The sequence below is a fragment of the Talpa europaea genome, assembly GCF_964194135.1.
Source record: "Talpa europaea genome assembly, chromosome: 13".
NCBI classification, from domain to species: Eukaryota; Metazoa; Chordata; class Mammalia; order Eulipotyphla; family Talpidae; genus Talpa; species Talpa europaea.
In genome coordinates, this window is record NC_140080.1 from 50645290 (window position 1) to 50717378 (window position 72089).

Consider the following 72089-nt stretch of genomic DNA (forward strand, 5'->3'; position numbering starts at 1 on the left):
GGACTGCTCAAGCATCACTAACTTTAAGTTTGCCATGATAAGCAAAGCTGTTTGAGTATTTGAGTATCACTGTTTAAAAAAAAAAAAAATCAAGTTATCTTAAGTTACCTGCAACTGAGTTTTAAAATAAGTGTGGTAATAGGAGGATATGCGTAACTAGAAAGGGAATTACATGGTTAATCATGCTTTACATTGAACAAATGCCATAACTTCACTGTAAAAATAAAAGTATTTCACAGCCAATTTGTGCAGCAAAGTAAAATGATCCAGTGGAAAAAAATGGATATAAAGTTATGATTATGCTTAAGGAGCATTAATATTAAAGGGAAATAAAATGTTCATGGAAAATGGTGTTAGTGGATGGTAGGGCCTGACATTTTTTTTTTTTAATTTCTCAAATTCTCTAATATGCTTTATTTCTACAACCAGAAAAGTAGGAAAATAGAATTTCTTCAAGGATGGATGTTGCAATTTTATTAGCATCCCCCCCCCTCCCCCTAGACTGAGCATTATCAACTCTCCCAGAAGATGGCTTGGACTAACAGAGGTTCATCAAATGTGCCACTGCAATATCTAGCTATTCTCATTTCCTAATAAAAAAAGGACTGAATCTCTACATCACAAGCAAGACTACCTGCCATCACAATTCAAGTCCCAGTCAATGACTGGCTAATACTTGATAGAACATATAAAACCATCATCATCTGTTGAAATCAAATACCTTTGTCTTTGGGAAAGGAATATGACACTTCACCACATTTTTAAACATTTTATTTATTCACGCATAGTTTAATTTCCTTTGAAAGCTAGAAAATAAAGATCATTTATTTACCTTCTTATATCTTGTTTTTTCATATGGTAAACATGATCTTTCCCTAACTCTCTTAAAGTCAACTTTTTTTAAAATCTATGCACAAACCGAAAATCATTGATAGGAATGTGCAGCACTCTAGGAAAACTATTACTTTAACGCTTTCAAAGGGGCAGAAGATCACAACTTGGGGATATACCCTTTGTTTTCTTTTTTCCCTTACTGATAAAACTTGTTTTCAAAGTGTATATTTTGAATGATTACAATCCAAAAGTAATTCCCGTAGCGTATCAATTTTAGGAGAACTCCTGAGCTGTAAGATACTTGAAAGAGAAATTAAATTATTACTTTTCTTTGACCAGAATTTTCTGACTTTGATAACATTTTTTCCAAGTGTCATTTTTTTTAAGATAACATACCACACTCAGAATACATTTCTTAAATTTGTTTGTGGTAAATACAAGAATGGGCAAAGTTAAGGTACATTAGAGTTATAGAGAGAATGAAGGAAGGTAGTGCATTTAGCGTCACATAATGAACTTAAGGCCTTAGTTACTTGATTGTGATTTCATATTAGCAACAATATTATTTCCCTCATGCTTACATACACAAGTAAGCAGGCAGACAAAGCAAAAATCTCTAAACATGTAAGGAATGACGACAAACAATTTAATCTATATATTATCAGTCAATTAATACAACTGGACTTTTAAAGTAACGGTTGGTAGTAAAATAATCTGATCACATTTTATACAGCAATTAAAAAGAATCAAGTCTCCTATACAATCAGAGCATCTCCTGATATGTAAACAGCTAAGAACCCCAGGTACACTTTATTTTGCAGATGTTACTCAGACTACAATCTATCTCAAAACCAACCACTGGAAAATGTATTTTGTAAAATACATTGCATTTCATGTTTATTACCCATGGTGGGAGGTAGGGGGGATTTCTACCCTAAATACCAAAACATAAGACTATTCAACAGTAGCCCCATAATACAATCTTATGATAAGAAATTTCACACTTATTAAATAGCATCTTATGTTCACTTGTCATGTCAAATCAAGACAATTTTTTCTACAAAGTTACCACTGAGCTAGAGTCAGGAGAGCAGATTTCTAGTTCCAGCTCTGCCTCAACCTACCTGTGAGATACAGGGAAAGTTCTCTTAACCCTCATAAAGGCCTCAGATTCTTCAATTATTTAAAAAGGGGGGTGAACAAAATGAATTCCAAAGAGCATTCCCATAAAACGGGACTTTGCTAAATTTTTGAGAACTTAAATTTTAAAGGATAGCTATTAAATATCAAGCTTGATTCTTATCACCAATGTTGATTATACAGAGAGCTTTAAGCCAAGGAATCAGTGATTCTGAATTTATGAGACAAAAAAATGCAAGACTTTTTTTTTTTGCATGCTTTTCCAGTTATCAGAAAAAAAAAGGGGGTGGGGATTACGAATGTAAAGCTTACAACAGAAACATTACCTGCAGTAGCATGCTAGTAATGGATAGGTGTTACTTGTGTTTTTTAGTGACTTTTGCACACAAGCAAGAGGTTTTATAAAAGATACCATGAAACACAACTGACATAATACATGTGATCTAACAAATTCAAAACATACTTGAAAAGGCAACAGAAATTTTTAGAATGTTTCATTTATAAAATGTATATGCAGACTTGGGCCTAATACTTCACTGCACCACATCCAGTCCCAAAGTCCAATTTCCCTTTTAGATATAAGTACATCTCTTATGAAACCAACACATTCTCAGAAATTAAAATTTACTTGTAGTAGTAGATGGTACTCAGTAGAAAAACTAAATTGTCTCTGGTTTCAAAATTTTCTATGCTAGGACAAATGAAGAGAAGACATAAGACTAAGTGCAGAAAGTATCAGACCCTCTACTGCGTATTTATACTAAAAATGTGTTTCACCAAATTAACAGATTTGCAAAGAATAAAGTCATTTTTCAGAAAGAAAAATTCACAAGGCTTGCTCAGTGAATACCAAATTTCCATAATGGAAATTTACTTTGAGTCTTAAATTGAGCAGGAAGAATTAGTAGGCTGGTTAAAAACCACTTGACTAGAACTAAGGAGAATTAATCTTCCTTGAGAAGATAGAAAAAGAACCTGTTAAGAAGGAGGTAAATTAAACACAATAGCCACAAGGCATACACATTAAAGTGACTAATTACAGCATTTTTATTCTCATGGTATTTGTTCTTTTTCGATATTATCTTAATGTCAAAATGCTTATCATTTTCCAAAAGGGCAAAAAAGTAGCTTGAAATTTTACTAATTCCTTTCCTTAATAGATTGAGGACATTTAACTACAAATACTATTACTATCCAAAAGGGTTTCAATGTGGTTAAAATTACGCACTATAAATTCCAAATTACCATATAGTGGACTCCCTGGTATCCCCATCTAATGACACGACAGACACAAACAAGCTATCGAGCAAGATCTGTTAACAGTTTTATTTTTTTTTTAATGTTAAATACCATGGGACAGGATTGTAAGGATGAAAAACTGAGTCAACAACTGCCTCACAAGGGGTAAGAAAAATTCTGCCATGATATTAGCAAAGGTAAAGGAGAAAATTTACACGGTAAGAGGCACCATTTCCCCACAGACTACCTCTTGGCATTTCCTGAATGAGTGGGATTAGCAATCTAAATAAATCATATTTCAAGAGGTAACAGCAACAGATAAAATTTAAAGGGATTATTAAAATAACATTTACAAGACTTAACAATTCTTGAACTCTTATTAAAACCACAAAGAAAGAACAATTCTTTATTTATGAATTTCATAAAGGACTGAATGTGCAACTGACATTTGCTATGATGATCTGGTAATATACAATTTGTCCAGTAGCCGAACAGTTTGTATGTGTTTTCTAACCGTAAGAGATCATTAAAGGCAAAGCCTATATGACGCTGTACACACACGCACAAAAAAATGGTCACGTGGGCCATCTACCAATGAAATGGTAGGTAAACAAATCTTTTCTGGTCAAGAGAAAGGAAAAAAAAGTAGTAGTAGGAGCACTCTGCATGCTTCACTCTACAAGATGAATTTCCCTAGAAAGAATCCAATGAAAATGGCTGCAATTACAACAAGAAGTGAAGGAAGAGGACTGGTGACATTATCTCTGAAGGAAGCAGTTGAGGTTGATCCAGGTTTATCCGAATGTGCTACCTTTCTGAGCCTTAAGCCTTCATCCTAGAAAAAAATATATGCACAGAAAGAGGTTTTAAAAAACAAATATGCATGTAAGAAGACTAATGAGCTAAAAATCTATAGACCAAAAGCAGATCATCTGTATATGGCTGGGTATAGGAACATGAATCAAGTATTAGCCAGCTTAAGAGAACCTTCTAGGGTGATGGAAACATTCTAAAACTGGATTCTAATGGTGGCTGCACAATCCTAAAAGTGGACTGAAAGTCATTAAACTGTACATTCATAATAGGTGTCTTTATGGAATGTAAATTATACCTCAATAATGTGGATTTTAAAAACTGGAGCTGAGAAATATATTCCTAAAAAAACTGAAAAGTCAGATATGGTTATATTTACACAAAAGGAAAAAAACCCACTAAAATCAATGCAATTAAGAGGTCTATGTATTCACTTATTTCCAAGTGGCCCACAGTAAAAGAATCAAACATGTAGTCTGACACTTGTAACAACCAGAGCACCCACACAGAAGAGGCATGGATGTAAGCATCTCACAGAAGAGACAAGAACTTTACACAATTTGAGGAAGGCAGAAATTCAGGAAGAAATATGAATAACACAGTGTTATATTCACAGTAAAGCAGCAGAGCTGTATGTAAAGGGTGAGCATCAGCCCTGTACTGCAAATACACAAAGAATCCCATTTCTTCCAAAACTGATTACAACAGGATATATACAGTTGTATACTGCAACTTCCCATATCTGAAACTCTGCATTGGACTGAAAGCAGAGGTCACTGCTCTGCACCCAAGTGACTTAGCTCTTCATCTTCCAGACACTAGTAGGCTGCTTCATTCTTACTGATAGGGTGTCACACAGCTAAGTTTCTGACAATCAAAGATTTATGGAACAAGGTTTCTCAATAAATCATAGCAGGAGTTTAGAAAACCTAAATAAGAGACCAGGAAAAAGAATAACTATAATAAAGAAAAAATCAAAATCAACAAGCAACTATAAACTAGAGACACACTACCGGGGTGGGGGGAAGAGAAGGGATTAGAGTCAAAATAAGGGGGGTGCAATTGTATGGGGAATATAACCAAGATGAAAATGCATACATTGTGCAAAAATGATGTAAGAAATATATAAAAAATAAAAAAATAATAAAAAATAAAAAAGGCAGTAGTCACTCAAAGCAAGTTATTCTAACGTTACCAGCTGCAGTAAGACCTTGGGAATAATGCTGAAACCCGTAAACTAGTCTTAATCTGTGTCCCATCATGCCAACAGCATGAATGGCAGCGTAGACTTTTACTTCCTCAGTGCAAGCTAATTTCTATTTCCTCGAAATGATTCCTCTTGTGTGCATGTTTTATTTCTATTACCAGATTTTCTGTGATCATGCAGTAAAACCATTAAGCTAACCAGTTCTGTGTGGAGAAAGCAACTTTCTGAACGCCAACAACAATTTTTTAAAAATGCTCCTAGTGATTCTGATTCACTAGGTCTGGGGAGGCCCTGAAACGTGTATTTTTTAAAAGTTCACTGGGAGTCAGATGCACAGTCTGGATTAAGAATCACAGGACTAGAGGAATAAAATGGGGCAGTGTCAAAACAAGCTCGAGAAAATTAATCTGACAATTAATTATGGCGGAACTTAAATATGAAATGCTAAAAGACCATAAACAAGTAAGTTGTTAGGGTTCCTGTTATGTTTCCCTCTTTTAAACAGCAGAATGTTTTTTTAAAGACCATCTCCTGTGCCTCCCTGGTGGCGCAAGGGGTTAAGCGCAGCACTGTGAAACTACTGACAGCCTCTGCAGCTTGAGTTCAATCCTCAAGCAGGGAACTACCCACATGGTGTAGCAGACCTCTCCTGTCTCGCCCACTGCTCCCCTCAGCAGTGTATTTCAGTCAGTCTGCCTGTTCCATTCCCCTCTCAGTCTCTGGTGAATCCTCTCACTGCCTATACCCCAGTTCTTGTATCATAAATAAATCTTTAAAATAAATAAATACATACCATCTCCTATAGGAAACCTGCCAATAAAGAGAGACAGGAATCAAGTCTCACCTCTCTCCCAACAATTCTATTTTCCAATCCTGCCCCACCTATGCCATTCCTAGCATTTCCACTTTCCTCCCTACCGAGAGACAGTGGATTTTTAAACAAATCCCCTGAGCATGCTATAGAGCACATCTTTCATCAAAGAACAGTAGGTTCTTCAGAACCTATGGAAGTCATTAATTAAAATTAATGAAGAATACCTCCTTTACAAAGCAACAGTGTGTGGATGTGTGAAATGGAAATATTCTCCCCACTATCTGGGTCAGGGTGGTGTTAGAGGGACACTCAAATATACTACAGAATATGAAGAGATATCCAGAAAAATTATTCCAACACAAATCAACTCAAGATATAGCACCTATGATTCCTATATATATTTAACAAAAGGAATAATCAAATGTAGATTAAGTCCCAATAGTTTAACTTATTTTCATTGATGTATTATCTACTTTGACACAAAAAGTTTCAAACAAAGCCTATAAAAGCAACTTAAAGGTATTCAGATCTTAAAATAAGTATTTACTTATCAAAGACAAACAATTAATGACTCCACCCATAGTTACATTAGTCCTCATTCACCTCAGCCATCCAGTATGGAAATATGCATGTGGTATAAATGCAAAGATGAATGTCCTTGCCTCCAAGGAACAAATACTCACTAAAGAGAGAAAGACCTCCAACAAACAGAAGCAGGAACGTACAAAAGGTACAATGGAAACACAAAGGAGATAACATACAAAAACAGTTTTTTTCCTTCTGGGAGGGAAAGAGTACAAGGAAAAGAAAAGAACAGAGCACTGAGAAACAAATATAGGTGTATGTATGTGCTATGTAGAGAAGGACAGGATCTCAGGGCATTCCAGTCACAGGAAAGTACTTAAATTTTAAGCTAAAGCAAAGATGGGGTTCTAACAGAGAGACTTCTTTAGGATATACTCACCCAATCAGTGCTGTCCAACACAAGCATAATAAGCTTCAAATGTGAGCCACAAATTAATTTTATATTTTGCAATAAAGAACTGGTAAGATTAAGTTCAGTAACATATTTCAACTGATTCAACATAGCCAAAATAGTATTTTATACAGCTATATGAAAAATTATTATCTGTAGTGCCTAAATTTATTTTTTTTCATGATTTCTTATTTTATATATTTTTACATCATTTTTCATTTTTGCACAAAATTTATTTTTATACTAAGTCTAAGAAACTGGCGTATATTTTATACTCAGCAAATCTCAAACAAACCACATCCAAATATTCAACAGCCCCATTAAGACTAGCAAACACCTATATGAGAGAGCACTGTTCAAGGCAGTTAACATGACTAGGGCACAGACTGTGAAGGCTGGTATGAACAAGAGAGGAAGCTAGAGTGCCAGAGGTTGGAGCACTGGGACACACCTAGAAAAGGAATTTGCAGGTAATATAAAAGTCCTAGGGAAAAACTAAAAAGAGGCTGGGAGTGGAAAGCAAAGGCTAAGACATAATAAATTGGGGAAGAGAAAGAATTAACCAAGGGTAAATTTTACAAATTGTATGATGGCCTAACAATGTTCACATATTCTATGCCTTCATTTAAATCAGCTTATCAAACAACTTACTCTCAGGTGTCGATTTTCTTCTGATAGTTTCATCATTTCTCCCTGAAGTCTTTTACATTCCTCCATGAGTTTCCTTGTTTCAGTATCATTGAGTGAAACACTATGCGGTTTTGGCATGGGTCCATCTTGTTTAGATGCATTTAGTGGAACAGCTTTGCTAGGTTCCATGTCATTCTGTATTACAAAGATAATGAGAATTTAACTGACCCAATCTCCTTTACAGGTTTCAAACAAACTTTAAATTCCATGCCCTTCTTTTTCAAAAAGTTATCTAAATGAAAAGATTTGACAAATTTCCATTTCATTAATAAGGTTCATTTTCTTTTTAAATACAAATATTATGGTCACCTGTGAACAATTTTAGAAGGACTAAAATAAGTAAATGTCAGCAGTGAGTTAAGTTAAAATAAGCATCCCACTTCCTCCTCTATTCCCATAACCCTTTGCACTTACCTCTACCACAGAACTTATCATATATCGTAATAATCTTATCTTTAATGTATTATTGACATTTCAAAGGCTGGAAGAGCAAGAGTCATTTCTCGATTTACCCCTAACCCAGCACTTTGGCCAACCACAGTTATTCAATAAAAGTATGCTGAAAGACCGCTACCAACCAAACCCCAAATATAAAGGTCATTTTCAGTGCTCTGATTCTGCAATTCAAATAAGGTTCTGGGAGGTAGGGGGTGTTACTGGAATGAATCCAGTGCAATTATGTGACTGCTTAAGAAAAAAACTTAATGGAAAACTACTAGAAGGGAAAAAAATAACTGAAGGATATAAATATTAAAAGGGAGATAATCAACACAAATATACCACAACAAAGTAAGAGAGGGGAGTTAAATTCATGATATTAAAATCAAATATAAATGATTCTTTTCAATAATTAGTAACAATTTATAAGATTCAATATGAAATTACAGTGGTAGTTTTAATACTATGAACCCCCAAATCTGAATTCTTACCTATTTGAAACTTACACTTACCTATTTGAAAGTAGTGGCAAAATCATGAAGATAAATACCTAGGGCAGGGCCTAAGTATTCCAGAGCATGTGGTTCTAAAATGCCTCAATATCCTTCTCCCTAACATAATTTATATCACCACACACAACATAACAATCTGGTGAAACAAAGCTTTTTAATTAAAAATGTACATGCTAATAAATTTTACTTTTAGGTAAAGAAGATATAAACTGCCTTATTAAGTTTTAAATTTTTTAACAAAAACATTTTTCCAAAATCAACTTTATGGCATATCTCATTACTCAATAGTAAGATGAGGATACACACTTACCGTACCATCCCAGTTCCCTAATACATATTAAGTGTAAATAAACTGTTCAAGAGGAAAACCAATATTTCTTATGAAAGGGATGTGATTTGATTACTATGCCTAAATCAAGTAAAAATTGAATGTTATGATGTTATAATAGTGTTATAATGAAGTTATTATAATGTTAGAATGTAAAACACTACATATTTTTACTATATATAGTGTGCAGAAGCGGCACAGTTGTGAAGGATTAAAAAGCCTACTGCAACTTCCTTCTGAGTTTTTCTCTCGCTAGCACTCTCATTCTTTACCCTATGTCTTCTCTTGTCCTCATCAATCCCATCTCTGTTAATAAAAATCTATTTCAAATATATTTTGTTTTGTCAGTGTTCTTTCCGACTCTTTTCCTCAATAGTAACTGGAACTTATTTCAAAATAATTTTTCAAGCAGGTTCAAATTCCAAACTGTAACCAGTCCAAATTCTGAAAGTGAGGGTAGCATATTGCCTTCCTCTGTACAGACGAAGGCAATCGTCAACAATATGGCAATTGAGGAATCTTCAGGTTTTAGTTAAGGATTAGGAAAAGATTATCATACTCTTACTAGAAAATTAACCTAGAAATTAAGAGGTGATACCAACAAGATACCTGAAACCAACAAGTAAAAAAATTAAAATGAGAAATCACCCAACTCCTCACAATTGACTTTTTAAATAAATTCTTGAAATTCTAGAAAATGCAGAATAATGTCGAAAGGAAATAACCTTCCATTATCTCATCAACCCAACATAACCATTATATTGCCTTCCAACATTTCTTCACATACACATTTTATAAATTCAGCATACATGGACCATTTTTATCTTTCTTTATTCATTTAAATGTACATTCTTTTGATTATTTTAAATGACACAATGTCATAAATTTTCTACACTGTGCCTTACCAAAATTAAACATTTCATCTTATTAGACATTTGATGGGCAGCTAGCCACTCTGTGATTTTAAATAAAATGGCAGCAAATATTCTTATTTTTAAATATTTATATTTAAATATAATTAAATACTTCATTTTTTAATTAAAATTTTTCTTAATGTTGCTATAAGGCTCTTATAACTAAAGAAAAAGTATCACAACCAATTTGTGGAACATAAAAACTAGAATGCAAATGAAATAGCCAAGTTGAAACATTTCAAAAATGAGCCAAATAAATCATGAATCAAGTTACATGGAGAACAGTTTATCACATAATATTCAGGCCTCCTACAAGCCTCCTCCTATATACACAGTAGTTGCAAAAAGAAATCTCATTTATAAGCATATATAACCTAATTCTGCTGGGGGTTAGAGGAGAGAAGGGGTAAAGAAGATGAGTCACTCTTGTAGTAACAATCTGAAAAGCCTAATGGAAAACATTAAGGCTGCTATAATTTTAAATGTATGATTCTGTTCAGGAGCTCCATCAGTGAGATTTGGTTCCAGAAAAATGGCGTGTTCCTTGAGAGTTGTTTCAGACTGGTCTAGAAAGAGAAGACTGGTTGTTCTGAGAACCAGGAAACAAGCAAACTAAGGGATTCAACATGCTGCAGCTCTTAGGAAACTGATGAATAGTAACATCATATTAACATACTTAACACTGCAACTTAGAATAAACTGAAAAGATCAAGGCCACACTATTAAGACAAAAAAAATACATATACTGTATCTTGTACGTTTCCACTATTTTGTGTTATTCAGCCTATGTGAAGTAATCCCTCCTTCAGCTGATTTTACTTCTGTACTCCTTTTCAACAACCTTCAGAATTTCAATTCCAATATTTTAAAGTTATTCCCAGTGGCAGTAATTAGAAAAAGAGAGAGCTAGGAATTGGAAAAAAGAAGGGGAAAGGTAAAAATTAAGGCAAAGTAGGTTTTTGCAATAAAGGACTTAAAGAAAACTAATGCATTCTTGTGACTACTCATTCTCATGAGTAGGGGACGTAAATGTTTATAAAGAGAGTCAAAAAGCTTAAGTCAATTACTATGGCATAAAGTGGTAAAAGGCATAATTAAAACCTTAACCTGGGAATTAAAAGATAGTGTCTGAATAACAAGGTTACAGAAGATTTGTTTTCATTAAACAACCAGTTTACTATATTTCTCTAAAATCATATTTCCCAGAATATAACTAAAATCACAAATTTTTTAAAACTATTAGATATTTTTTAAAAAGATTAGATTACTTTTTAAGGCATAATTCTCTGCAAAGACAAATCTATATATAAGCAACCTGTTCAAACTGTAGGGTTCCTGAAGTTTCCAGTATGCAAGAAACAGTAAAGAGAATGTTCAGCATTATACTACCTAAAGGGCACCATTATCTACTGATGTGCTGAGTAAGTTTGTGTACATACATGTGTGCGTGTGCATACATGTGCACACATACATACACACAAGCATATGAAAATATTAAGTTCAACTATGACCTATGATTTTAAGGACTTTGACCATAAATTCTGATACCCTGAGGCACGGAAATAACTACAATGACAGTTAAAGAGGGATTACCATTATTTGTATTTGATAAAAAATAAAATAGTATTAACATCTTTTTTTTCCAACCTAAACACAATTACTTGCCTGGAGAACAACTGTTTACCAGCTCCTACTTTTACTGGTATGTCTGCTAGTCTATTCAAATAAGCTTCTAAATATCTGTTTTTAGAGTATGCACCCAAAATCGTAGTGACAAGAATTACATCAACTTTATAATAACGTTATTTGTAACACTCATTAAGTACTGAACTTTTTTTGAAATAGAGAATTTTTGTTCATGATTTTTAAGTGATTTGTAGCTCCACTCTAATTTTAAACAGTTGAAAATTTCAATTCTATCCACTTCATATAATGGTGGATGTTCACAGCACATGTTCACAGTACTACATATATACTAGGTTAACTATATTAATGTAACCAGTAACATTAGCAGACTCCTATATCTCTTAGCTCCCTAAAACAAACCTTCTGCTTCTCCTGTTTGAACACACTGAGTCCCCTGGGCTCATTCTTCATATTATAACTGGCAGGTGTTGCAACTGTGTTGTTCATGCTGTTCAATGAAGTGAGAACCGGAACAATCCCTGGTGGAGTTATACCCTGAGATGGCATGGGAAACATATTCTCAGATTCACACCAAATTCTGATTTTTCCTGCATGGTACTGGGATTGACTAAAACAGAAATCACTGAACTCTAAAACATTCATATTCTATTCTATAAAAATGCATTATGCACAATAAATACCAATAGGTAATAGCTATGTCAAAGCAAAAAGTACAACTTTCAGAACTATTTTTCTATTATTTCCCAAATAAAGTTTGCTATAATAAACTTGTATTGCATTCACTCAATGTATTAAACCTTATTTATGTTAGCCTTGGTTTATCCTAAAACGAATAACTTCTAACCTTGGGGTTCTTGATTTGTTATTAAAACTTGTTAATATCTGAAAAATGAGTGCTTCATATTTTCCTAACTTTGATAACACTCAATCTCAACAATTAAACAAATTTTTATCACCTTAAGATTAAAAAAAAGCAATGATTTTAAAACTCTTATCTCAACAACAGCCAACACACACACACAAATACACATTCCCTCAAGACCAACAAACTTAAAAAGCACATGTAACATTCTAACATATTATTTCCATAGTGTCTCTTCCTATCATCTCAAATATCCTTTAATACAGAAAAAAATATTACATAAAAAGATTGGAATAGACTCTTAACATTTACTGAGATCCAAATGATTATATGTGACTACAAAAACCCCACCTGAAAAACGCAGTTTTCCCAATCTGTTCTTTGTTTCAACATAAAATACGTATTTAATCAGAAATCATCTCTATAGGTAAGACCTCTGAAATTTCCTTTCTCGGCAGCCCTTTAGTCTTCATTAAGATAAATCAGTACGCTTTCCCAGACAATGTCATCAACAGATGTTAAATGAAGACATAAACAAAATGTAATATATATAAGGAAATTTGGAAAATGTCAAGTAGAGTTGAAGGCTTCAAAATAAACAAAAATAAATTACTAAACACAAAGAACTGAATAGGTGATAAAACATCACAAATTAGTAAAATTGTATTGAATCCTAAAAAAAAACAATGCCACTAAGGATGTTAGATTTCATAATACAGAGTGGACTGTGTATAATGAATAAGGCTAACTACAGAGTAAATGTAATTCTGAGAGGGCTGTATATTGAATGGGAAGTTGTCACCAACAACTTACTAAAATAACTGAACATTGCTTGAATTAACATGGTTTTTACGACATAATAAGCCAAAAAAAAAAAGGATCAAAATATCAAGGTTTCACTATACAGCCAACATTACTAAAAACTAAACTAACTGAATAGTACACTTTGTACCCTGGTGCTTTTTAAAATATACATTACGAACATAGTTTTCATAACATTTTTGTTTATCTTTCCATTTAGAAATACAATCCTTGAACAAAAGATTGCCATTTTTTAATCAGTTTTTATTTTACTTGAATAAGGGGTTATCATTTTTAATCAGTTTGTCAAAATCAAGAAGGATTCTAGCTTCATATTGCAGTTTATCAATATAGCTGAGGTACTAGCAAACTTTACCTAGACATAACAGATTCAATAATGCTCTAATTATTGAACAGACAAGTCTCATGCTAAACTGTAGATAAACAAAAAGAGATGTTAAGTGATTTTGTAGGTTTATGTATAAATGTCAAAGATACTACTGGTTAAGCAGTTTTGGCAACTATTTTATAGACAATATGAAATAAAAATGGCATAATACAATTATCAGTAGGGCCTTATAATCACATGAATGAAGTATTATATTTTCTATCATTCAGTTACTGAAATTTCACATTTTCTATAAGGATGACATATAACATTAAATCGATAATGTATCAGAAAAATCAACTCAAAAAGAACCAGGTTTGTGCCAAGATGCACTGAATTTAAATACATTTCTTAAAAATTCAGATTTCTTAATATGGAGAATTAAGCATTTGGAGACACCACAAGAATGAGTTTAAAGTGGTACTATCAGTAATTCAAAAGTGTATTTTACAGAATACCAGCTATTCTATAAGGAATTAATTAAAGAGCTGCTGGGTTAAACATTCTCTTTATACATAACCTTTAATATGCAAATACGCAGCATGCTTATTTATTGGGAGACAACAATATTTGTAGTATTTTTCCAAACCCACTTGATCATAGGACCTTTTCAATTCGTTACACTTTGGGAAACAGTACCTTACAGAAACAAGTGTATTTCAGCTCTTCTTTTTGAATGTACATTAATCAAGGCAACCTCTATCTAGATTGTATATAAGATACAATTTTAATTTTTGGCACATTTTAATTATATAAATATCAAATAAATACACTGAAATATTAAGTCTCGCTGTATGTGTAAAACTTGAAATGTCAATTCCAAACAATTAAAAATATGGACAAGAATCATAATGGCTAACCTAGCAAGACATACAAGTTGATATATGGAACAGTACTTCACCTGGCTCAGAGTAACTGAATCAGGGTCAACATGAGATTTTTACATGTTTTGAGTCATCCAAATTTTTCAAGAACAAATTGCAACCATAAAATGCAATCACTACCACAAGAAACAGGTTAGCCATCATCTTATGTGTTCCTGACATGTTATTATTAAAATTTTACCATGAAAAACAAGTCTCCATTCTAATCTCGAGGATGGTTTGACAGAAATTCTGACAAAATTAAACACCGCTGTCTTTTCCCAGTGCCCAGATTGTGGTCTGAAAAATACAATCTCCCAATGAAATAACCCAGGGCCTCTTAAAGAAATGGCTGATTTCAGGTCTGGGCCTAGAAAAATCTCACTATATTAGTCATCAAGAAAATTAAGGAAAAAAGATTCAGAACCAACATGAAGAGGATCCTACCAGTCAATTTGGGCACCAATAAAGATTCTTTTTTTTTTTTTTAGAGAGGCATGTTTTATTTATTTGTTTGTTTGTTTGTTTTGTTTATACATGCACTGGGTACAGTCAGAAGCGCGGGAGGGTGAGAGAATTCACCAGAGCCAGAGCAGGGAGCAGAGCAGGCAGAAGGACCGAAGTACACTGCTGAGGGGAGCAGCGGGCGGCAGGAGAGGTCTGCGCTCCATGTGGGACCCTCCTCTGGTGGCCGGGGAGCAGCCGGGGATCGAACCGGCGCCGCTGAGGCCGCGCAACCCAGCGCTCAACCACTGCGCCACCGGGGAGGCCCACCAATAAAGATTCTAACTACAAGGAGATAAAATATAAAAATGTCTAAATCTATAAATTTATAACAATGCAGAGAACAGGGAAGAGGAAAGGGAGGTTTGTGACCAATTCTTTTTTTGAAAGTCTTATATATAACTTAAAAAAGAAAGATGTGTGCATTAATCATGGCTTTATCAACTTTACCACTTAATGAATAACCAAGTATTAGATGAGCATCAGATTCTCTCTACACATGCATTCTAACAAATATAATGAAGAAGGAATAACAGAACATCACCATTATGCAATTTTACTGACATTTTGGATTAGATAATTCTTTGTTGTAAGGACTGTCTTACGTATTGTAGGAAGCTGAACAACATCCCTAACCTCTACTTATCACCTCTCCCCGCTAACTGTGACACCCTTTAAAAATGGCTCCACACTGACAAACGTCCTCTGGTAGAGAATCACTCATCTAGATTCTGTACAATAATAGCCGCCAACATCACTAAAATAAAAAGCCCCAACCAGGTGGTATATATCTCCTTGACAGATATCACCTGCAAAGCAGTTCTACCTCTCCCTCATGAGCAAAAATAAATGTAAATTTAATCAGCAAAATCCATTCTGTGGTGAAAAGGCTATATAGGACAAACCCAATTTCCTTAATAAATAATTTGTAAAGACAAAAACAGAGTGACTAAGATTAAGAGATTTAAGAAAGAGCTCATCTAATTAGTAGTTTATTGGGGCCTTATTTTGATCTCTATACCAAACTGTTTAAAAAAAAGGGGGGGGGGGAATTGTTGCTAATGGCATTTGTGAAATAAATAAATCTTTAACAAAAAATAAAGAAACTGAATGCTAGAAACTTGGGTTACTAATAATACCAAATTGATAGTATTAATGATACATATACTATGCATTTAAAGGCTTAGTTGTAGCATTGATATTAAACTCCCCCCCTTTTAAAATCTTTATATCTTTGAACCACGTTTTATACTAAAATAATTATAAATAAAACATTATGTCTAAAATTTGCCTGAAAACAGTCTGTGAGATAGGAAGTGGTGGGGTTTAGATGAAATAAGATTAACTATAAAGTAGTAATTGTTTTTAATATTTTATTTTATACAATTCTTACATCATTTTTCATTTTTGTACAATGTGTGTATTTTCATTTTGGTTATACTCCCCATTCAATTGCACCCCCCCCCCCGTCCGTAGTGTGTCTCTGGTTTATAGTTACTTGTTGATTTTTATTTTTACTTTGTTAAAGCTTATCCTGGGTTCACTTCACTGTCTACTTTTCTCTAAGCATTTTAAGGTTTTCAAAATAAAATGTTTTAAATGATCATTATCTTTAGCAAATATCCCCTATAATTTAATTGTAATTACACCACAAGTCCAAGTAGTTTAATTAGTGGACATACATTCTGCAGCTAGTTGACCCAGGCTCAGATTCAGATATTCTCTAGAGTACTTGGAAAAAATTAAACAGACTTGTGTTACTAATAATATCCGCTCTGAAAGAGTTCCAGGGTCAGACTACTTCTGCGTGGTGAAGGACTTTGGGAACTCCATTCTGCACCTGTTCAAGCACTAACAGATCCAAAACTACTTCTTGGGTTACTACTGGCTATACCTATATGTGGACATGCCTGCTACTCTCCTCTATGAGGTGGCAAAATGACTAGGCTCAACTGTCATAGCCATATCATTTCCATCAATTACTGGTTTCCAAAGCAGAGAGCTATTCTTAATCAGCAATATCAAATAATGTGTTCCAGCCCTTTTCAGATGTAATCTCATATTGCCTACCATTCAGAGCCTATCAGAAGCCCAGAGGAAAATCAGTTCTGTGTCTATTAAATAACATAAAAATGACCAAAAAACACTTAACTGAGGAAATAACCCAATGTGGTCTTTAAAATAAGTCTACCCTATTCCACTAAATTCCATTTCTGGGAAACTATCCAAAGGAAATGAAAAATATTATCCATGTTGTCACAAATGGTAGGAGTTCCTTTTTTATGGATAATGTTCACAGCACCATTATCTGCAATAGCCTAGACATGAAAACAATCTAAATATCTACAGACAGATAATGGATAAAGAAATCAGTATATATACACAATGGAATCATTAAAAAAAAAGAAAATCCCGCCATTTGTAACAATATGGGGACCTTGGGGATATTACGGCAGGTGAAATAGGTCAGAGAAAGAGACAAAAACTATACTATCTTACTTATAAGCAGAACTTAAGGGGGGGGGGAACAATTTTACAGAAGAAAAAGATCAGATTTATGATTGGGAGAGGCAGGGGGTGGGAGCTAAAGATGGTCAAAAGGCACAAACTTCCAGTTATAAAATAAATAAATACTGCGGATACAGCATACAACACTGCTGTATGGTACATCTGAAAGTTGTTAAGAGCATAGGTACTATGACTTCTCATTACAAGAGGAAAAATTGTTTTTCTTTTTTGTTATCTACATGAGATAATGGGTGTTAAACTTATTGTTGGTAATCATTTCACATGTATGTAAGTCAAATCAGTATGTGTATACCTTAAACTTACACAGTGCCAAACCTCAATTATATCTTAATAAAACTGAAAATAAGTCAACCTAGACAATGTGCTGTAATGTTTTCTTCATTTCAATAGTAAGAGCTATGCAAGTTATTAGCTTCGTAGCAATCAAGGAAAGAGACTCCAAATGGGAAACATAAATATACCATGGAACCTTCACTATCCAGTAATAATATACGCATTCACTTTTTTTTTGTTTTAGGCAAATATTTCAAAATTCACTTAAAATGGCATTAAAAATACAATAAATTATTTGGTTAACACCTAATTACCATTTAGAAAATTTTTTATCAGCTTATCCTTAAAGAATAATACAGTAATACAATTCAGCATGCACTGAATCTGCAGGTTTACTTTTACAACAGAGGAAATAGCCTTTAGATCAAGGTAACAATCACGTCAAATTGTACCAAATAATTTTAATTATCCGTATTATTTTACACATTAAAATAACCCCCCCCAAAAAAAACCTACTTACAATCCATAAAAGAAGATTCAAATTTTCATTTCAGAAGGGAAAGAGGGAAAGTAACCAAACCTATTCTATACATTCATATACACTACTTCTTACACTATACACATATATTCCTCGGTCTCCCAAATTGTATTTGACTTACACTAATCAAAAACCAACATAAAAATTACTAAGGAATAGGGCCTCCCCTGGTGGCGCAGCGGTTGAGCGCTGGGTTGCGAGGCTGCCCACAGCCTCTGCAGCACCAGTTCGATCCCCGGCCACCGGTGAGGGTCCCACAAAAAAAAAAAAAAAAAAAATTACTAAGGAATAAACTCAGATGGATTTTAACCAAAATCAATATTGAGTACAACACCTGGGAATAGATAAATCTGAAATAAATTGCTTGTACATGTAAATTCAATCTTGTATCTTCAGACCACTAATATGTAATTACTGAAAAGCAGTTTGTCTGCTGTTTGACCATATTTATATATACACCTCATTCTTTAAAAAAGAGCTTGAATTGGGTTTAGATGACAAAAAATTGGTAAAATTAAATGATTCTTCTCCATGCTGCTTGTAGCTATAATTATTTTTATTCTTCAACCAACAAATATTATAAAATGAAAAGAGCATACATATGAAATTTTTTTTAAACTTAAATGAGCACAGAATCTTATAAAGAAGAATAGTGTATCACACACCCACAAAGGACAAAAACAGAAGCAAAATGAACCTCAAAGAATCTGAGAACGGCTTCCAAGTTTTTTACATTTTCTACTTACCAATTTATCATTTTCATTAGGCATTTCAAACACACATCTCAATTTAGAATCCATTAATTCATCAGGTTTTGCCTCTTTCCACTGCAAGCAAACAAAACCAAACATGAGACAAAGGAGGGATGATCATGACCAAAATAAGGGACAACCTAAAAGGCTAGCAAAATTAGAGTAGTGTTGAAAGCTATGGCTCAGCACAGGCACATTGCTGCACTCACTCTTCAGTATGCTAGGATTATATGGAAAAGTCAGAGAATTTTTTATAAAATCCTAAGAAGAGATACTATCACTATCCACTAACATGTCTGAAGATTACAGGACTTTCTTTTTAGTAGAAGCATTTCTACATTATTTCTAAGAAAAGTCAAAATTATCTGTAATGAATTTATTTTTATTTTAAAAATTAGATTCCTCAATTAAGAACTAAACAAAAACACAGTTTAAACAACATTTCCAAAAATAAATACTATTCAACTTCTATACTTACCACAGCTTCCATATCGGAAGTGTTTGGTGGAGCAAAAATTGTCTGTACCATAAACTTGTGTTTACTCTTTTCATTGGGATCATAGTCAAAAGGCTGTAGCATTACTAAATAAGAAGAAAGGACAACAGGTTACACTGTCTTCTGTATTTGTTGCTTATTATTTCTATTATTCATTCACTATTATGCAAAATTAAAGAAAATCACAAAAGGTTTAAGAAATCATACCATGGATTATATTAAGGACCTACAATAAACTTTATGGTTTCCAATACTTTTTAAGTTGTCTGCCTTTCTGATTGCTAAGAAAGTAAACAAATGGCTATTCAAAAAGTAAATTTAACTTCATGATTGTCTCTAAATTCAAGGGAAATTTTCAAAACATTGTTAAGATTAATTATTAGTAATACCTGTAAGTTTGATTTTAAATCTACCAAACTGTCTATTAAAACTAGTTATAAGTTTAAGCTTTAATATTTAGTTATACCTTAAATTAGACAACTGGAGTATTTAAAGGAAAAATCCTAAGTGACTTAAAAATTCAACACCGATATATTACTGTTCTAATACAACTAATTTTTCCAAGATTGTAAATAAGCACCCCAGTCAAGAAGAGTTTTTTTATCAATTTATTTAAAATCTGATTCTCATATGCTATAAAGAAATAGCCTCAAGATTTCTCTAATTTTTCTTACATTCTAATAGTTATCTTCAATTTTTTTCCTAGGCATTTATGATTTTTAGTTGTCTGTAAGAGGTTAACAGAGGTTAATGTGATTGTAAGTCATGCTAAATTATATAAAACTAACAAGACTGAATAAAGAATGAATCAGCAATTAATTATACAAAGTGTATATATATTGCAGAAATTATTCCCCTACTATTTAGATTTCTAAGGTTTACATAGATAAATACATATGTGCATCAAAAAGACAAATGCAATTAAGCAAACATGAGAAATATAAGAAAATCTTATTTCTAAGTTATGTCTGAGAAATCCCTTAGCTCCCATGATGTTAAAAAAAAATTTTCAAGGAGCAAATACACAACAAAAGAAAATACAAAAGCTAAATGTCTCAGAATCCAGATAAAGCACAATAAATTTCCAGGTACTCTGTTCACAGAGCAATCATGGTAGGCTAATCACTAGGAACTATATAAAAATAAATTTTGAAAGTCACGATTTTCTGACAGTTATATGATCATATAACAAGAGGAAGATAATCTTAACATATATATAAGCATAAATTTAAAGATCAAATCCACAAAAGTAAGTACCATAAGGGGAAAAAAATGAGCATCAGTAAAGATAGTCAATCAAGGAAAGTTGCTAAAAAGTGCAATTTGAGTGATTTTTTAATATGGAAAGGTGCCATACTAACAGTAGAAGAGCTTAAGTTTTAACTGGAGGAAAGGAATCTGAAAGCATGCTGTGAAAAAGGTAACCACTGTCTGGAGTTTTTAATAAGTACTCAATACAAGGGATTATATGGGAGAAATGTTTTGAAAAGTATAATTTTCTTGAGAAACATTAATGCAACCTTGAAACCTCAAAATAAGTCATTCTGAATCCAGTCATTCTGAATGGATTCCTATGGCTATAACTGTACCAAAAACATTTTAACTATGTAGATAGAAACAATTCTATCTTCTTCCAATCTAACTAAAGGCTTAACGTTCTAGACAGCAACTTACAGAATACATGTACTACTCATTGCTTAATCTTACTTCAATATTCAGAATGCATGGATACACTGTTTTTATCTTCTTATTTCCCATTCATCTTTCCCATGAACTGAAAACTTGGACACAAGAGAAAGCATTCCTCTCAGACCACCATGTCATTAAGATTTACTAAAAACATCTTGTATGGGGTTTCCTAGCTCTGAGTTTTGGGCTATGTCCACTAAGGAAAAATTTAGTGTTACCAAGAACTCTGACTATGGCTGTCCTTTACTGTCAGGTTCTATAACTCTAACTAAATATTCCCCTCCCTATGGACCTGCTCTAGACTCTCACTCATTGTATAATTTGCTATTTTTAATCTGCTGCAAGCTTTAAACCAGAAACATGATACAGAATTACTGTAATATCTTAGGAATACTTATTAGGATCACCCAGGCATGTCTTGATTTTTTTAATTGTACACATGTCTACATGACAGACCCTGACATTCTGATCTGGGAGGCCATGTGTGCTCCTGCTCCCCATTTTAGTGCCACATACAAGAGGTGAGAATTACTTCTATAAAGAGGAAATGGTCTCCATGTGAGACTTAAGAGATTACCATAACTAAAATGTTTTCATAAATGTTTCTTATTTCTCAGCTATGTTGGATAGTATCATTAGAAGAATAATAACTTGGAGAATCTGAAGAAAGAAAGGAACCATTTACAAAGAGCGTTAATTATGGCACCAACACAGACTACATACAGGAGTGAACGATCCATCTGTGGAAGACACCAAGATACCCCTTGAACAACAAGGTGAAAAAAAAAAGGAATAATAATAATTAAAGTCATCAAATATAGGACACTGTTGGTATTTACAGTGAAAGGCAGAAAGACATCAAAAAAGGGAAGACCTGAACATTTTAAGCAAAAGATATAGAATTCCATAACTAAGCAATATGTAGTAACAGATCTCAATGAGAATGATCAAAAAATGATGTAGTATTCCAAAGATAAAAAAATATGGGCCATGAATGAATGTGTCAGGGTCACGAAATTTTTAATTGACAAATGCTTATGAATTGACCACATACACTCCATCACAGGGGTGAGAAATTCTCTGCAAGAATCTGCATATAGTAAGATAACAGAAGGATACCATTAAAGGTAAAGCCAGAGTAATTTAAAAACAACTTCTCTCCCTACATATGAAACTCTAAGTAAAACCGAATTAGGCAATCATAAAATAATACCAAAATTGAAAACTGTAAAATTTAAGACAAGATTTGTTACCTGAAACAGTCACAGTCGACCCTGGTTCAATGATTCCACTGTTGGGCCTCACACAATACCGACGAGGTGCTGTAGTCTTCACTTTAAAACATACTTTTCTATCTGATGGATTTCGCAACTTAAGATTTGTAGTGACTACATCTGTGAAGGGGCCTATAGGGTTTAAAAAACAAAATCAGGAAAAAAATTTTAATGAGATTCACACACACAATGCAGAATTAAAACTGAATGTACCTAGTCTCCGTTTTCTTTAAAAGTATATATTAAAACCTGCATATATAAATATGCCCAAGAGATAACAGTACTTTCCTCCAGGCAACAGATAAATTTGTTTTTTTTTCTTCATTCCTCACCATGTTTGGCAAAATTTCTACATAAACATGTATTATTTCTTTTTTAAAAAAGATTTGTTTGTTTGTTTGTTTATTTGCATATATACAAGCATTGGGTACAGTCAGAAGCTCGGGAGGGGGAGATAATTCGCCAGAGCCAGAGCAGGGAGCAGAGCAGACAGAAGGACCGAAGTACACTGCTGAGGGGAGCAGCGGGCGGCAGGAGAGGTCTGCGCACCATGCGGGACCCTCCTCTGGTGGCCAGGGAGCAGCCGGGGATCCAACCGGCGCTGCAGAGACTGCGGGCAGCTTCGCAACCCAGCGTTCAACCGCTGCGCCACCAGGGAGGCCCAACAAGTATTATTTCTTATCAAGTAAAAAGTATTTTTAAAGTTTCACTTTATGAAATTAGTCCACAATTGTATTCCTACAACAAGCTCTTTTACCACATTACTAAAAAGACAGAATTTTCCAGTGGTGTTGTAAACTAGTATCAATCTTCAAATTCATTTTTACTAATAAGGCAACTGCAAAAATCTCCAAATCTGAAGACAATAAACCCACTGACAACAGTGTTTCTACTTTACCACAACAAGGTTTAATTCACTCACACACCTAATAAAGCGTTTATCATGAGCACTGTTCTAGATACAAAGTATTTAAGCTTTGGTTCTATACCCAAATATAAAATTGCAAAACGAACACAGAAGATCCAGTCCTAGCTGAATTTAATTAAGTCCTAAAATGGGGGGGAAAGGAAGATTTGCAACCATTTTTGCTCCTGGGTGAAGAAAAACCTAATGATAGGTTATACAGGTTAATATGGATACCCCGTCCCAAAAAAAAACCCTGTTAATTTGGAAAGAAAAGACAAACTTAAAAATACGCCCCAGTGAAAAATAACCACACACTTCTAACTAATCCAAAAGTAACTTCAAATGATTTTTAAGACAATCAGTTTTGAGTTACGTATTTCTTGATAAGCTAGAAGGCTGAAAGCAAGGACAATTATTACAAAGGCTATCTTTTCAGTAAACAAGGATACATGTCTTCTAAAACTCCTAACATTTAAAGTATAGAAGCCAAACTTGAGGAAAGGAAAATTTCCCATTTTGAATACTGGAAAATTATGTAAGACAGACTCAACCAGGAACAAATATAATCAAACAAAAAGGCATTAGGAAGAGATGACAAACATCGGTCTCATGCAACAGGTAAAGAACAGATTTCAAAGGCAAGGCCATTAAAAAAAGATTACTCATTTCAAGCCCTAAGAAGTGAAATGATTTTATCCTATCCTACCCTTCGTAAAATAATTTCTAATAAATTTGGAACTGGGAAGAGAAGGAGAAATGAGAGAACATTAGAAGAAAACATATAGAGGTAGAAAACTAGTTACAGGAAAAAAATTTAATGTAAAATATCGATTTAAATCAACCGGTATACAAGTGGGGACGGTATATAAAGTACAATCTTCTCAACAGTTTGCTTTAATTATATGGTCAAGTTAATCACTCATTTTTCATATTACTTTACACTCTTTTCTTTTTTTTCAATCCCAACTTCCTGCATTTTTGGTAAGTAGACTAACCACTCCATATTACATAGGCATATGTGAGTAAAGGAAAAACTCCAATCTGTTAATTTTACTGTAAGAATCCACAAAATGGCTGGCTAGAGAGCTTAACTATTGCTAAAACTAGCAGACTTAAAAACATAGATTCCATTTCTTAAAACTCTCAAAGTCCATAAATTACCAAAGAAAATTGAGGATATAAATTTTTCTAGTACTATTTCAACTAGGACTTTAACATCAGCAACAAGCATGGATTCAAAAAAAAATTCTTGGTAACATGAGAAAAGAAAAAGTCACAAAATTTTAATTTTGAACCACTCTGTATTTTCATAACAATTACATAAGGCTTTTTATTTGGGGGAGGAGCTTTTTAAATTCAGTTTAATTCTCCCCTATTTCAGAAGAAAATACCAATTATCCAAAATAAGGTAAAACAACTGATTTACAAAATGACCTTGTGTCAATTTCCATCAACATGAATTCTGAAAATAGTACTTAAATTTTATACTGCCCAGCAGGGCTCATAAATTTCCCATGGTAGGATTGTGGTCTTCCTAGACATGCAATGCAAACAATCTAAAAATGACCAGTGTGTCTAAAGAAAAAAACACCAATTTAAAAATTCTTTTTTTTAAAAAAAAGATTTTATTTATACAAGCACTGGGTACAGTCATAAGCGCAGGAGGGTGAGAGAATTCATCAGAGCCAGAGCAGGGAACGGAACAGGCAGACTGACGAAGTACACTGCTGAGGGGAGTAGCGGGCACGGCAGGAGAGGTCTGCACGCCATGTGGGACCCTCGCTGGCAGCCAGGGATCTAACCAGCACTGCAGAGGCTGCGGGCAGCTTTGCAGCCCAGTGCTCAACCACTGTGCCACCGGGGAGGCCCCAATTTAAAAATGCTTAATTGACATGTTAACATTATCAGAAAAGAGTAAAATTACTTAAGCCCACCTAACAAATGAATTTGAGATTTTCTGTTCCACTGTGTCACTCTAACCACGCCTCTCATTAAGGACTGCTCCCAGTACACAGTTCAGAGAGTCTGAACCCATGTCCCTGGATAAAATGGAAAATCAGCAAGTACTGATGAACATGACCATAAGAATAACTTAATAGCTACAAGAAGTCATAGGAAGAGCTTCCCCGGTGGCGCAGCAGCTGAGCGCCACGCTGCGAACCTGTCTGCAGCCTCTGAATCACCAGTTCAATTCCCCACCAGCCAGGGAGAACCCCACATGGCACAGCAGACCTCTCCTGCCTCGCCCGCTGCTCCCCTCAGCAATGTCTTTGCTCCGTCTGCCTGTTCTGCTCCCGACTCTGGCTCTGGTGAATTATCTCACCCTCCCACGCTTTTGTCCTATACCCCATATCTTGTATAAAATAAATAATCAAAAAAAAAAAAAGGCATAGGAAGAAACATCTGGTCTTCTACTGTAGGTCACAGAAACTTTTGAGAACGTTATAAAAGCTATATATTGCCCCAGAAAAATGTGCACAGGCAAATATTCGCAGAATTTTTTCATTTAATTTTTTTTTTTTGCAGGGGAGGGGCATAAGGGTGAGAGGGAGATTAGATTGGTGGGAATGGGGCACTGTTGACCCCTGAAGCTTCTTTGCGACCTACATTTAAAAAGATGTAATGAAATGTACCTTTACAGACCCTAAAAAATAGAAGAAAAGAGAATGCATGTAACTTACGTGAAAGTGCTACAACACAATCCCAAATCCTTTGATGACAAGTACCCCTGACAGTTATTTTTAACATAATAAATGGGTGATTCTATTATTGGGGGAAAGAGAGGACCAGGTTATACATTCTGTAATACCAGGGCTGACCTTACAAAGGCTATCTTTTCAGTAAACAAGGATAAACGTCTTCTAAAACTCGTAACATTTAAAGTATAGAAGCCCAACTTGAGAAAAGTAAAGTTTCCCATTTTGAATACTGGAAAATTATGTAAGACTCAAATGGGAACAAATATAATCAAACAAAAAGGCATCAGGAAGAGATGATAAACACTGGTCTCATGCAACAGGTAAAGAATAGATGAATGAAGACCCTCCCCAACTAAATTTTCAAATACCCCTCCAGAAATCCATATTAATGAAAAATTTCTTTGCCATAGGTGCACCAATTATGAAAAACAGAAAAATTTGTTCTTTCCTTCAAAGTTTTAAAAGCTGAGTTTACTATTACAGAAAGTTATTCTATATCAACAGCAATGCCACCTATCATGCCTATATCACATCTGTATCAGTCATTAGACATCTGCAGATGACACCTACATTACTTTAGCTACATGTACAGTCTTATTTTGACCTTATTTCAAAGATTATAAAGAAAACTTGTTAGTAGTACTATTCAGATAACTTACATTACTTTTCTTAAATCCAAACTTACTTATTACAAGTAGATTACAAGCATCTTCATTATGTCTTCTGGTAAAGTCATGCGCAAATGTTTATACTCTGAAATGCACTATTTCATATTGACTTCCTTATTTCTTCTTTATGTAATAATTAGCATACTATATTTTTAAAAAATTGAGGGGTGGGGATATATTATATTTTCATATATTTGAACTTTCACACTGAGAACAAGTACTTTAAGTTCAGAGATACTGACAGATGGTTGTGTCAAGATAAATGATTGTCTTAGTTCTGGAGGCCTCCCGGGTGGCGCAAAGGGTTAAGCACCACACTATGAAGCAATGCACAGCCTCTGCAGCACAAGTTCAATCCCTGGCCAGCCAGGGAGCAACCCACATGGCGCAGCAGACTTCTCCTGTCTCACCTGCTGCTCCCCTCAGCAGTGTATTTCAGTCAGCCTGCCTGTTCTGTTCCCCACTCTGTCTGTGGTGAATCCTCTCACACCCTGCATCTTTGGCCTGTACCGCAGCTCTTGTATGCATAAATAAATAAATCTTTAAAAAAATGACTGTCTTAGTTCTGAATATTAGAACTAGAAGTCAAATTTGGAATGACATGATAATCTTTGAACAACAAGAACAGTACTGCAAAAAGTGAGTTCTTGTTCCACCTTTTACAAATACTATTGCTATAAAAATAATAGCAGGAACAGTTAATTGTTTTGTGCCACTCAGTTTTAAACATTCTAAAGTAATCCATGTAGCAATCCTACTAGAGTAAGAGTTCTGCACTTGAGGAAACTATGGCCCAAAGAAATTAAGTTACTGTCAAAGATTACACAGAAGCTAAATAGCAAACTTAAGGCAAAAAGATGTATGAGGTTACATTTACCTGGTTAGTACCTTAAACCTTTAAGGTAGTACTGACTCTAGTCAATTTTACCCTCAAGAGTTTGATTCCTTGTCTACTGTGCAAAGGATTTAGTCCCACTTTATAAGACTTCAATTTTAGTTTACACCTAAACAAGCCTCTAATTTGAGAATAGGATATTTCTCTTTGCTTTCTAAAATTTCTTTTGCTATTTTTTAAGTAAAAACAATAGGGGGACAGAACTAAGGCAAGAACTGAACCTCAATTAAGTCACTGGATTAAACTGAAACTGAGGAATGTTCTGTGAATATGACTCACCCATATTCAAATGCAACCACCTGTTTGCATGACATATGAGGGTCAGGTACATACTTTTGAAATGTTCATCTTAAAAACATGTATGTCCTGGGTGGTTATTTGCCTGACTATATAAAAGATGGAGTTCTTAGTGATTTCTTTTCTATACTACCTGATTTTTTTCCTTGAAACTTGAGTTTTTGTTCCGCCACTACCATCTGTTACATACCCTTGCCCAGTTTCCCTATTAATTCAGAAACCTTACACTTCAATTTATTAGTGTCCAATAGTTAAGTATCTTGTTTTATCAAATAATCTGCTATATAAATGTCCAATATTTGTCTTTGCTTTACCCCACATCATTTTCTCAAACTCCTTCCATTTTTGCTGTAAGTGGCAACATTTTGTTTTTCCTTATGGCTTAAGAGTATTCCACATAGTAGATTCACTTCTTTATCCAATCCTCAATTACTGGGCACTTTACATTGTTTCCAAGTTCTGGCTACTATAAATAGTGCTACAATTAACATTGCAGAGTATATAGATTTTTGGATTGAAGGTTTTACATTCTTTAATAGAGGTTCAAGAGTAGAACTGATCGGTCCTACAGTATTTCTGTTTTTAGTTTTCTAAGATATATCTAGATCGCAGTCCATATGGCTGCACCAGTTTACAGTCCCACCAACAGTTAACAGAATTCCTTTCTCCACATCTTCTCCAGCAGTTTTGGGGGGTCTTTTAAATGTGTGCCATTCTCCCAAGTGTGGGATGGTATCACACCGTGGTTTTAACCTGCATTTCTTTTACTGAAAGTAATGATGAACATTTTTCTGAATATCCTCTTTGGTGGATTCTGTGTTCAGATCTACTATCCATTTCATTAATTGAATTGTTTGCCACTGTTGAATTCTGTAAGTTTTTAACATATCTTTAATATTTACCCCTTTGTCAGGGATATAATGTGTAAATATTTTCTCCCATTCAGTAGGATGCCTTTTTAATTCGCTTATATTCTCTTTTGCTGTGTGAAAGCTTTTTAATTTGAGGTAATCCCAACTGCTTAGTTTTGCTTTTATTTCCCTTGTCTTAGAGGTGGAGTCTTCAAAGACATCTTTGTTATTGATATGGAGCACATTGCCAATATTTATTTTCTTCTATATATTTTATTGTTGCAGGTCTTTTTTTTTTTTTAAGATTTATTCATACAAGAATCGGGGTGCAGGCCAGATGCGCCGAAAGGTGAGAGGATTTACCGGAGACAGAGCGGGGAACAGAACAGGCAGACTGAAGAAATACACTGCTGAGGGGAGCAGCAGGTGAGACAGGAGAAGTCTGGTGCGCCATGTGGGACCCTCGCCGGCCAGCCGGGATCGAACCGGCACTGCAGAGGCTGCAGGCAGCCGCAAAGTGCAGCTCTCAACCGCCTGTGCCACCAGGGGAGGCCCTGTTGCAGGTTTTATATCTACATATTTAATCCATTTGGAATTTTTTTTGGTGAATAGAATGAACCAACTTAATTTTTTACATGTGACCTTTAAGTTTTCCCAGCACCATTTATTGAAGAGGACCTCCTTTCCTTACTGTATGATCACGGCTGCTTTATCAGAAATTAAATATTGATATGTACATAGATTTATTTCTGGGCTTTCAGTTCTGTTCCATTGATGCAGGTGTCTATTTTTACACCAATACCATACTATTTTCAGTGCTGGTTATTTTAGAACACAGTTTATAGGTTAGGTAAGGTGATTCTTCCCCATTTCCCTTTTTACTCAAGACTGCTTTTGCCATGTAAGATCTTCTATGGTTCCATGTAAATTTTAGTATTTTTGCTCAGTTTCTTTAAAGAATACTGTTGGTACTTTGATGGGGATTGAAAAATTTAATTTTGTATACTGGTAGGTAATTTTATATATGAACTTCAAGATGGCAAATAAGCATCAAAAAATATATATATAAAAAACATTGTGTCAAACAGGGATAAAAAAATCACATTATATCAATAATCTCCTGCTTTCCTAAGTGAAAATATATCCTTTTATGTTGCTCAAGTGATTAAAACCACTGAAAAGTCAGGACAAGTATTAACTTTATAGGAAAAGGAGATAGTATCTAACAAAAGGTACAAGGAAGGTTTCTGGAATGCTGGCTAAGTTCTATTTCTTGAACTGAGCAGAGACTACACGGTGATTTTTTTTTTTTATTATTCCTTAAACTACTTATTTTTCCCTTTGCTATAACAACAAAAATTTTTTTTTCAGAAAACTGATTCTTGATACAACTTAAAAAGAAAAACCAAAAGAAATGAAAAGCAGTTTGAGTAAGTCAACATCAGAACCAATGTATGCAGAAGACACTCATGTTTTAAGAATTCCTGTAACTCAATCCCTGTGAGGAAAATCCTGTTATTTGGCCAATAATTATGATTAGTTCAACATTTACAAAGAATTACTGAAATCGTCCATTTTAAGATTACTTAATAGTAAAGTACACTACATCACATTCCAGGTGCCACCTGATACATACTTCATTATGTTGAAATGAAATTTGACATTTTATATGTAATAATATTCCATATACAAGAATTCCACACAATATGTTACATTTACTTGTAGTTTACTGAAAGGAAAAAAAAACTACAATCAAAGCAACTTAACCTTTTGACATGAACTGTCTTTGTTTAGTCTACTTTTAAATAAAGGTAACATTTCCTGTCACGAAATATTCTATCCCAATTCCACAACTATCATGACCAGTAAGTCAAAATCCTATTCCCAGCCCCAAAGTCTTAATCAGAGAGAAATGTGACACACACAAATATGGCCTCTGTGTAAAAAAGCTTGACCCCAAAATTTCCAAAATGTAGGTAAAGGCAGCTTACCTAGAAAGATGTCCCAAGTGAGAGACTGGCCTACCTCCTTTGCCTAAAATTATCTCTCTAGAATGTAATGCCCTTTATATTTAAGCTATATACCTAAAATTCTAGCTATCTGAGCAACATAATCCTTCTAAATAGAGAGACCTTTATTCTCCAAATACCCCAAACTGAAAAGGAACCCCAGTAAGCTAAAAACAGGTGAAAGTAGGACCACTATGACAAATTTTTAAATGGTTATCCATCTATTTTAACGTGAATTACTGTAAATCTTCCTTGAAATGCAAAACTGAGTTCTAGTTGCAAAGATAATTGACTTGGGGGAATCAAGCCAAGAGAGTGGTTGGCTCTTTCACCAACTTTTTATTTTCAAAAATTTCATACAGAGAAAATGAAATAGTTGTACAGTGAACACTCATCTACACACGACCTAGATTCTACAAGCAACAACCGCTGTATTTGTTTTGAGACATCAATATATTTCTCCATCTCTGTCCATTCATTCATCTTATTTGTGATGCATTCCAAAGTAAGTTGAAGATATCAGTACACTCCTACTCACTTACACTCAGCCTCAGCATGCATATCATTGAGTTCAATGTTTGCTTACTAGTAAAGACAATCAAATTCTAAATCAGGGAAAACAACAGTATACAGACATGGAATACTTAAGTAGAAAAGTTTCTGAGGTGCAGCTAAAGAACAGGCACTGTACATGAACATTAAATCATGAGCTCAGTGAAACCCACTTATGCTTAGCTATTCAGAGGCCTGTTAGGAGACAATTCTCTATTGTGTCTAGCAATTCTGCACATTTTACAAGTGCAAGCACCAGGGACTTTAATCCAGACTAGATTTTCAAGGATACATTAAATAGTCAATAATCATGAAAAATAATGTCTCCCTCCTGAAGAGAGGTGAGGTTTTCTCACTGTGCATATAATAAAGGTTTTCTTCTTACTGCCTGAAAATACAGCCACTCTTGGCAAGATGGGTGATAATTCAATCCTATCACAGCCTTACTCAAATTTTGTACAGAGCTACCTTAAATTTTTTAGGAGTGCTATTTTTCCATCTTTCGATGGTTCACTCTGACCTGAATAATCCCATTGATGTGGTCTTTAAAATAATGGGGAAAGAATAAACAAGCTTGCCTTTACAAAAGAAATGGAGCATTTTTATTTTTATTTTTTTAATTAATTTATTTATTTATACAAGTTTATGGGTACAGTCAGAAGCGCGAGAGGGTGAGAGAATTCACCAGAGCCAGAGCGGGAAGCAGATCAGGTAGAAGAACCGAAGTACACTGCTGAGGGAAGCAGCGGGTGTCAGAAGAGGTCTGCACGCCATGTGGGACCCTCGCCGGTGGCCGGGGAGCAGCTGGGGATCGAACCGGTGCTGCAGAGGCTGCAGGCAGCTTCGCAACCGAGCACTCAACCGCTGCGCCACCGGGGAGGCCCCAGCATTTTGATTTTTAAAGTTTCATATAAATTATGTTTTTCCACTGTAAAACCTTCTAAAGAAAAATAAATACATAAAATTGTTTGAAATAATGTTTGCATTCAAAATTAGACATAAATATACATGCTACTTAATATATTCAAAAAGAAAGTGCTCCATACTGAAGAGTTTAGATTATTTTCTGAAATCTAGATATGTAGGATGGGAGGAAATAAGACAGAATGGATGTTTTGGGACAACTTGGAATAAACGTTTTGAGCATCTGTCAGAAGTTCCTGACAGATTAGTAGCAAAATATTTACAATGAAAAAATGATCACATCGATATTAACTTTAAAAATTATATAAATGTGTGGTTATGCACAGAAAATATAAAATAAATATATGAAATGTTAACAGTGGTTATTTCCAGGTAGTAGAATTCAATAATTTTTATTTGCCCTATACTATTGAATTTTCTACATTTACCATTTATTTTACAACCAAAAGGGACATAAGCATGCTATATGTTAGCTTAATTTGTTCATAAAATCTTTTAATTAAGTGGGAAAGGGAAGGAACTGAAAAAATTTATCTTCTGAGGAACTCTGTTGTCACTGAGTCTTTCGTAATACAAACAGTAGTTAGAAAACACAAGACCAAGCTATTCATCTCCCCGTTAATTTATACTACACTTGATCTTAGCCAAAAAGCTAAGAAGTGACCCCCCTCCCCTGTAATTTAGAAAAGTAAATTTTTTTCATAAAAAAAAATAAACTAAACAAGAAACACACACTATAATATAAAGGTACTTAATATGCCTTTAAAGGTATGGCAGTCACTCTAATTCATGTCAGATTACCCAAGCTCTAAATAAGTGAAAAAGAATGTGTACATACATGGATGTATACATGGAAGACAGTTACAAAATAAAGGGCTATTAAAACATAAATCCATAAGAAATTTGCCAAATTATATTGCAAATTTTAAAGTCCTCTCATTAAGAATTCCTTTTTAACATTTCAAACTTAAAAATGGTGATTAAATCTAACATCCTTATAAAGCTGAAATACACATTAACTCATTTAAACCTAAATTTTTAAGGTGTTTTTAAATATTTTTTTTAAATTTTAAACCTTTAAAAATGTTTTTAAACCTAAAAATATTTAATTTTATTTGCCTTAATAGTGATTTACATCACTGCATTTTTAGGAGTACAGTTTCATACCTGTTCAAATGTATGTTATCACATAATGGCCACCATCAAAGCACCAATAAACCCTCTACCAGTCCAGTGGATTCCCTCCACCTTTCACTCCACACCCCCTAACTCCTTTGCTGACCTCAGTTCTGCAGTCAGAATTTAAGACTGGTTTGAGTTTTGTTCTGTCTGCTCTTTTGGCTTTCTTTATATTACACATGAATAAAGTCATATTTGTCTTTCTTTTTTCTGACTTCATTTAGCATACTCCTCTCAAGTTCCATCCATGTAAATGCAAATGGCAATATTTTATCTTTTCTTACAGCTTAGCAGTATTCCATTGTGTATGTATGTACACCACATCTTCTTTACCCTTTATGGACACTTAGATTGCTTCCATATCTTGCCTACTGCTTCCATATCTTGCCTAGTGCAAGAGTGAACATGGGTGCATATATCTTGTGAATTAGTGTTTTTATGATACATAGAAGTGGAACAGTAGAATAATCGTATGATAGATCTATGTTTAATTTTTCAAGGAACCTCCACACTTTTCCATAGAATTTGTACCAATTTACATTTCTAACAGTACACAAGGGTTCCTTTTTCTCCACACCATCACCAAAATGTTTCTGGTTAAACTTGAATTTTTAAACCAATACCAAAACATTCATGATAACTTTAGTTATACAGAACAATGCAAGTGTCAGAAAAGCAGCTAAGCAAACTGTTTTTACTGATGTTTGAAAACTTTCCTATCAATGACATGTATGTCACCAAAAGTTATAACTACATGAATGTTTCATCTATGAAAATTTAAGACACTGGACAAGATTTTTGTTAAATGTGTCACACAGAATCATAGTTGAATATATTTTCACAAATTAAGAAATTCAATCTTGTGGGCCTCCCTGGCAGCACAAGTGATTAAATCTCAGCACTATGAAGCTACCAGCAGCCACTGCAGGAGTTCAATCCCCAGCCAGGGAGCTACAAACAAGGAACAGGAGACCTCACCTGTACAGCCTGCTACTCCCCTCAGCAGTGTATTTCAGTCAATCTGCCTGGTCCGCTCCCCACTCTGTCTCTGGTGAATCCTCTCACCACCCCACACCCTGCACCTCTGGCCTACACCCCAGCTCTTATATGCATAAATACATTATTTTAAGTTCAATCTTGTTTAAGGAGGGAATTATTTTATTATGAAGAATAAAATCATACTTAACAGTTTACTATATAAAAGATATATACTTCAGTGACACAAGAAGTCACTAATTCCTGGGACAAAATCTCTTGCCTGCTTTTTTTCCTCCCTTTTCTGCTCAACTAGTTGCTTCTGTTTGCACGTGGTCCAAATCAACCACTGTGTCCAGGTCTATGTGACCTTAAAGTCTAAAGTCTATTATCATCTAACTACAGTTATGTTTAAAGGGGATGCATCAAAATTTTAAATGATTGGTCACCAGCATATATTTTTGACTGGCCCTGGGTGACCACCACTATGCCAATCAGCATTGTCTGGGGGTGGGGAAGGAACCCTAGTAAGGTCATTCTAAAAGAAATAAATATCTGCACAAAAAACTACCATACTTCTCCCAAGTATCAACTGATGCCAACAGTAAGAGCTCAACGAAACTTAATACAGTTATGATTTGCTTACTGTTACAATAAAGTTACAAATTAGGGCCTCCCCCAAGGTGTAGCGGTTGAACGCTGGGCTGCCAGGCTGGGCTGCCCGCAACCTCTGCAGTGCTGGTTCGATCCCTGGCCTCCAGATCCCTGGCCTCCAGCTAGGGTCCCACATGGCGCGCAGACCTCTCCTGCCGTGCCTGCTGCTCCCCTCAGCAGTGTGTTTCATCAGTCTGCCTGTTCTGTTCCCTCTCTGGCTCTGGTGAATTCTCTCACCCTCCAGCGCATCTGACTGTACCCAGTGCTTGTATAAATAAATCTTTAAAAAAAAAAAAGTTACAAATTAGATTTACTTTCATGTTTTCTACTTGTCTGTAAGGCTTGACTTGTTAATTGTTACTGGATGGTACAAACATTAGACTTGTTCTCTATTACCCTTACTTTTTTTGCCTTGTTAAAAAATGATTTCAGACCACATGAGAGGTTTAAGTAGTAATGAAAAATAAAAACAAGTACAAGGAGAAACAATGAAACCTTTGGTTTCATCTCCCAAATATATCATGTCCAATAGAAAAACAATTCTTTTAGGCTTCTCCTTTAAAAGCACACATGCTCATTGTAGAAATCTTTAAAAGCACAAGCTAAGAAAAAAAAAAGATACCCGAATCCTCAAGTAGAGCCAATGATGAACATTATTTTCTTTCTACTCTTTTTTTCTCTCACCTATTACCACAAATGGGCACCTATTTATGTAACTTTTCAATGGATAAATAAGATTTTCATCAAACTTATACTAAAAGTAGTACAACCAGATGTTTTCTGTACCTAACATGATACAATCCCATCTATGACGTATTGTTAACAAAAATATATTGAAACCTGATTGATTCTAATCAAGTACTTAGATTTTAACTCCAAACTGACAGGAAATAGGTATTAGACATAATCTAAAAAACAGAATACTGCTGGACAAAGACCTGTCTTCACAAGTCAATGGCACAATAAAAAAAGAATATGGGAAGACACTGTTTAAAATTAAAAGGGTTTAGATACATGACAACCAAATGCAATGCACAGATTGAACAAATCACCTAAAAAATAGTACAATGGGGGTACTTTCAATAGACTAAATAATATACATTAAAGAACATTTTGGGGCTTTTTTTTAAGTAAAAATAGTATAATTAGAAAAGAAAATGTTCCCCTTTTGTTGATTAGAAATGCAAGCTCAAATATTTAGCCTTGAATTTGTTTTAAAATACAGGAGTGAACAAATAAAAAATTGCAAATAATGGTAAATATGGTTGAAGGCAGGCAGACAGACTTCACTAAAGTCAAGAAAAATACAAATGCATTAGGGCCTCTCCGGTGGCGCAGCGGTTGAGCGCTGGGTTGCGAAGCTGCCCACAGCCTCTGCAGTGCCTCCCCGGCTGCTCCCCCGCCACCAGAGGAGGGTCCCACATGGCGGGCAGACCTCTCCTGCAGCCACTGCTCCCCTCAGCAGTGTACTTCAGTCCTTCTGCCTGTTCTGCATCCTGCTCTGACTCTGGTGAATTCTCTCACCCTCCCGCGCTTCTGACTGTACCTAGTGCTTGTATAAATAAATAAATAAATAAATCTTTAAAAAAAAAAATACAAATGCATAAACAAAAGGTCAGGAAGTACCCTGAGAAAATAAAAAGTGTGCTAGCAGGCAGTCTTTAGGCTATCTCAACCTAAGAAAGTCTTAAAGAAAAATTAAAAGGTAATAAGGCAGTAAGCTAGTAACAAAATAACCAACACTAACAATCACAAAACACTAAACTTGGAAGAATTTATATCAATTGAGCATTTGCAATTTTTTTTAACAAGAGAACAAACTGACTTGTTTTTATTAGCTTTTCAGTAAGTTTAAATCCTTGAGAGGTACAACATCACACAGATTCTGTGTTCCATGGCCTTAGCAGAAGGCTGTTTCAGGATTTAGCTTGAACCATGTCACCGCTTCCATACACACCTTCCCCCAGACTGCCCAAGCTGTAGTCTTTTGCCACCAGGAGTCACTGTGCTGTTCTTTGCTTTGTAAACATAAGCACATGTTTTGCACAGACAGAATTCCTGAGAATAAACAACTTTGGGGGGGGAGGGAGGTGAATTTTAAGTTTATCTGAATTTCTTCATCCTACACTTCCAAGGAGGATTGCACAGGAGGAATCTGTTTCATACATAAAACAAGGGAGAGAGGCACATGGTTTATGAGGCCCCTGGTGTCCTGCAACTAGCACTTATGCTTGTCCTTAAAGGCAGGTCTAGAAGGGAAGAAAACCACCCATAGTGGTGAGGTAGAGCTCACTGCTCCCTGATGTTGGGAAAACACCTTCAATTTTAAAAAGAGCTGTAAGCTCCCTCTGGTTACAGAGAACCTGCTTGTTACAAGCAAAAACGGCCCAGGACCATAGCCTTCCAGCCATATTTTATAAGTCCTGTTCCCAGCAGGCCACCACAGGTTTCCAGGATGGTGGACCTGATTCTTCATATATAGTTTTCCACTTCATAGAAAATTACCTTTTGGGGGGGTGTATAGAGTTTTCCACCTCACAGAAAATTATCATTTGGGGGGCATCCCTGGTGGTGCAGGGATTAAAGTCTCAGTACTATCAAGCTATTACCAGCCACTGCAGCATGAGGTGGATCCCCAGTCAGGGAGCTAACCCACATAGTGCAGCAAACCTATCCTGTTTTGCCATCTGCTCCCCCCAGCAATGTATTTCAGCCGATCCGCTGTTCTGCTCCCCACTCTGTCTCAAGTGAATCCTCTTACCCCTTGTAATCTCTGGCCTACACCCCAGTTCTTGTATGCATAGATAAATAAAAATAAATCTTTTTGAAAAGAAAGAAAATTACCTTTTATTTTAAACTCAACAGTCATATGTATTCACAAACCTTTAGGGGCAGATGTATCACCTAGACCTACCTCTCATGTCACAATTGAAAAAGGTAAAGCATAAGGATCAAACAATGTATCTATGGTTAGTGTCAGCTCTTAACAAAATACTCTCCTATCCCTTTTCTGAAACTACAAAATTTTGAAAGTGCAAACCTGTAGAAGCAAATAAAAAGCCCTACTAAAAAAGAGAATTATGGGAATTATATCGGAATTACAAGGAAAAAAATCATTTGAGACTTATTAAATGCAAAATCAATATTTACTGGGTAATTATTCCAAGTCATATCTTATTATTATGAATGAAAAGGTACAAAGACACAGGTATATCCCCCTGTAATTCCCAGTTTAGTTTGAGAGACAAAAAATATTAAACATAAACACCATATGTGATAAGTAGTTATTACAACTTCAACAGCAGTATGAAGTAGTATATGGGCTGGAGAATCAAAGACTTCAAAAAAGAAACTGATTCTTGAACTGGACACAGGTGACAGACACAAAGGAGGACAATATTCCAAATAGCAAAGTTCTCAACAGCGAAGAGTTTTGAAAAATTGGTTTCATATAACCAAAGCCATAGGTAGAAAGGAGATGAAGAGGTAGAAAATGGATTCTGGACTTTTTCCAACAACGTAAGGGCAAACTAGGCTGTTTTACCCAGGGAACAGCAATATCACATACATTTTTCATGCGCTTTTCCAAAGGGAAGACTGGTTGGCCAGAGCAAGACATGAGTGAAAAGATCAGTCTATTGACTAACAAAGAAAAGAAAAGGTAATCACCAAAGAAATTATCTACAGCCCAAAGCTCTCCCTGAGTAACAACAAACACTTCCATATAACCAAGTATCTACTAGCACCACCTCATTAGTATCTTGAAAGGACCTCAATGTATCTAACAGAATATGATCTTCCTCCTACCACTTTCCACACACCCCCAAATAAAACACATTTGGTCCTCAGCCAGACATGCAGTTAAGTCCTGACTCAAGAGTATACCTCATTCCTCCAGTATGGAAGGTACAAATCTCAAAGACATTCAAGATAACTCCACTTCTTTCTCAATGCACGTATCTTACCACCAAGTTTCATTGGTTTGCCCCTTTACATTTTAAAAATCTCCAACACCATCCCCTGAGTCCAACTTACGACCTCTTGTCTGGAATGCAGCAACTGCCTAATTCATCTCTATTTCCTCCCAATCTTATTTAATATTGCCACCACAATTTTATTTTTCAAACATAAATGTGATGTCACTCCATTCCCTCTACCACTTCCCCCACTCTACCAGTACCCTCAGTGGGTTGGGGATTTTAGAGTTCCTAACTTGGTCTACTACAGCACCAAACTCAATTGTTTCCAATAATGTCACACTGACTCTTTCAGCCTTGTAAATAAAAAACACCAGCTGTAATTTAACATGTCAAATAATATTTAAATGTTTCCTGTTCCCTCCTGCCTCAGGATCTTTGTATATGCTGCTCCTACTATACTGGGTTTTCCTTTCTTCTTCAGCTAGATAACTTCCACTCACTCTTGAAAAATCATAGTCCAATTGTGAAAGCCTTCTCTGATCAGATCAAACTACCCTATTTTACAGTCTCACAGCATTATGTACCTCTTTACAGCCATTAAAGCAAAGATTATGTTTTACTCAAAATTAGTGTCTAATTCCAAAACATATTTATCATGAATATCATGAATTACATATAGCAGAATCTCAATTCTGTATTGTATAAATTGAAAAAGAATGAATTTGCAAGTACAACTCTATTAAAGGGGACAGTTTCAAGAATTATCACTGGACAGTAGACAGATTTTCATTATAAGATGTGCAGAGTATCTGGTATGAGTAATCATAAGGTCACAAAAATAAAAAATGTGGGAGAAGAGTAGGACTGGGTAGTAAAAAAAAAAAAAAGTAGAACTGGGTAGGATCAGGATATATTGAGTGTGAGATGTCTGAGAAACATTCAAATCCAGACCATCAATAAGTAATGTGTTCTAAAACACATGTATAAACCTGAATTAAAACGTAACAAGTGTGTAACAACATGTAAAGAGAGCACAAGGATAAGAAAGAGGATCTCAAAACAAGAGAAAGAATCCTTCAAAACAAGACTAAACAAGGAAAGTTCTGAGATTAAAAGGAAATTAAATCAGAATCTGACACATCAGATTTAAGAAAAAGGCTACGAATAAGACAATAAAGGGAACAAAAAAGAAAGCTAGAAGTTACATGGGACAAATATTGGAAATGATCAATGCAGTTGGCTTTCAACAAACAGTTAAGGATAGAAATAGGACTAGAGGTGAAAGGAGGTGAGAAACTGGCAAGGCAGTGAGCAAGAGCTATTTTCCCAAGAAATCTGACTACAAAGGAAATGAAGGACATTGAAAGTAGATGGGGTCAAGGTGGTATTCCACTTGTCTTCTGTTTTTTGTTTTTAATGAAAGACTTAGGTGTGCTTTTATGTGAAAAGGAAGAAGTCAGTGTTGAAAACACAAATGGGAAAATCTCTGATGGAACACAGTCTAAGTATTAGTAAAGAGGGATTTTAACTTAATCAGCAAAAGGAGACAAAATAGGTTTGGACAGGTTTTTTTTCCCTCAGAGAAGAAAGTATGGATTTGTGAAGATGAGTGTTACAACAGGAATCACCACATGATGAAAGGGGGGCCTGTATGCCACACTAAAAAAAATTGACTTTTATTCAGAGGCAATCAAAACCTACTTAAAGTTTTAAGGAAAGGAGTTGTAAGATGACATCTATGTCCTGGGAGGTGGGGAAGAGAAGCAGGTATTACCCTTAGCATTTGATGTGGCCACTGTGAAATAGGAATATGTCTAAAAACATAACAGATATTTCCCCAAGAATAGAAGTATTCTGTATCTTCATTTTTGCTTCTCAAATGTGCTGTTAAACAAAGATGCTCTGGTCCCTCTGAGAACTTAATTTTCTTTACTAATTTGGTATTGTCATCGGTCACCTCATTCAATACACTGGTTTTGGTCTATTTTCCTCTTACTCTAATTATTGAAAAGAACATACATGCAATTCACTTTAGTGTTTTCTCAACTTTTTCCTTCAAACTTTACTCCAAAACTACTAATAAGTAGGAAAAATAAAACACACAATGCAAGAGAAAATTTTACAATAGTGAAAAATTTAGTAACAAAAAAATATAGTCTTTCACATAAACAGTAACAACAAAAGTCAAATTTGAATTCTTGGTTAAATTTTACCAGTGTTTAAACAGAGTTTGAAAATATCTACTCTTCTCTTTACTAACACAACCAAAGAAAGATTTTAGAATTCATTACACCACTATAAAAGTAGTTTCATATACTGACAACTGTATAAAATATTTTTTAATATTGAAGTATACAGAAATTGTATTGAACTGATAATCTGCTTCTCCAAAATTGTGTACTGATAATTCATATTAAGATGATTGTATTACTCATACCAAAAAAGTTCACCACCCAATGAATGATTAAGTAAATCATTCTTGGAGAAACCATTACTAGTGAAATGTAGAGTAAAAATAATTGTTAAAAACCTATGAGAAGATTACATTTAAAATTTGCGAAACTATCCTTTAACAGATCTTTACTTAACCAAAAATTAAAGGTGATTTATGGCAAATAAGAGTTCATGGCTTTTTTTATATCACCAAATTGAGAATAAGGAAACTGTTGGTTGTAAATGAGTCTCCTCACTTAGTACTGAGCTGTGCACAGGAATATAGACAGGTTTCCATCAAAGCAAACTATTTACCTTGGACTAACACTGAGGAGGAAGGATCAAATGACACTAAATGTCACCTCCTAATTCATCCTGCACCTCCTCTCAATCCTCCCCATTACTCCACCTTACAACAGAAGCACACATCTGGGTATATAAACCATTCTCTCTATCCAGGTGAGTAAACAACTACTCCCTTGCCCAGCCCTCCCCCACTCCCTAACTGAAAACAAACCTCTCCCAAGAAAGCTCCCTAAAGGGGAGGTGGGAGCCAGGGAAAAGGGAATTCTTTCCTCATACTTGTTTACCCTTTATAATAGTATGTATAAGGCTTTTCTGTCTCCCTCATGAGCCTTGGAGTTCTTCAAAGGCAAAGAAAGATAAAACCTAAAATGTTTTACTGTTATTTAACTGTTTACTTTCTCCAGTAAATTGCGACTCTTTTCTCTCCATTTTGCTTAGCACTGAATCCCCAAATATAAGCTGAAATCTTTTGAATGAATTACTCATCATTAAATACTCATAACCAAATATAGGGAACACACAAAGTTTTCAGTAACTATTTGCTAAATAAATGGCTCAATTGAAGGTGTGTCCTTATAAATTTTGCAAAGAAACACTTTAAGTCAATTTTTAAAAGGTGGCCACTGATGTCCAAACTTTTTTTAAATGAATCTATGAATTACTTTCATAACACAGGAACAACCTATTCTATAATTATAGCTGTAATTCTTCAATACCTAAATTAAGTGAAATATATGGATAAGTCACAGTGCAGGGTTTTTTATTTTGTTTTAAATTCGCTTCTCTATTAATCTCTAACTATGGCAATAGTACAACTTCTCTAGTGAGAAAACTTCAAATTCGGTGGACATTTCATGGCCTAAAATTGTTCTTGAAGACTTCTAAGTTCTTAATGGCAATACACACCAGGTGACTGAGGAGAGGAAATTTCCTCCGTAAACTCAGCCTGTCAAAAAAGTAAAAATACTGAAATTCTCCAAAGAACACACATCAGAAAGGCTTACATTAAATTCCTCCAATTTAAGACAATGGTTATTTGAGATGGGTAATTTCACGATTCCACAAAGGTGCTTTTTTTCTTTCTGCTAAAATTACGTAAAATCATGCAACACTTGCTACAATAAACTGTACTTCAATGCCCCTCAAAACATTTCTTAGTTATCTGCAAACCAAATCCAATATAAGAAGCAGCACACTTACACTTCAGATATTTTCAAAAGCACTAAAAAGCTTGCGAAATAAAAGGAGCTGTACAATATCACTCTCATGATGCCATAACACAGCATTTTAAAATTCCTATAACTATTTGAAAGTTTTCCTATGGAAAATAATAATTGTTCTTTTATACTCAACCCTGTACAGAGAGAGGATTTAATTTGTTTAAAGCACTGGAGTTACTACACATTTCATAAAAATGTTCTCATCAAAGTTACTAAAACTGAAATATGAGATATTGAATCTTCCAAAAGGCGATTCAGTTTTCACTAACTGAAGATAGGATGTAATCTGCTTTCTACTTAGGATTCTCATTCTTTCGGTATGCCTTCAAAAAGTTTAACCCATTCGGTTTAACGTCCTCCTAAAGTATCCTACATAATGAAAAGAGAATGGGCCAAACAGTCCCATGGATTCCTCCAGGATCACCAATCAAACTAACAATTTAGTCCCATGGATTCCTCCAGGATCACCAATCAAACTAACAATTTAGTCCCATGGATTCCTCCAGGATCACCAATCAAACTAACAATTTATCGAGGCGTTGCTACAAAATAAATCAACGGTTCTCCTAAACTAAGTGACATATCAGCCTTCTCGGGGTTTGCTGTGGAACTACGAACCTTAAGGCAAAGGTCACAAACACCGAAGATTTTGCAGCAAACGAGCTAAGTTAAAGGACTAGACGGGAGCAGACAAACACCAGGTCTGACCTACACGGATGGTAAGCTGAAATGTCATTTCAGAGGCCCGGGAAGACGACTACTATAAACCTACTACTACCAACTCCCAGGCTGACGCATAGCTTTTCTGCCCGCACGCGCCTGGGGCTCCGCCAACCCAGCCGGGTGAAGTCAAAACCCGAGACTTCACGGGCGGCCCCGGCTCCCCGGCGCCCCGCGTACCTGACAGCCGAGTTGCAAACCGGGCGAAAAGGTGGAGCGCAACACCCTCCCCGGGGCCGAGGAAAGGCTCCACCCGGGCTCTCCGGCGGCGAACGGAGGCCGAGGGCCGGCTCTCTCGGAACCGAGTCCAGGGGCCGCCGCCCCGCCTCGCCTCCCACCGCGGTGACAGCCGGCGCGGGAGCCCAACGCACTTGCGCCATCCCGCAGCCCCCCTTCCCGCCGCCCACGAGGGCGCGCGCTCTAAGGTCACCGCCCACCCCACACCCTCCGAGACAACGCCCGGCGGCCCTCGGGGGCCAAGGACAAGTGCCAGGCGCGGGCGGCGGCGCGGGCAGCACCCAGGAGGCGCCCCCGCGGGACCGCAAGATGGCGGCGGCGCCGGGCCGGGCCCCTCCACCGCCACCTCGCCCGGGCCGGCGCGCGCCCCGCGGCGCGAGCGGCCCAGGCGGGGCGCGGGGCCCGGCGCGGAGCGGCAGGCCGAGGACCGCGCGGCGCGCCGAGCCGGGACAGTGCCGCGCGTGGGGGAGGGGGCCGCCTGGGGCCCGCCACCGACCAGCCCTCCGCGCGCCCCGCCCGCCGCAAAGCAAGCCCCCCGCCCGCCCGCCGCGCCCGGTCGGCCGCCGCCCGCTCCCAGCCCACCTTTGAATTTGAGGTCTGTGGGCGGGTCGAGGACCAGGATCTGCTCGTGCTTCGCCATGGCCCCGGAGGCGGACGCCATCGGAGACAGCGCAGAGCGGGGGCGCGCCCGCGGCGGCGGTTTGCTGGCTGAGGACGGGCGACGGCGCCGGCTCGGCCGAGCTCGACGATGGGGCCAGCTCACGGCTCCCGCGCCCCGACGCCTTCCGCTCTGTCGCCGCGTCGGGGGGCCGCCCGCTGGGTCAGCAGCTCCGGTCTCACAACTGACTCAACCCCACACCAGCCGCCGCGGCCACGCGCACTGCGATCCTCGGCGCCCCACGTGACGGCCCCTGCGTGCCTACGTGCGCGCCCCGGCGACCAGGAGCGCCTCGCGCTCGGCCCGCCCCCTCGCCCAGCCGGCGCGGCGAGCACTGGTGCGCCTGCGCGCTGCCGGCCTTGCCGTCGCGCCGAGCGCAGCTCAGCTGTCAAGGGAGCGGGTGTGGACCAGGGGCGGGGCTCCGGCTCCTTCGTCGGGCGCGGGGCCCCCGCCGGGCGGAGGACGCACGCCTCGGGCACGTTTAGCTCCGGTTACGAAACGGGGGAGCCCGCCGTGGCGGTGTGTCACACCCCCCGAGTGGGAATGCCTCATGGAAGGAGGAAGGGGAGCCAGGCCCGCTCACACCGTTTCCCGGCACGTTCCGCGCGGGGCGGAGCCTCGGCCCGGCCTGGTGCCCGCGCGGGGAGCGCGGCTGCCTGGGAGCTGTAGTGCGGCTGCCGGGGCGGGAGGGGCGGGAGGGCTGCTGAAGGCGGTGGGGTGGAGCGCCTGACGCTCTTTTTAGCTCGGAGAGTGTCGGCTACGCTGAAAAAGAAAAAAAAAAAAAAACTTTTGGAGACAGCGAGATCCCCCGGTTAAAAATGTAAAATGCACCGTGAGGAACGCAGGCTGATATTTGTTATTTTGCTCGCTCGTTCTATCCACTCCTCTATTGGTAGAGCTCAATTCTCTGTCATATTCCACGCAATCGGCCCCTGCTTCCTGAATTCTCTCCAGTGATGCAAAGGCATTTCAGAAGCAACGTGCCGTTGGGGAAATCTGCAAGACTCAGCATAAATCAACAAACAAGAGTCAAAGTCTCTAGCGTCTGTTCGCTGGAGTCTGTTCTTCAGTTCTGATTATTGACAGACCCAAACAGTTGTCATGTTCCCGTGTTGGAGGTGAATTCCTTCTGTGTCGTTGACGGTATCCCTGCAGTAAATGGGACCAAAGGAGAAAAATCCCAGCCGCAAAGTTGCTGACCAATCTTCAGCCGATTGCCAGGGTAATCAGGGGCATGAGCATCAAGTGAAACAAATGAACGTGCTGTAAATAAACTTTTATGCTACGACTTGAATTTAACTCCCCAGGAAACACCATGAAACAAGGGGCGAATTGATGCTACGGCCATGAAGTAGCAGCCCAGTTTGTCTAGAAAATAATGAGACAAATGGAAACGTAGTCTAGGCATAGGCACAAAGTCCAAGTTTTAACGTGTAATCAGCTATCAGAGCCCATCTGGGAATAGCTCTCCAGAACTGCTAATCTAGCATTCACGGAAGATGATGCACGCAGAGGAATGTACCTTCAGTCTGGAAAACTTGAGAAGATGGGAGTGCTTAAATAGTTGGAAAAACATTCTAAATTTACCTTTCCCTTTATTATTATTACTATTATTATTATTATTCTGTTATTACAGAAGAACACAAATTGTATGTTTATCAAAATGTGGGCTTAAGGTTAAAAAATTGAGATTGATAATCATTCCACAGGATAGTGTCCCACATATGTTTGGCCATAAAAGTCATTACAAACTCCAGTTAATAATAAAAATAATAATTTTATTTATAAAGTACTTAGGTAATACTATTATTATTTTGCTTGCCTAAGAACTTAACCATGGGTACAGTTAGCCTTGGCTTGAACTGCCTCTTCCACAACTAGATGGACATTACCGGAAAGTTTGGTAATCCCCAATGTGTAAACAGTCAATTAGCAGGCATGGCATGCTGAGGAAGTTCCCAGTCAATTCCTAAGGGACAATGGCTGCCCATTCAACGTGAGTTCAATGGGAAGCCTGAACTGGATATATTCCAGTTTCCCCGTCTATATCAATAAGAAGCCTCTACCCTTTTAAGTCATCTCCTTTAGAATCAACTGTTTTTCTCTTCTCAATATTGCTTCAGTAATCAAATTGATGTAGTCTTAAAAATTGTAAGATTCTAAATATCTGGTAGTCTAAGAATACATGAAACATCTTTTGCAATTACTCTTTTAGAGCATTGCATTAATAATGACTCAGTCCTCCTGAATCATCAACCCCTCATTAAATAGTGCACTATTTAATTTGTGCTTTGGTATTTATTAATACCTTTCTTCTCACAGTTCAAAGAATTTTACAAACATCATCACTTGCTACTTAGAACAACCTTATAACAGAAGTGTTACTCTTGTTGTTAAATATAGAAATGAAAGTGCAGGTGAGAGCATTTCATGTCAGCAATAAAGCTAAACTGGGGTTGGGGGGAAAAGGGAAAGCTGCCCAATTATCCTGTCTATGCATTTTGTTCTCCCAATGCCACAATCAAGTGACAATCAAAAGTGACTAAGGCAACAACTTAAAATTAATTGACTTATCTATTAACTTTTAACTAGAAATGAAACTTGGAGACTTATGGTCATTGTTCTTTTAACATTGATGTGTACGGCACCCAAAGTTTTCTTTAACTATTAGTAAAAAAAATACTCAAGCATATTTCTCTAATTACCAAGTTATCATAAGTCTCAGAGGTATGTTATTTCATCCTACTTAAATCACTAGTCATATTCACCTTTGGACAGATTATCTCTTATGGTTTGGCAAGGATCAGAAAAGGTTTCCAGTATAGATGGTAAAATAAAATAATCTTCATAAACATGTTAGACTTTGCTATAGAGGTACTCTATAATTATGAATTTGCCTGAGCAATTATCTGTGCAATTCAATTCATCAAACATTTAAGCAGACATGCTTCCAATAAATATTGAAGCAGTAAAATGTACCCAGTAAGACTACAGGCTTTGAGTCTGAAGTGTGACGTTCAAATTCTGTTTTCCACTTTGTAACCTAAGCAACTTACTTTACCTCTCTGAGACTATTATACATCTATACATTGGGAGTGGGATGGGAGTAATAATGCTTACATCCAAGGTTTGTGATGAGCATTGAATTAGTTAACACATAGATTTAGAACACTGCCTGCTCCAGCACTGCTCCCTTAGCAATCTTAAATGGGAACGAGCACAGTGACAGAGAGGTAATAGAGTGGTAAGCCAGCTAAACATGATCTCTGCCCTCAGAAGCTTACATCGAAGCAGGAGAGACAAACATCAAATAGCTCTTTTGCAGCTAGGATTCTGTTCTGAAAGAAGTCCACCCAGTGAGTTACACTCATGTGATATTTCAGGTTTGGGGGTGAGGCAGGGGTCAGCTTTCTGCTCCTTTTGGATGATTTCCTGCTGAGGCAGCAGCATAAACTTGAGCCTTCCTCACCAGTTCCAGTGCTCATTGACTAGCTTCCTGGATACCAAGAGGCTGTCAATTGCTGAAGGATTAGGAGAGCAGAGGCCCCATCTAAAGTCAAGCTTTCTGATCCCCTGGGTCAGAGGTAAGAGTGTGCAACTTTCAGGGTTACAGCAGCCCTGGTGGGGCACTGCAGTCTCACCTTGAGGGTCACTCTGAACCCAACCCTCCCCAAAATTTCGTAACCATCTCTTTCCCTTCCTTTCTGCTTATGATATAAGAGAGAGAATGAGATGTTAAAGAAGCCAAGAATGGATCAAGAAGGCAGTCCATGGTGTAGAAATCTGCTGGATTAATATATGGACTGGCATGGACTCGAAACCATTCACCTGAAAGAGAAACAGAGGAGCTAGGAATTGAAAAAAATCCATGAGAGGGGCCTCCCTGGTGGTGCAGGGGTTAAAGACAGAGCCATCAAGCAATTAGCAGCCACTGCCTCAATGAGTTTGATCCCTGGCTGGCCAGGAAGCAACCCACATGGCACAGCAGACCTCTCCTGTCTCTCCCACTGCTCCCCTCAGCAGTGTATTTCAGTAGATCTGCCTGTTCTGCTCCCCACTCTCTCTGGTGAATCCTTTCACCCCTCATCTCTGGCCTGTACCCCAGTTCTTGTATTCATAAATAAAATATATCTTAAAAAAAATCCATGAGAGGGCTTCACCTGGTGGCGCAGCGGATGAGCACTGGGCTGCAAGGCTGCGGGCAGTCTCTGCCGCACCGGTTCTTTCCCCTGCCACCGGCGAGGGTCCCACAAAAAAAAAAAAAAAATCCATGAGAGTCACTGCACACAAAGACCTCTGTATAAAACAGACAGATAAGGTGAAGCATGATAACTAGTTGAAATGTGGGCAAGGTCAGAAAGTATCACAGGGATGCGATGTCGATGTAAATGTAGAGATTTACTTGTTCGACGTATGTGAGAAGTTAGAGATTCCAAGGGAAAGCAGATGGAAGTTTCACCAGATGAAATCAAGGTTAGAAGAAAGAAGAGTTAGAAAAAAAGACTTCTGGGCTTTATATTTCTTTTTATGACCTTTGTAAGCAGTTAAACCTATAATATTTATTTATAAACATCTTTGTTTATAAAAATTAGAAGAATGTTTTCTCTATTAATTTTTTATCCTGTAAATGCATTTTTGCTTATTGTAACAAATGATACAATCCAAAAGCATATGAATAAAAAGTTTCCTGCTATACTTTCCAATTTCCACTTTACTCAAGGTAACCAATTTTAAGTACGAGGTTTGTGTATCACTTTCCAACTTTATCCATACTTCTAAAATATAGTAATTGGGGTTTTTTAAACAAGAATTCTAATGTATTACTATGCAATTGTTTTATTCATCCTGCAGTATATTATGAGTATCTGAGCAGGTCAATTGGCATAGAACTAACTCAGTCTTTTTTTTTTTTTAAGATTTATTTATTTATGCATAAAAGAGCTGGGGTGCAGACCAGAGATGAGGGGGGTGAGAGGATTCACCAGAGACAGAGGGGAATAGAGCAGGCAGACTGACCAAAATACACCGCTGAGGGGAGCAGTGGGCGAGACAGGAGAGGTCTTCTGCGCCATGTGGGTTGCTCCCTGGCTGGCCAGGGCTAGAACTCGTGCTGCAGAGGCTGTGGATTGCTTCATAGTGCGGTGCTTAACATCTTGCACCACCAGGGAGGCCCTAACTCAGTCTTTTAACAGCTAAATCCATAGAATAGAGTACCCTGTGGTGGTGCCATTGGTTTCCTTATTGATGAACATGTAAAGAGATGTAGGCTTTTTAGCACAATAACACTGCAGCAAACACCCTTATACTTATATCCTTAACACAAAATGCTTTATTTCCACAGGAAGATTCTCAGTGGTAAAACTGTTAAACCAGAGATATTTCCTAGTTCAGTACATATTGCATTGCATTTATCCACAGTTTACATATCTACCAGGAGTATGTGAGGTGTCCATCTCCCACATCTTCACAAGCACTAGATCCCACTGCACACTGGCAGTTGAATTGGTGTTTGTAAGTGTCTTGGATTTTTGGGTCAATAGTTTTGGCTTCCAAATTCAATTTTCACATAATCCATGCTTGTTCATTGAATTTATCTTCTTCTCTTATTTATTCCATTTTCTTTCTCTACACTGAAAAGATTAAAGCACCTATAAGCAACAAGTACTCAATAATGTGCTTTCTCCCACAAATACAGTTATTCTTAAAGGAAACCAAACAAGAAGGAATCAAAAGATGCCTATGAATATGGAATCCACATTTGATATCTTGCCTTGTAGTCTCTGAATACACGGGCTTCTTTGTATAATCCTAACAAAACCTAGAGTAGGAGGTGGGGGGAAGAACACAGATTTGGAATCTGATAGACTGGTATCCAGACTCCATCACTTTTTGCCTGTGTTGTGTAATTAAATTTTATGGCCTTATCTATAAAATGGCAGCAATACAATGTATATCTAATATTGCTATGAGGACTAAATGATATAATGTGGATAAAGTACTTAGCATAGTGGTTGACAAATAGTAAGCTTAAATAAATGGTTGTTATACAATAGTTCACAAAACATATTTCCTTTCAAATATAAGCCATATGTGTATGTAAGATGTTAGACATTTAAGTCTACAACCAAATGTTACCTCCTTAATAAGATACTTCATAAACAGAAAATAATTTTCTAGGGTTTAAAATAACCAAGATTTTTTTTTTTTTTTTGGTATTCATTTATTCCAGTTGTTGGCTGATGACCTGTTTTGGGTCAAGCCCAAAGTTACAAACTAGGGCAGACATAAAGAAGACTAATACCAAATTTCAGTCCTGAATAAGTTGATAGTCTAAATTGACTTAAAAAAGCATAATCAAATGTGTGACATGCTTTAAGAGAAGAAACTGAAAAGAATTATGGAAGAACAGGACCAAAAGCCATTAACTCCAGGACAAATGGAAAATGTTTTGCAGATGTCTGATCATTTCATGATCATGGCATTTTTTAATGTCCAGGTTCTTTCCTCTTTTCCCTCCTTTATCCTCCCCTCCCTTCCCCTCACCACCTCCTTTCCTTATCATTCTGAGGTTTTGTTTTGTTTTGTTCTTGACTAAGAATAAAACATTTGCTATCCATAGCAACATTTTCCAACATTTTCCACAAAAGCCAAAAGTTAGAAGCAACCAGGTGGCCATCAACCGATGAATGGGTAAGCAAAATGTACATATAATAGAGTATTATTAATGGAAGGATGTTCTGACATATGCTACAGTACCAATGAACCTTGAAGATAGCATAATATAATAAGTGAAAAAAAAACCCAAACCCAAAAAATGAATACTATATGATCTACTTATTTGAGGTCCCTAGAGTAACCAAGCTCACAGTGACAGAAAGTAGAATGATGGCCGCCAGGTGTTGAGGGAAGGGGGAATGAGGATTCAGTGTTTAATTGGTGCAGAAATTTAGTCTGCAAAGATGTGATTGTAGTTAATGCCACTGAACTGCACACTTAAAAATGGTTAAAATGGAATTTTTATGTAATGTATATTTTGCCACAATAAAATTAAAGAATAAAAACATTTTTTTGCACAAATAGTCAATTATACACTCTATAATGATGCCCTTGCTCTCTCCTTTAATCCAAACAACACTTTTGTCTCACTTACCCTTGTTGTTTTAAGCACTAACTTGGGGATCAGATCTTAAACTCATTCACATCCGGGTTCAATTCCTGGCTCTATTGCTAGATGGGGAAAAAAAGTTATTCACCACACACAGTGGTTGTGACAATTAAATAAGGTATAATTGTAAATATCTGAACACAATATCTGGCTGTTGTCAGTGCTCAGTAAACTGTTATTTACTTCATAATTGTTCATTCATAGGTAGGCATGAATGTCCATGTTAGATTTCTTTTTTACAGATTACATAGCTTGGGATAACCAGGATCTTAAATTTGTCTGAAGAAAATAGGATCCAAAAATTTAATTGTTATCACTGAAAACTAAAAGACACAATCAAACAAATAGTGACTTCAAAAGAATTCTCTTCAGACATCCAGTTGACCTTGATGCTGTGTTTTCACTTAAATCTGGATTATGATTTTATCAGCATAGTAGGTAAGTTCTCAATCATTACGTTAAAAATCACGAATATTGATCTATTTTGGGGTCACTCTTTTACTGCAGAGATTAAAAAAAAAAAAAAAAAGCTGCCTATAGTTCTAATCCCGTTGTTTAGGCCTAGGGACTGAATTAAGTTTAGGCTACTCTATGAGCCTCATCAGTTGTTAGCAAGGACCAGAGAAGTTCATTCTCAACACGAGTATGATGAGTTCACTAACTACAACCTAAGCACTTATGAGGTAGGGGCAGGAGCATAGAAGTAACAGTTCAATTCAGAGGTATCTCTGGACTCAACTGATTGATTTGTCTGGAGAAACGGTGCCATGAAATATGTCTGTCAAGTTGATAGCCTGATGTGATAGAGGAAGTGTTTGACATTTGAAGTATTTTAGTACTTTACTAAGCACAATGTTCTTAGTTGAGATCTTCCTCCAGCTCCCATGGGTAACCTACCAATAAACCCATCATAAATTGAATATAGCTTATCTTGAAAACTCTGATAACACAGATCACTGTAGAGTATGGGCTATTTGCCTTCATGGGCTGACTGGGCACTGTGGCTGCTGCCACTTTCCAGCATCACAAGATAGTATAATAGATCAAGATTCAAGATTCCAAAGTACAATTTCTACTGAATGCATATCATGTTGACACCATCATAAAGCTGAAAAAACCTAAGTGGAAAGGCTAAGTCCATCTGTAGTTTACTTCGTACAATGACTTGAGCCATTGCAAGTTTGTAGTATATTGGAAAGAAGTTGAAGTAAAGTATGTTTAATTTTATCTTTATTCAATCACATGCCCTTGCCATGGAAACTTGAAGAATTTCACTGAGATGCTTCCTTAAATTGAAATATTCTTTGATATTGAAAGGGCCTGAGATATGTAATTATTATTATCTCAGTGCTTCACAAGATTTTACTTCCTTGCAGATGTGATAAAATACTCAATAAAATACTCAAATCCTGTTCTTGCCACCATCTTGCACCCTTGCAAGCCTGATGAGAATAGAACTTTTGCTGGCTACAAGTGGGATCTCCCAAACCAGAAGGAACATACAACTCATCTTAAAATTGAAGATATTTATGCTCAAGATGAAAATGAATTCTTTCTAGGCCAAGGATGGGCTTATGTGCACAAAGCAAAGAACAACACAGTGACTCCTGGTGGTAAATGGATCACAACTAGAGTAATCTGGGGAAAAATGACCTGTGTCCATGGAAACAGTGACATGGTTCAAGCCAAATCCTGAAACAGCCTTTCTGCTAAGGCCATGGGACACAATCTGTGTGATGCTGTACCTCTCAGGGATTTAAACTTATTGAAAAGCCAATAAATAAAAGTCTGTTTGTTAAAAATATGTATGTATATATATACATATTGAAATCCGGCCTCCCAGGTGGCCTAGGGGTTAATCATCACGACAGTCTCAATTTAATCTCCAGCCAGGATGCTAACCCACATATGGCACAGCAGACCTCTCCTGTCTTGCCTGTTGCTCCCCTTAGCTGTGTATTTCAGTAAATCTGCCTGTTCTGCTCCCCACTCTGTCTTTGATGAATCCTCTCACCTCCTGAACCTCTAGCCTGCACCCCAGTTTTTCTACACAAAAATAAATAAAAGTCTTTAAATATATATATATATATATATATATATACACACACACATGTGAATCCTTGAAAGAACACACATTCTCATCCTGTTTAGCTCCTCTCAACTCTTTTTAAATCACTGACCCACCAGAGCATAAAAGCAAAGAGTCAAAGTCACACATCCATCAGTACTCCAACTCTAGAGTTACAACATCCATCCCCTCCTCTGGCTGGATTTCACATTTCAGGTTTTCTTCAGTCTGCCTGCGTCTGTACACTCTGTGGTCAAGGGCAAGCCTCAGCAGTGGGGCTGAGCCCTGAGTGCCCATGCACAAGATCCTCACCAAGACAGGGTGATTTGACACGACTTGAATAAATGATTTGAGCACACGGCAAGCAGGATATAATTATTCTTATTTTTAATCCAACCGGAGATCAGTCAATAGAATCACTGATTTTCAAGATTATGAAGTTAAACAATGGAAACAAAATTACAATTCAGAAGCCAGCCATGTGTATGAATTGTTCTTTAAGTCTCAATAGTTAGATATAAAGTTCAATCAGATAATGGGTGATTTACCATGCACCAATCTTACCAAAATGGATCAATTTTAAAAGAAATACCCTAAACCACAGTGAGACTATGCCACCAAGGAGTCTTAATAACCGTGCAATTTGGGAAATAAGTATGTAAATTCCAGAACTGTTTGGCGATGCTTGGTCTGGATTGTGCATTTTCTTTTATAAAATCTTTGAGATGGGAACTGAATGTTCCTATGAATTATATAAACATTGAGTCACAATAATTTATTCTCTATCACATTATTATTGTCTTTATTAAAAGAGTTGGTGATTAACATGAGACTTAAGTAAACCCCTCAAGAACAGGGCCTTCAGGTTGTTTATTGTTATATCTCCATCATCTAGAATAGGGCCTTGGATACAGAAAGTATACAACATATATTTGTTTTCTAACTTTTGCATTGAAATGATTTTAGACTTATATGAAAGTTGTAAAAAGAGTTCAGAGTTCCTACACTCTTCTCAAGTTAGTATCTTATGCAACTAAAAACAGAAACAGAAAATAATATTGACTCAACATTAGTAGCTAATCCATAGACCCTTTTAGAATTTCTCAGGTTTTCCCACTACTGTCCTTTCACTTCAGTACCCAACTTTGCATCTGGCCATCAGTTCTCGTTAGTCTTCCTGATCTGCAAGTTTCTCAGTCTTGTTTTTCTTTCATGACCTCAATACTTCTGTAGCATATGGTAGCAGTTATTTTGCACTATGTCCCATGTTTGAAATTTGCCTTATGTCTTCTCCTGATTGTATTGAGGTTAAACAGCAATGACACCATAGTGGGCCCACAGTGGTAGTGATGTAGGTCCTCTTATATGCATCCTGGGAGTTGTATGTGATGCCAATTTATTACTGTAACTATAAGTCACTGTTTAAGGAGGTATCTGACACATTTTTCCAGTGTAAAGTTACTATTTTTCCACTTATAGGAAGTATCATGTGTTGAGATATTTCAAGACTATGCAGATACTATTCTAATCAGACTTTCACTCACTAATATTAGCATCCATTAATGATTCTTGCCTGTAACAACTATAAGTGAGGTATTTGCTTAACAGTGATTTTTCTATTTTTATCATTCCTTCTGCATGTAATCACTCAACTCTACTATAAGGAACAGCTGCCTTTCTTCCCCACATATTTACTTATCCATCTGTTTATTGATATAAGTGAGGACTTGTGGATATTTATTTATTTAAATCGTTACTGACATTATTTATATTGTTGCTCACCTTCCATGTTTGGCCATCGGTAAAACCTTAATGTTAACTCCTGAGTTCTTTTAACATGCTTCCATCATTTTTTGAGCACTTCCTTACTTTATGGTACCATAAGATGTGTCAGAATCATCCTATATTTTCCCTGCCAGATCCTTGAGGGCCTTGGTGCCTTCTATTGGATAATGGTATTTAGAAACCAAGATTGGTCACTAGATGCACTCAATGCTACTGGGGTGTCATTGCCTCCGGGTTTTTTTGGTAGATAAACCTAGGAGATACAGTACATGCATATATACATACCTACATATACACATATGTATATTTAATTTTATATCTATCCATCTGTATATCTATATCAAAAACCATGAGTTCATACTGATACATTCTATTCCAGTCCTTTATCACCCATAACTTTCCTTTCTCCAATAAAAAGAGAACTCTTGTTACCTACAATAATTTTACATACTGGCGGGTCCTTGAATGCATGGAAGAGTAATCTCATAATTTCTAACCCAGACACTTGTAAAAAGCAGATTTACTGACTAGTGTATGATATTTGTGTATAGCTCATTTTGTCTTTTACTTTACAATATGCAGTCAAAATACTGTTTTCCAAAGTTAGATAAGGGCTGTTCTTCCCCACCCACTTCACTGTGGTTATGTTATTCACTTTCAGTACAATTTAGTTTTTAGTCTTTGTATGTTATTTGTCCTTCCCCTTTCCTTTAATTATTTATCTTGGGAGTATGTGAAGCATTGGCACAAATGAGCAGATATATACATATTTTCTTATATAACTAAGCCTCCTTTTTACTTGAAGAATAGGAGATTATACTCTTTTTCTTGTACTTTGCTCTGTTCCAGTTAACATATCCTACAAGTCACTCCATCTTAGTTCCCCTAGTTTTTTACAACTGTATTGTACCCCATTGCGTGGATGTCAATTACTGTCCTCTATGTGAGCATTCAAGTTGTTTCCAATATTTTGCAATAAGTGACTAAGGCAATAAGTGAATATCCTGTACATTGTCTTTTCATATTATTCAAGGTACTTGTGCAGGGTAGATTCCTAGTAGATTTTTAGACCAAAAAGTGAGTGTATATGTAGTGTTAGGTTTCAGCAAATTTCCTTCCTTTCTGTTTTCTTTTCTCTCTTTCAGAAGCTATGTTTCTTGGGCTACTCCTTCAAAGCAAGCATATTTTGAATTCTTTTGTGAGTATTCCATGCTCTGACCTCCCAGGTCCTGTTTTACTAGGTTCAGACTTAGGGGACGCTACTCTTTTTGGCAGTCAGATTAACGGTAGACCCCACTGCTAGCTCTCTTCATCTACTTTCCCTGCAGTTTTTCTCATCTGTCTTTGTTCATCACAAAACCTTAAGGTGGGGTGACTGTAGGATAAGCACATGAGAGATGTACCCTGGGATTTTCATCTCCACTTTTTTTATTATCACCCCTAAGTTCAACTAAGGCAAATCACCTGTCCATTTTCACCTTGCACCCATATGCTGGGTTACCCAATCTGTATGCCAACCTTGAACTCCCTTCTCCTCTTTTGGCTGGTGATAAAGAAACTCCTCCATGTGACCATGGGTGTGACCTGGGGCAGGGGTGTAGCAACAACATCTATAGGTGACATGGGTTTGGGCTACCTGCTGGTATAGTTTACTTGTTTCCTCTTTCCTGCTTGGGTTCAATCCCAAAAGTTTCATGTCTCATGAAGGATGGCTGCAGGGTCTATCCCACTTTGACTTGGTGGGTCTGACAGAAATCCTTATGACAGTTCATGAGAAGTCATCCCAAATGCATAGTCATTTGGTGCCCCCAGTAACATGCCATATCTGTTTTTAAAAGGTGTCAAACTCTCTGCTACAAACCATTTTTGTGCTCCAGAAGACCAGGGCTTGCCATCAATTGTGTTTATTGCACCTTTCCCCAGTGCACAGTGATCAAAGTAAATGGTCATAGGTCCTGGGGAACAACCCCAGGATTTTTATTTGCTATGATGCTGTTGCAGTCTTCTTCTGGGATACATCTCCATCTCTTTAGTCACCACATTCTGCATGTGAAAAAATGGCTTAAATGCAGGAAATGAGCAAATGAACATGACTTCTTATTGAGAGACTCCCCTCAGTTTATGTTCCTTTATTCTGGGGCATATCTCTCACCCATTCAGGGAGAAATTCCAGATTATCTCCCATTTTAATTTTCAGAAATTCCTTCTGTTCAACCACAATCTTGTAATCCTATTTTTCTCAAGCTTTTGTTTCCCTTCTAAGGAATTTGTTAGTCAATATTATAGGCCATAGATAATATATGACATTGACCAATCTTTTTGTTCAGAACACTGATGTGGGCACTAAAGAAAGAAGTACACTAAAGGGCCTCCCTGGTGGTGCAAGGAGTTAAGTCCTAGCACTATGAAGCAATCTGCAGCCTCTACTGCGCGAGTTCAATCCCCAGCAAGGGAGGTGACCCACCCACATGGCTCAGTAGACCTCTCCTGTCTGGCTCCCACTGCTCCCTCCCAACAGCAGGATTTCAGCCAATCTGTCTGTTCTGCTCCCCACTCTGTCTCTGGTGAATCCTCTCACCTTCCCCATGTCTCTGGCCTACACCACAGCTCTTGTACGTACAAATAAATCTTTAAAAAAAAAAAGAAATACACTAAAATACACAATTGTTTTCTGCATGCAGTGATTTATAAATTGTGAAAAAATAAATAACCATTTCAATATACCTTGTCCCATTGTGAATGAAAATAAATAAAATATTTGTGTGGATAATATCATTATGAATGATAATATTCTTATGCAGAATACAAATTTTGCAGGCCATTTAAGAAAACATCATACTGCAAATGCTTATTTTATAAACCTGTAAGTATATCCTAACACTGTTATTTTATGTTTATGTGCCTTTTGCAAAAATATTTCAATCATTAGTTTATATATTTACATATTAGTTCCTGTGGCTGCTGTGACAAATTACCACAAATTGTTGCTTAAAACAATAGATATGTATGCTGCCACAGCTGTGGAAGTCAGAAGTTCATCGTCAGAGTGTGAGCAGATAGATCTACTCTCTCTCTAGAAGCTCTAGAGGAAATCTGGTTTTTGTTTCTTTCAATTTCTGGTGACTGCCAGCAGTCCTTGCCCTGTGGCTGTGTCATTTCACCCTCTGTCTCTGTCTTAAGATCTCTGTGTGTTGAATCTTCTACATTTTTTTGAATAAGAATAGTTGTAATGGCATTAGAGTTCACCAGAACAATCCAGGAGCATTTCAAGATCCTCAGTTTAATCACATCTACAAAGACCTTTTTTTTTTTTTGAATGATTCCAATAACCTCGACGTCATTTTTAAAATATGGTTGAAATTTTCTCTGACAAAGAAGTTAAAGTTGAAAAATATAATCATATAAAGATATACAAATATGACTACCACTAGTTGAATATATTTTTAAAAATTCAATCAACAGATTATTTTATATATAGTCATTATTATTTCCTTTTTTCTAATTATCTTGTAAAAATGACAGATGTATTATGAAAAATAATCATCTACCTAAATTATGTGTAGGGCCTCCCCAGTGGCGCAGCGGTTGAGCGCTGGGTTGCGAGGCTGCCCGCGGCCTCCACAGCGCCGGTTCGATCCCCGGCTGCTCCCCGGCCACCGGAGGAGGGTCCCACATGGCGCGCAGACCTCTCCTGCCGCCCGCTGCTCTCCTCAGCGGTGTACTTCGGTCCTTCTGCCTGCTCTGCTCCCTGCTCTGGCTCTGGTGAATTCTCTCACCCTCCCGCAGTTCTGACTGTACCCAGTGCATGTATAAACAAACAAACAAATAAAAATACATGCCTCTTTAAAAAAAAAAAATTGTGTGTAAATTTTTATGTGATTACTGGACAAATCTAGGGACCGCTCTTTTTTTCTTTTCTTTTTCTTTTTTCTTTTTTTTTTCTTTTCTTTCTTTTTTTTTTTTTTTTGTGTGGGACCCTCACCCGCGGCCGCGGAATGAATCAGCGCTGCAGAGGCTGCGGGCAGCCTCGCAGGCCAGCGCTCAACCGCTGTGCCACCAGGGGAGACCTAGGACCTCTCTTTTTTTTAATAACAGGGTTAAAAGAATGCAAGGCAGACTCAGACCCAAATGTGTAATTTTTCTCACGTATTAATACACTTTGTTTTGTCTTTCATGAAGGAACACCAAACCCCATTATGGGATTAATATTCATATTTTAGATGGAATTTTTGACCACTCATCAAGTTAACTGATTTACAGTGATATTGGTGAGCATAATCCAGTTATAGATATCTAGTTTCTATTAATTCCATAAGCAATACCATTTAAGATTTTTAGTGTAGCCCAATGATCTTAGAAAATAAATAGCTTGTATACTGCCAGGCTCACACCCCAGTGCAAAGATCTTATACATTCTGACCACAGCTCCAGAAGCTAAGAGGCGCAACCCTGTACCATACCTCAGCCCCATTAACTGGGGTTGTCTCAGTGACCACCTCCCCAACTTCCCATACCTTCCCAGATCATCTCATCCTTCTTATCTCCATACCCAGTATCAGATTCTGACATTTAAACACAATGATCACCTCGATGGTTTTGGCCACTTTTGTAGTTCCCTCTTGGCTTCATGCGTCTCCTCTTCACTGCTTCATTTTCGGCTTTGTTGGTTTTTCTCCTGCCTATGATGATAAAGAAGTCTACTCTCAGCCCTTGACCTTGAGGAACTTTCCAGCTCACAGCTGGTCAGCTCAATTCTGATTCCTCCTGGAGAGGAGCTATGTGGACATGTTTCACTTGAATTGTTGAAAAGGAATCTAATCTCTATCCAAGGGAATTGCCAAGATTTCATATTTAAACAAGTTAATAAAGTATAGAAGAATTCTAAGAGTTAGAAAATAATTAATTAATTAATTAATTTTATTAGTTTTAATTAAAAAGTTTTTAGCTTCATATGTACCAAACCACTAAACAGTTTACCAAGAGCACAGTCTGTATGCTTGAATAGTCACTGCATTCAAAACATTTTATCCGCTGCTAATAGAGCTCATTGCAACAATACATTTGCTAACATATGCATCTATATTTCTGCCTTTGGCCTGAGTAGTGATAATAAATATATGATGCATCTGAACCACAAATAATAAATCTTCGTCTTTTTTTCCCCAAACACACAAGGAAAGATTCAGTGCCATAGATGGGGCCTGAAAAAAGATGAATGATGGTAGCTAGTATCCAACTTAACCAGCTACAGTTTTCTTTTAGCATTTTTATAACTATAACAATCCAAATGAAATACAATAATAATTTGAATTTATAAATACTTTCTTTAAATAGAACCTCAGATACCAAAATACAGATTATGTGAAAGCCAGCATATTTATCATATGAGTAATTTGGAGCTTGCAGGAAGAAATCAAATTAATGCGGGAAATGAATATAGGGAGGAGGTCATCAAAATCCATTAATGTTGAATTGTTTCATTAGGATGCAGCTCCAATTTCAGTAATTTGGCTGATACTGCTAGCATGAGAGCCCTATAGTCTAGCCATTGTTAATTGGAATAATTTAAGGGAAATCATCCTTATAATCTTCTCTGGAGGTGACTAGCCTTGTTTGGTGTTCTTAAACTAGGAATTGTTAGCTAATGGTTAGCTAATGGTGACTTTCTCCTATATCTTCCTACAGTCAGTGAAAGATATTGATCTCTGAGTCATTAGACTTGCACTTAACTTTGCCTTTCAAACACCAAGTCTACATGGCCTTGCTGGGATACTGAGAGAAGCAGTTTTTTGAACTTTTAATTTAAATTTAATTGTATTTTGTCCACCTTTCCCAAGCCCTACTGATAAGATGGCTTTTCAGTGGCTAAAGACAATTTGTGACATTGAGTAAAAACAGTAAGTTCCACAGATATGATACAGCAACATCTCTCCTGTCTTGGAAAGAGAAACTCTTCCTCCTTTAAGTTTAACAAACTTTGGGGGCCTCCCTGGTGGTGCAAGAGATTAAGCTCAGCACTATTAAGCAATCCGCAGCCACTGCAGCACGAGTTTGATCCCCGACCAGGGAGCTGACCCACATGGCACAGCAGACCTCTCCTATCTTGCTCGCTGCTCCCCTCAGCAGTGTATTTCAGTCAGTCTGCCTGTACTGCACTGAATCCTTTCTCTCACACACACCCCCAAGCACCTTTGGCCTGTACCCCAATTCTTATATGCATAAATAAATAAAAATCTTTTTAAAAAGTTTAACAAACTTTGATTTGTATATTTAGATAACATCTTGTTTTTTCTCTCCTTGCATTTTAAGGACAAAGGGCCACCTGCAAAGAAACTTCAAAACAAAGCCAAGGATAAAAACATGCAAAGACATCAGAATTGCTGATCACAAGAAAACCAGCTGATGTCAACCAAGTCAGCAGACACGTTAGTTATAAGAATGGCTTGTGGACCCTCACCCACTCCCCTCTCTCATGTCCTTGTTACTCCAATGCCCTACACTCTGCTAATAAGTAGGATGGTTGTCTTTGCGACTCACCAGTCACACTCTGGCTTGCTACCCTCATTTGTTGACAAATTAATGAAACTACTTTCCTTTTCCTCAAACCTCTGTTCTTTTTGGTGAAAAATTCCACAATTCCAGTATCAGATGTGTTCTGTAGAGGAATCTTCTCTTTCCTGGTCTTCACTATGCCAGACCTCACTCTTACCTGAAATCACCATCTTGGCCTTCCAGATCCACCCCCTCTAGTCAACCCTGTCACACACAACTGTGTGCCCCACCATGTTCTTTCACTTTGCTATTCACCATGAGCCCTTGGGCCAGTCTCCTTTGAGCTATTTGCAGACAAATGTCCAAAGACAGAAAACTTTCATGCTCTGAGAAGTGGGGGAAAAGATTTGGTTGTAAAAGTTCCTACTAGCACAGAATGCACCTGGGTGATGACGTCACACACTATAACGACACTGGCAGCAAAGCACTGGGGAGATATTTGAAAATGAAAATCTCATTTAAAGGTCCTGGAATCTGGTCAGTGGCAAATGCTAGAACCAATACCAAAGATTCCCAGTGTCTGATCTGCACTGCCAAGTCTGAGTGGTTATTTGGAAAGGGTGTGGTCTTTGGCAAGGTAAAGGTGGGCACGAATAGTGTAGAAGCCATGAGGGGTTTGGGTCTAGCAATGGCAAGACCACAAGATAACCATTGCTGACTATGGATAAATGTGATAAATTTGACTCAAGTTTTATTTTAACCACCATCTGTAGCTCGGGAGCGCACCCCTTCAGCAACATCTGCTCAAATTATCCCTAATCTTTATGCTCTCCCTATAGTTCTTTAGGGGATAATTTCCTTATCCCCTTTCAAATATAGCTGGATTGTAGAGTTAAGTTTATGATTATGAAATAAACAATAAACAAAAAATAAAGCACAAAAGAAATCACCATCTTACCCTTAGAGAAGGAAACCCCAATTAGGGTTCATAAAGTAACACACTTTAATCAATGTGTAACAGAATGATAAAATTTTCTTGCAGGTTTCACAATCTACCTTTCTTCTTTTCAATTACTGCCTCTTTTCGCCAACCTTAACATCTTTGTGCTTAAATATTTTCTTTTATCAGCATCTTTGTACTCAATTAAATCATCTTTTTCTACTCTGGAATTTGCAAATACTGACTTTCCTAAACCTTAAGTTTACTGCTTTGAACTTTATCTGGCTCCATCCTACCTTGACCCCAAGATTTTCCACTTTTGCACCGAGTGACTATTTTCACTGTGGGTGTTAATGGAGCACCACTGTTATTTCAAAATTTGCAGCTTAAATTCTCCTTGTACCTTTTGATTTATTTCGTCTTTTTAAATTAACTTCTATTACTCTATAATATACCATTCCACAGTTCCCTTACAAGATCTGGGAAACTTAAAAATCTGCCAAAAATCACAGCGGAATTATCTAAATAACAATATACTGTAACTCTTAAATATTTGCTGATTATCAGTTATTTAAAGTAAACATTTGGGCCTCAAAAAGACAGAAGTGTTAAGCACCTGAGGACTATTCTATGTAAATCCTGCTATTCAAATGCCTACTATTCAAAAACATCATTTAAAAGAGCAGGTCTGGGCCTCCCGGGTGGCTTAGCTGTTGAGTGCTGGGTTGTGAAGCTGCCCGCAGCCTCTACAGCACCAGTTTGATCCCTGGCCACCTGGCGAGGGTCCCACATGGCGCGCAGACCTCTCCTGCCGCCCGCTGCTCCCCTCAGCAGTGTACTTCGGTCCTTCTGCCTGCTCTGCTCTTCCCCCTGGCTCTGGTGAATTCTCTCACCCTCCCGCGCTTCTGACTGTACCCAGTGCTTGTATAAATAAACAAATAAATAATAAAAAAATAAAAGAGCAGGTCTCCAAACTATCTTACCCTCTCTTTACCCTTTGCATCTTTCTGAGCATCCACTGCATAAATGTTTTATAGTCTCTTCTGATTCATGTTTCACATGCCATCTTTAGCAAAAGTAATGTGCTAACATAAGATAATTTGTTGTTTGAATAAGGCACAGAGAATTATTTAGTTCTAGGGCAGTATAGATTTAAGGAAATCAGATTGGATTGAAATTAATGAAATGAGGTGAATGAAGTGAAATGAAAAATTTTAAATATTTAAAAAATTTTGATAAATGCATAATCTCTTCTTTTTATTTATTTATTTATTTATTTATACAAGCACTGGGTACAGTCAGAAGCGCGGGAGGGTGAGAGAATTCACCAGAGCCAGAGCGGGGAGCAGAGCAGGCAGAAGGACCGAAGTACACTGCTGAGGGGAGCAGCGGGCGGCAGGAAAGGTCTGCGCGCCATGTGGGACCCTCCTCCGGTGGCCGGGGAGCAGCTGGGGATCCAACCGGCGCTGCAGAGGCTGCGGGCAGCTTCGCAACCCAGCGCTCAACAGCCGCGCCACCGGGGAGGCCCTGCACAATCTCTTCTTATTAGGTTAGATTTTTATGGGAATTTATAAGTGGGTTAAGAGTGACTCTGATCACATTCTTATTGTAGTTCTTGATTTCATACAGTGATGCTGTTAGTGCATGAGTGAGGGGCACTCAGGAACCTCAAACAGTAAAGGGGTGCAAGCTCTGAAAGGTGTTCGGCTGTTTGTGCGCACAAAGGTAAAGGAAGCATATTCTTATCATGAAAAATTTTAAATAGAATTAGTGTGCGTAGCGAGAGAAGAAAAGGCATTCCTAGTAATACTTTCCCAGTAAAACTCCCTAAATTACCTATCCCCTCATGGGCAAATGCCTAGCCAAACAGGGTTGTCTGAGGCCCAAAAGATTGCCACAAGTCTACAGTACCTCCCAGAGCGGAGTAGAAAGGAGTAAGGCATCTCTGGAACTGCAGGAGCAAAATCAAGGTACAAATCAAGATAACTGCTACATTGTCTCTGCCAAGGACAGCCCTCCCACTTGTCTCTCACCAATGTGCCTTTTTCAAGTGTCTACATTCTCCACTCATGCATCTCCTTCCATGTCCCCTTCCAGGCAGTATCAGGGTGCAAGTTGGGCCACAGAAGCAAGATCCCCAGAACCCACCTGGCTTCAGTGTTAAATAGCTTCACTGACTGCTCAGTTCCACCTCTAGTTCCTAATAGCTCCTGCCCAGAAAGTCTGATCCATGGTACATAGGGACCTGTAATCTAAGATGGCTGCCCGTAAGTGTGGGTGGGGAAAATGGCCCTGCCCCTAAATAAATGTATATCTATAATTGTGCCAACCTTCAATGGATGTGCTTGTCTGCATAACAGCTCTTCCTTTCTCCCACTCCCAATGCAATGCTGCTCAGCTCCTAGGGGTTGATAGCACTGATGCTGCTCCACAGTTTCAGTGACCCAAGCCTGACCATCACAGTACCTGGCCTTCCCCAAATGCACAGTATGATGAGGGGACTGCCATATGACCCAGTCAATCAGAGCTTTTCCAGGGACTTTTCTTGGAGTTATTAGGAAACAGATAATTTTTTACCTGTGATCATGAGTCATGGAATTGCAGAACTGATGGTAAGCACCAGCACCCTGATGTTATTTGAGCCGCATGTCGACCTGAAATAGTTTGTTCCCTTGGAATTTCCAGTTTCAAGATCTAGTACTCTCTCCATTTTTACTGGAGTCGCTTGAGTTGGGTTTCTGTAGTTGCCACCAAAACATCGAATATTATCACTATTCCATGACAGTCACAATCACATAGGCAGTTCAACTCCAAACAGAACTTCTACTGATTTAGTCTTTATTTTTTTTCTTAACTTCCTATTTAAAACGTTCCCCTGCCTATTCTTATCTCTGCCTCCCAGTGAATTTTTAAGTGTTTTTGTCAAGTTGTCCCAATGATCTCATTGAAATGTTGGTTAGAATTACATTAAGCCTACTAATTAAGTGGAAAGAATCGAAATCTTTTTATCTTTCTCTCCAATGGTGAAAATGGACTATATTTCACTTTAGTCAGACCTACTTGCTGCATACCTCTCAAAACTTTAATAGTTTTGATGAGCCTTACTGTTCTTGTCAAGATTGTTGCTGAATATTCCTTTTTTGGGGGCATGGAGGGGCATCTATTGTGAATGGGACATTTTCCCATAATGTTTCCTAATTGCTTGTCGCTGAACCAAAAGGTGGCTCTTGATTTGGGGGACACTACTCAGAATATTGCCATTTTGTTGAGCTCTCTTATCAATTCCCTTGATTACGATTAAGGTTCTAGTTAAGTTATCCGCACTTACAGCCAATATGATTATCCAAATCTTCCTTCTCCTTAAAAATGCTTCTTTTTTTTTCTCCTTCATATTAAATATTAGAGGTGATAGCAATTGTCTGGCTCATTTCTTTAAGCACATAATTATTTTATAATTAGTAAAATATAATATCCCTTCTCAAGTTTTCTGCCAGAGACTATAACTTAGATGGGGTTACTGTTCCACTATTAACCTTACAGTCAAGAGAAATAACACTTATAGTGGTTAGTTTGAAGAACCTGAATCAATTATAGTTTAGATTAGATTTTATCTGTGGATCAAACTAGATCATCAGAGAACCAAATACCACTTTACAGACCCTGCATGATATCCCTTGTGGAGTTGTATTTTGCCTTTCTCCCTCGACTTACATTAGAAATAGTAGAAAATCATCTGAAAAATCTACCATCACAATTATTTTATGGACCTTTTGAGGTCATTGCCTATATTATAACTTAGTAACCTAAATATAAAGAAAAACTTCTGACAGAAATGTCTTCAATACTTCAGTCCCTGGAAAAGCAGTTGGTGTAAGTCACTAATGTTAGATTTCCGAGCACCCAATCCTTTAAATTGAATTCTAAGTGTTGTGAGGCTCACTAGGTTGTCCAAATGTGGTTCTGGTTGCTGAAGCATTGGGTTAATTCATTGAATTCTGGGCCTAAATGTCTAAGCAGAGTCATATTAAAATGTGGCTTGTTCAGTATGAAATGTAAGAACAAATCTGAGTGGAAAGTCAGAGGAAGATCTCTTTAACAGAGGAAAATAGCAGATAAATGAATCATTAGTAAAAGTCCATTTATGTGAAAATACAAAAACCACATACTTGTACACCTTGAATCCAGAATCCTCTCATTGAAAAGTATTTTATGATTACCACTTTGGGTAATCACTTTGCTCCTATTAAAGATTAAAATCAGGAATAGCCATATGAAAATTGTTTGATTATATTATAAAAAATATTGTAAGAACATAATCCTTTGTTCACTGTCTCAAAGTCATGGATTAAAAAAATTTCACTCAGAAAATTAGTTACTTCTTTTTTAAATTCAGTTACTTTTGTTAGCAGGCAGAATGAGCGGTAACCCAGGATCCCCAAACTTGCATGCTCTAAATAGTTTCTGACATCTGCCATATAAAGACAAAGCATACTCTTAGTGTGAATATTTTTAATAGGATAGTGTGCATAGAGAGAAGAGAAAGGATAATAGTTTCCCAATGAAATATCCAAAGTGACCCACCCTCTCATGGGTAAATGTCCAGACAAACAGGTTGGCTCAAAGTAGAGCTACTGAGACTGTAATGCCTGCCACAAGTCTAAGGCACCTTCTGGTGGGGAACTGTAGAAAGGGGGCAGAAGTGGCCAAGCAAGTCTGGAAGGAAAGGAACAAAATCCAAAGTACAATTCAAGATTAAAGGCTGCCATTGTCAGTCTCTGCATGAGTCTCTTATCTCTCTCTGTCTCTTTCAAGTGTCTCCTTTCATGTCCCTCAAGTCCCTGGTACAAGTCCAAGACTAAGAAGTAAGCATGGCTTCTTCACAAGTCTCTTTGCTCCAAGCGCCTCCTCCAAGTCTTTTTTGCCGAGCCCTTTTTAGCTTCCCCTCAGCACTCAAATCCACCCTTCCTTAGGTGTGGCAGGAAACATAAAATCTCCCCTTTTTAGATTACTCTCTGACACTTTGTCCTTTAGGCTAATGACATCCAGATACTACAGGGATTTTAGGTTTCCCAAACCCATTTTCAATATGTGTCTCTGTCTAAGCTTCCCCATAAAAACAAGCCAGTGTCAGACACAGCAGATATCTGAGGCTTCAACTAAATTTTGCCCTGTCTACCAAGAGATAGCATCCAATTCCACAGGTAAAGAGTTCAGTCTCCCAAGATTATCCTTCACATCAGTTACCAGTTGCAAGTCCAATTTGCTTCTGAAAACCAGCTAGAGATTGGAGGTTCCCAGCACCCCATTCTTAGATTTCAGCTGCCAGTTGTAAGTCCAGGTTGTTACTGGTGTTTCTCAGGTTTGATTAGTTTGCTAGAGCAGCTCACAGAACTCAGGAAACTAGCTTACTCACTAGATCACTGGTTTGCTGTAAGATATAGCTTAGGAACAACCTGATAGAAGAGATAGAGAATGGTGCTGGGAAAACTGGGTCGCTACATGCAAAAGAATGAAGCTTGACCACTACCTCACACCATACACAAAAATCAACTCAAAATGGATTAAAGAACTAGACATAAGACCTGAAACCATAAAATATATAGAAGGAAATATAGGCGAAACACTACGTGATTTGCACATCAAAGACATCTTTACAAACACATCACCCAAAGCAGTGATAGTGAAGGCAAAGATAAACAGCTGGGACTACATCAAATTAAAGAGCTTCTGCACAGCAAAAGAGACAATAACAAAAACAAAGAGAAACCCCACCAACTGGGAGAACATTTTTGCACCCAACACTAATGATAAAGGACTGATCACAAAAATCTGCAAAGAGCTGATGAGACTCAACAACAACAAAGAAAATAATCCAGTCAAAAAATGGGCAGAAGAGCTAAAAAGAAACTTCCCTGAAGAGGAAATGCAAATGGCCAACAGGCATATGAAAAAATGTTCAACATCACTTGCCATCAGGGAAATGCAAATCAAAACTACCATGAGATACCATCTTACACCAGTGAGAATGGCACATATTAAAAAAACTAGCAACAACAAATACTGGCGAGGGTGTGGAGAAAAAGGAACTCTTCTACACTGTTGGTGGGAGTGCAAACTGGTCCAATCACTGTTGAAAGCTGTGTGGAGATTTCTGGACCTACTAAACATAGAGCTTCCATATGATCCAGCAATTCCACTCCTAGGTATTTACCCAAAGGACACAGAAACATCAATTCCAAAGAGCACCTGCACCCCTATGTTTATAGCAGCACTGTTTACAATAGCTAAGCTTTGGAAACAACCCAAATGCCCAAAAATAGATGACTGGATCAAGAAGATGTGGTCCATATATACCATGGAATATTACTCAGCATTCAAAAAAGATAAACACATGCAATTTGCAGCAACATGGATGGCGCTGGAAGGGATCATGCTCAGCGAAATAAGCCAAAAAGAAAAAGAAAAATACCGGATGGTCTCACTCATAGCAGGAATCTAGAAAACTTAAATAAGGGACCAGGAAAATGAATAACTATAAGAAAGTGAAAATCAAAATCAACAAAAAACTATGAACCAGAGACACTTTTAGGGGGGCGGGGGCGGGAGGGGAGGGATTGGGGTCAGAATGGGGGGGCTGCAATTGTATGGGGAATATAACAATAAAATTTATTATTAAAAAAAAAAAAAAAGAGATAGAGAAAAAGCAAGGCGCTTCCAAGCTCCATCCAGGTGGATCACTTTCCTCAAATCTCCACAGTTTCACCAACCTACAAGCTCTTAAAGCACTGCCTTTTAGGTTTTAATGGAGGCTTCATTATTTAGTCATGATCGATTACATCACTGGCCATTAACAATTGATTCAACCTCCAGCCTCTCTCACCTCCTTGAAGGTCAGGGGGTGGGACTAGAAATTCCAACCCTCTGCATGTGATTGGTTATCCTGGCAACAAACATCTATCCATAGGTGCTTCCCAAAAGTCATCGCATTCACACACACACACACACACACAAAAGACACTGTCATCATTCTCAATCTCTACACTTGGGAAATTCCAAGGCTTTAAAGAGCTGTGAATCAGGAGCCACAGACAGAAACCAAATATATATGCAAAAAAAAAATTGATCATCTGAATGGTCAAATACGTTTTTCTTTAAATTATAATAGCTCACCAAGTTTGTTTTCTCCCCACACCTGTCCATTACTAAGAAACGCAGAACAAAATTTATTACTCAATCAGTGATGATATGTGCCCTCAAAGTTGTCATGTTATTCATTTTCATGTATCTAATTCCCTCTTCCAAGATGATTAACTTTATTCTGAGGCACAGTGGCAAAATCTTCCCATAACTTTCTGGTTCTTCTAGGCTGGCAAACAATCAAGCAAAGATCAGACAGATTGCCAAGAGAAAAAGAAAGGTAATTTTAATAACACTTAAACTTCCTGTATACATGGGAGAAACCCAATAAGACTGAGTAACTCGCCCATATGGTTTTAGTTACCATCTCAAATAACATCAGCCAAGACAAAGAGAGCTAGGAGGAGGAGGGGAAGGTCAAACATGGGAGGTAACCAGGAAAGGCACAGCCAGAAAGGGAAAGACCATTATGCAGATTTATGTTCTGCCTTCTCCAATAATATTAAAGAGATTCAGTATTCTGAAACTTGTGTGTGTGTGTGTGTGTGTGTGTGCGCGCGCGTGCGCATGTGTGTGTGGGGAGGGGGAGAAGATGTCCTTACAAAGAGATTTTCCTTTATACCTGTGAATGTCTCTTACAAAAGGGCAACTTCCACAAAGCCTTCAGAGTCCCTCCTATGATATAAAACTTATATTAAAAAGACATATTTAAGTAGTGGCAGATTTTGCTTGTTTCATGGCAAATCTTTTTAGAAAAAAGGCCAAGTACTTGCTTACTTGTTAGGTGGTCTTTTTTAAAGACTCAGACAAAGTCTATGATTGAGATACCATTAAGGAGAGTAGTGATAAGCACAAGATGGGCATTGCTGGGGTAATCCTGTTTTGGTGGGATTACAACTCAATTGGATAAAAGAAGCCAGTTTCCTTTCAGAAAACTGAAAATATTTTGGTCCATTCTAACGGAATTAATTGCTACTCAGTTCTTAAGATTAGATTGGTTTCTTGAAGTAACACAAACCCAACCCAGATTTCATATTTTACAATTTTTCAACAAAAACTAGAATTCTAGGTTTTTGGAATGTTGACAATTATTTCAAAATCTTTAAAATAGTTTGTACCAGCAGATTATAGCTTGTGAATGACAGGGAATGAGGGGGAGATGGAGAGTTGTGATTAAATGGGTATGAAATTAGTTTTCCGAAATGAATAAGTTCTAGAGATCTGCTATAAAACATAGCACCTATAGTTAACAATACAGAATTGTGCACTTCAAAATATGTTAAGAGGGTTAAGTGTTCTTATCACACTCATAAACCCATACAAACCCATAAATTCATACAAAGGAAAGAGACATGCTCTCTACCAACATAAGAAAAATTTTAGAGTGATGGGTATGTTTATTACCATGAGTGTGGTACTAGTATCATGGATGTGTGCATATGCTCTAACTCATAAAAATGTATATATTAAATACACATGTTCGGTGAGTGGGGTTCTTGGATCCCTCTGAGAAAGAATTCAGCAGTCTCCCATTCAGTGGTAGACAGAAAGTTTATTAAAAAAAAAAAAAAAAAAAGACAGACCTGCATAGACACAAGTGGCCAAGACACTGCATTTTGCCAGGGTACCAGATGTTCTCACATGCTGTTTTTTGATGGGATTTATTGCCCTGGGGTCAGGTTGGGTTAGTTTTCTCTAAAAACTGATAATCCTTTCTGTCCCAACCTCTGATTCTTGGAAACTTCCATAGCCGGTTTACCAACTTGTTAATTGTCCCTACCCTCACCCCTGGTTAAATTCCACCTTCTTCCATCATATGCAGCAATGTAACCATAAAAACTCTGGAACAGGTCACCGTCTGTGTCTTTGGACTCTGA

At 37.2% G+C, this 72089-nt stretch overlaps 1 protein-coding gene across 3 annotated transcripts; it reads right to left on the reverse strand.

Annotated features, from left to right (window-relative positions):
• Window positions 1-3889: 3889 nt before the first annotated feature.
• VAPA (VAMP associated protein A) lies at window positions 3890-44628 on the reverse strand (the record flags this gene model as incomplete). 3 transcript variants are annotated; one of them, XM_084252577.1, is made up of 7 exons in its annotated part: window positions 3890-4048; window positions 7675-7848; window positions 11964-12086; window positions 19057-19137; window positions 19541-19644; window positions 22501-22653; window positions 44550-44628. In XM_084252577.1, the coding sequence occupies 7 exons, from the start codon at window positions 44626-44628 to the stop codon at window positions 3890-3892; spliced, it is 873 nt and encodes a 290-aa protein (XP_084108703.1). The 3 variants fall into 3 exon arrangements, with proteins under 3 accessions (XP_084108703.1, XP_084108702.1, XP_084108704.1); XM_084252576.1 differs by having other exon boundaries at window positions 11952-12086; XM_084252578.1 differs by lacking the exon at window positions 11964-12086.
• Between the last annotated feature and the right edge of the window lie 27461 nt (window positions 44629-72089).